Source organism: Euphorbia lathyris, chromosome 5, assembly GCF_963576675.1.
Source record: "Euphorbia lathyris chromosome 5, ddEupLath1.1, whole genome shotgun sequence".
NCBI classification, from domain to species: Eukaryota; Viridiplantae; Streptophyta; class Magnoliopsida; order Malpighiales; family Euphorbiaceae; genus Euphorbia; species Euphorbia lathyris.
The window spans coordinates 66,413,924-66,486,012 of NC_088914.1; the positions used below are offsets into that span (position 1 = coordinate 66,413,924).

General features: G+C 35.1%; 5 protein-coding genes and 1 pseudogene across 8 annotated transcripts; 5 read left to right on the plus strand and 1 right to left on the minus strand.

Moving 5' to 3' along the window:
* Positions 1-4,266: 4,266 nt before the first annotated feature.
* On the plus strand, positions 4,267-14,649 carry LOC136229237 (probable sphingolipid transporter spinster homolog 2). Of its 2 annotated transcripts, XM_066017886.1 has the most exons (16): positions 4,268-4,428; positions 4,605-4,736; positions 4,946-5,047; positions 5,968-6,072; positions 6,186-6,261; positions 6,374-6,448; positions 7,264-7,366; positions 7,466-7,531; positions 10,016-10,061; positions 10,691-10,788; positions 10,947-11,023; positions 11,196-11,309; positions 12,201-12,320; positions 13,276-13,404; positions 13,937-14,015; positions 14,350-14,649. In XM_066017886.1, exons 1-16 carry the CDS (start codon positions 4,370-4,372, stop codon positions 14,472-14,474), a joined length of 1,506 nt encoding a protein of 501 aa, XP_065873958.1. In that variant the 5' UTR covers positions 4,268-4,369; the 3' UTR covers positions 14,475-14,649. The 2 variants fall into 2 exon arrangements, with proteins under 2 accessions (XP_065873959.1, XP_065873958.1); XM_066017887.1 differs by lacking the exons at positions 10,016-10,061; positions 10,691-10,788 and having other exon boundaries at positions 4,267-4,428.
* An 18,151-nt stretch (positions 14,650-32,800) lies between these two features.
* On the plus strand, positions 32,801-39,326 carry LOC136230144 (kinesin-like protein KIN-8B). 2 transcript variants are annotated; one of them, XM_066019088.1, is made up of 15 exons: positions 32,801-33,231; positions 33,322-33,393; positions 33,471-33,587; positions 33,727-33,815; positions 34,152-34,296; positions 34,387-34,482; positions 35,193-35,284; positions 35,710-35,958; positions 36,051-36,201; positions 36,560-36,622; positions 36,704-36,940; positions 37,285-37,377; positions 37,474-37,587; positions 37,968-38,555; positions 38,802-39,326. In XM_066019088.1, exons 1-15 carry the CDS (start codon positions 33,184-33,186, stop codon positions 38,967-38,969), a joined length of 2,322 nt encoding a protein of 773 aa, XP_065875160.1. In that variant the 5' UTR covers positions 32,801-33,183; the 3' UTR covers positions 38,970-39,326. The 2 variants fall into 2 exon arrangements, with proteins under 2 accessions (XP_065875160.1, XP_065875161.1); XM_066019089.1 differs by lacking the exons at positions 32,801-33,231; positions 33,322-33,393 and having other exon boundaries at positions 33,528-33,587; positions 33,727-33,838.
* Positions 39,327-39,962: 636 nt separating this feature from the next.
* Positions 39,963-41,347, minus strand: LOC136228555 (uncharacterized). Its single transcript, XM_066016979.1, has one exon. The coding sequence runs from the start codon at positions 40,952-40,954 to the stop codon at positions 40,073-40,075; it is 882 nt and encodes a 293-aa protein (XP_065873051.1). The 5' UTR covers positions 40,955-41,347; the 3' UTR covers positions 39,963-40,072.
* Positions 41,348-45,868: 4,521 nt separating this feature from the next.
* Positions 45,869-50,147, plus strand: LOC136230972 (COMPASS-like H3K4 histone methylase component WDR5A). 2 transcript variants are annotated; one of them, XM_066020194.1, is made up of 3 exons: positions 45,869-46,623; positions 47,234-47,284; positions 49,615-50,147. In XM_066020194.1, exons 1-3 carry the CDS (start codon positions 45,955-45,957, stop codon positions 49,906-49,908), a joined length of 1,014 nt encoding a protein of 337 aa, XP_065876266.1. In that variant the 5' UTR covers positions 45,869-45,954; the 3' UTR covers positions 49,909-50,147. The 2 variants fall into 2 exon arrangements, with proteins under 2 accessions (XP_065876266.1, XP_065876267.1); XM_066020195.1 differs by lacking the exon at positions 47,234-47,284.
* Positions 50,148-50,388: 241 nt separating this feature from the next.
* Positions 50,389-52,883, plus strand: LOC136228890 (pentatricopeptide repeat-containing protein At2g22070-like). Its single transcript, XM_066017382.1, has one exon. It carries the CDS (start codon positions 50,737-50,739, stop codon positions 52,480-52,482), a length of 1,746 nt encoding a protein of 581 aa, XP_065873454.1. The 5' UTR covers positions 50,389-50,736; the 3' UTR covers positions 52,483-52,883.
* Positions 52,884-54,728: 1,845 nt separating this feature from the next.
* Positions 54,729-56,053, plus strand: LOC136229855 (glutathione gamma-glutamylcysteinyltransferase 1-like; annotated as a pseudogene).
* Positions 56,054-72,089: the final 16,036 nt, after the last annotated feature.

Here is a 72,089-nt window from a genome sequence, read left to right on the forward strand (position 1 = left end):
ACTACTAGCTGAAAGAGAATTTAGAGTTAAAAGATCATACTCAGAACTAATAGTATAAGAGCCCGTAGAAGACACAATCCAGTACCATCCATTGTTTTCTTCGCTGTCCTAGAAAAGCATGAGCGAAGCAAGAGGGAAAATCACGGTATGAGGAAGGATCACAACAAATGCTTCCCAACTCCACCCTCCATCCGGTAACCAAAAATCCGGCACAAAACACTATAGGTTAACATTAACAACTACATAATTAACAAAGGTAAAAAAGGGGCTCTTCCCCACACCATCGATCAAGCCAAAAGATTGCGTTGTGTCTGATCATGACCATACGGCCTAACCTCTTAGGAAGAACATCGCTTCCTTTTATGATACCCTGCCAAGTCGAGGAGCAATTGCTGGGACAATGAAAGATATTAATGCCCCGATGACCACCTCCATACTTTTCTGTAATGATTTTAACCCAAAGGGCCTCATGCTCTATCAAGATCCTCCACCCGATTTTTACAATGAAGGCTAAGTTCGTCTCCTTAATTCGTTTCATACCCAAACCTCTTTGAGATTCATATGATATTTCAATTGACGTGATGCAGCCTTTTAACCGTCTTAGTTGAGCACTAGAAGAAACTACTATTGCAACTCTCAATTTTTTTTATAGATGGAAGATGGGAGGACCGACGTTTGCATAACATAACTCGGGATAGTGGAAGTTACCAAACGAATCAAAATGAGTCTGCCAGCTATGGAGATGCATCTCGTTTTCCAACCAGCGAGTTTTATTTGAACCCTATCAAAAGATAATCATGATCTCCCTAAGATTACTATGAGAAGTCAAGAAGTCACCACTTAAGAGAACCTTAGAGTCGCTAGTAGACTAAGAAATAGCCAAAGGATGAGGCAAATGAATAAGGATTGAAAGAAATGAACCCAATATCATTCTCCTTTTATACTACTCAATGAATTGATATAGATGCCATCATTACTAAAAAGCAGTGATTGAAGAGCATTACATGCTCCTAGCACGCCCCCTAAAAAATTGAAAAATGATGACATGTGGCAAGACAGAAGCAAACCATCATCAACTTGAAAAACGCTCAAATCCCTAGAAAAACGTGCTCTGACAGTTGTATTAATGAGTAAATTAAGTGACAGGTAAATCAACCGCCAGGAGCCCGTACAACCTCCTTATCAGTCCATCATTTCTAAAAAATCCAAAATTATCAAATATCAATCCCGATCCTTCAACTTATTAGGAATCAGCAAGTACACCGCTTCTTGAAGCCAATGCTTTCTCATCCAAAAGAGCGATAAATTAGACCCGAGGACATCTAATATCAGGAGAATATTAATTCGTCATATGGCACTTAAGAGACCCAAACTAACACTTGGGAAAAGAGAACACGTGGCGCCTCCATAGCGAAACCGGACAATACGACTCCATATTAAAGGCCTCATTTTGGGAAGTCTCAAAAGACCCAGCATATGATCCATCTGTTACAATAATCACACATGATCCCATGAATCTTGAGCCTAGTGGACTTTGAGGAATATAAGACCCCGATATTTGAGTGCACGCTCATCTATTAACAAGTGACATGTAGCACACCCCGCTCCTTAACTTTCAACCGTATTCTACAGTCCGATCATAATATAAATAGAGTAAATACATCTCAAAGTACACTACTTCTTTCATTCTATTAAGCTTACATTACAACTTTTATTTATTGATTGTGATTATCCTCTAGTCCTTTCATAAACTGACTTAGCATCGGAGCAGGTGAGCCGGTCAACAACCCTTCTTTGATCTTATTTTTGTGCAATCACAGGTTGACAAATGGACTTTTAGGATTCAACCACATCACCTAATAATTGAAACTATACCCATGCTTAGAAAAATCATCGGTTCGAATCACTGGGGGGATATAGATCTTTTCTTTATTATTTGATGTAAGTGCAACTTTTTCAATATATCAACAAACTTATTAAATATGGATAAAACAAAAAATAACTGTAAAAAAATTTAAAATTTCTATTAATTGCATCATTTAGAGTTTTTTAAAAGAATTTCTTAAAAACATCTCCATTATGATATAATGAATCAATCGTTATATCCCATTGTATAATACTATCTTATTGGAGAGAGTGAAGAAAAAGCTCGATACAAATAACTTTTGCTGGATGATAACTTTTTTAAATATAAAATGTGTTATCGTTGGAGAGTAGAGGTAACTTAATTAATTTGTTTTATAAATTATATATTTGTTTTATATAAATATTCAATGTTTGCTATAAAAAAAATACAATTTTTTTTTCTAAATCCAACTTATCAAAATTAAAATTATTGTAAATTATATAAAAACTATTTTGAATGTGGAATAATGTTATGGTTTTTGGAATTAATTGATATTCGATAGAAGTAATCTTTACTTTGTAAAAAACAAAGTAACCATAGAAGACACTCTAAGATGGAAGAAAATCTGCTGTCTCCACTTCCCTGTCTCCCACTCATTTCTTGACATGTGTCAACTTTAATCTCTTTAATTCTAGTCATTTGAACACTTTTAACTTTAGTAAATGATTCCAACTTTAGTTAACTTCCTAGTGCTGATGACGGAAGACACCAAAGTTCTTTCACTTCTCTAATCATCTAAACATATCTCTTCCAATTTCTTTCTCTTAATTTCTTTTGTTTATTATTTTTGAGATTTTCCTATTTCAATCTATGGATTGTTCAACCTACCTCTGTTTGATTCTAATTTCCAACTCTTCCTAATTATTCCATCCCTGTGCGTATTACTTTTAATCTTTCCCTTCCCTTTTCTCATTCTGATGAACATTAAAATTAACAGCACATAAAATCTAATTATAGATTAAATGCAAATTCAACAACTCGTGATAATAAAACTTTCTAGGAGGAGTTTGATTCAACATAGATTGATCGTCTGAAGAGAAAAACAATGATCGGAGGAAGAAAATCACGGACGGAATCCGATCGGAAGAGAAAGGTGATATTCAGTAGGTTAACCATAGTTGGTAATCCTATATTCTGTGAAGTCGTAGACTGTAAAAGGTTGGTGGTGGCTGCCGGTGACGGAAGGTTATCGGCAATTAAACCATTATTAATCCCAGTTTAAATAAAAAATTACAAAAGAAATTAGAAAAAAAAACGTGAATTGTGAAATAAAAAAGAGATGCATGGACATGTAGAAGAAAAGAAAAAAGTTGGAACTTATTGGTGAAATTGGATGAAGGAAAAGGAAACAAAAAAACAAATTCATTATCCACTCCACTGTGCGTTCGAAGGAGGAAGAAATAGCATTAAGAAAGACAGTGGAGAAGTTAACCACAATTGGTTAAATGAAGTTAATATTGTTAATTAATATTAAATGTGATTAGGCTTAATGTGATACATGTCAAGAAATGAGTGGGAGACAGGGAAGGAGACAGGGAAGTGGATTTTCTTTCCCTAAGATTAATTGAGCATGTCATGAATTATTTATGGTTATCACATGTTCTTAATTTCTATAAGCTAAACTATGATGCTGCCTTTTCAATTGGATCATTTATTTTAGTTGTTAGGGATTGTAACGGTCTTTGTATCCATTTTTTGTGGTGGTCCAATTGTTACTACTTTATCGGCTCTATATGCAGACCTTTTATCAATTCTTTATCAGTTGTGTTTGGTACGAGATTCTGGATATCAGGTTTTGTTGGTTGTTTCTGATTCAATTTCTGTTATTGAGTTAATTAAAAGTGATGTGGTGGTATCAAATTGACTGGGGATCATTTTAGAAGACATTTATGAGATGACATGATCATTTGTTTCAATCGAGTTTGTGCATGAGAGACGTCAAGCAAATATTATGGCTCATACGTTAGCTGTTTGGACACGTTCTTTTTCTCAAATGGAAATTTTTATTGAAGATTTTCCCAGCTGTGTTTCAACTTGAATTCAAAATCACATTTATTCAATATATGGTTTTGTTTAAATAAAATAGTAAAGTTGTATAATTAAATTAATAGTATAAAATATATATATATATATATTGGAACCAAAAAGATATATATTATTAATAGAAAAGATGTGATTGAGTGGTTTAATCATTGAAGATGCTTTTCACGTAGAATTAAATTAAGGCTTAAGTAATTTTTATGTTCTTTTTTTAAACTAATAATAATTTTTATTTTTATATTTTTATTTTTATATTAATTTGTCACGTATATTTTTTTTTTTTTGGTAAAGAATATCCCAATATTTATCGATGAGTGTAATAACAGCAATACAGTCCTTCAAAGCCCACCAAACGGTCAAAAAACGCCATCATCACCACCAGCAGCAGCAGCGCCACCTCAATTTCCTCTTCGCGCCAACGAAATGGCTGTGACCGCCATACAGGATTCGCCATCTGCTCCGTCATGGTTCACTCCCAGACGGTAACCACAAATTTCTTGGGTTTGTTATTTGCTATTCAATTGTATCATAATGCGCTGAATTTCTGAGGCGAAAGTACTTTGTTACTCCCCGTCATCATGTGTTTTATATGTGCAAGGAATGGAATTGCAGTTCTGTTGGTGGATAATAATTCTTGTTCTTGTTTTTTTTTTTCCAGGTTACTCGTAATTTTGTGTGTGATTAATATGCTAAATTATGTGGATCGTGGTGCTATAGCAAGTAATGGTGTTAATGGAAGTATTAAGACTTGTGATGATAAGGGAATTTGCACTTCTGGTAGTGGAATTCAGTAAGATTCATTTCCTTTAGGTCTTTTGTTTCTCTCATTTCTCTTTCTTTTTTCCTTCTTTTATCATGTTGTTCTCTCATGTCATTGCTGAAAAGGGTTTAACCAGTCTAATAGAATATGTTTGAATACTGACTTTTCAGCTGGCTGATCAAGCATTTTATATCTTTAAGTTCATTGGTTTAATTGGTTGCTGTGGGCTTTGCTTTCAGGGGAGATTTTAACTTGAACAATTTCCAGGATGGTGTTCTATCATCTGCTTTTATGGTTGGACTTCTTGTGGCTTCACCAATATTTGCATCATTAGCAAAGAGGTGATCTCCTAAATGGTACATGAAGTAATGCTTGATTAATAGGATAAATATAATTAGGCTAAAGAAGAACAGTCTACTACATTACATACAGAGAAAAAAGTGATGGAAGTACAAATTTCACGATAAAGTTATCAAGAAATATCAGCATCAGTTTCTTTCTCAAAGTAAAAGGATGAATGAACCTCCTCACCCATAATAACATAGTTAAGAAATTAGACAATTTCTTACTCAATCCACGGATTTCACAAGCACCTACAGTTAAAACATTGTTCAGTTTATATTTATTTATGTTATTTAAGGTAAAAGAGTCCATTCTTTTGTTTTTAGAATGTATTTGAAATTTATATTTTCGTTGATAATGCATAGCTTATGATCTAAGTAACATGTGCGAGTCAGGAGGCTGTTTGTCCAAGTTTGTCAAGTTCAGGGTGATATTTGTCCAAAAAAGATGATTTGGTTTGTTCTATTTGTCCAAGTATGTCAAGTTAAGGGTAGAATTTGTACCTTTATCTTCCCATAGAACATCAATATGATGAAACTATCCTATATGATCTTTGTAAGATAGAATCTAGGCTAAATGGAACTCAGAAATGTAGAAACAACTATTACGTGGGAGAAACAACCATTATAGAATCTGCATGTGATTACACTGGCTGTTAATATTAGATACTGGAAAGCAACTTTGTTATTTCTAGGTTTATCTTTAATCCGTGCATAGATGCACTGGAATGAGTCCTTCAGGAATTTTTAACAAAATGAATTCAGCTAGTTAAACCTTATATTGTTTTGAGGCGGCTAAACCTAAGTAGAAAATAGTACTTATGTATATATTGTATACACACACATACACACATGGGTTTATTTTGCAATTACTTGTTACCAAATTTTCTTACAGGCTCTCGTATGTTGTTGTCTTGCAGTCATAATCCCTTTAGGCTCATTGGGTTTGGATTATCTGTTTGGACATTTGCAACAGCTGGATGTGGTTGTTCAATTGATTTTTGGTCTATTACTATATGCCGAATGTGAGTGTAAAATTTTAGTGCTTTAAGTTTTTTTTTTTTAATCCCTGCTCTAATGATGTATATATTATATTTATCCTAAAACGTTGTTTACAGTGTGATACTCTTCTTTTTAGGCTGGTTGGTGTTGGTGAGGCTTCTTTCATAAGTCTTGCGGCTCCATTTATAGATGACAATGCTCCTGCTGCTCAGGTCTGTATTTATTATTATTATTATTATTGTTATTATTATTATTTTATTTTCTCTCTACAAGGAGTTCGGGAAAGGTGAACTTGTTTAACGTAATTGTTTCTCTTGATTCCAGAAAACATCCTGGCTTGCCACATTTTATATGTGCATACCAACGGGAGTTGCCTTGGGTTACGTTTATGGTGGATTTGTAAGTTTACATGCTGGCCAATTATATTTTGGATCTTTATTTTAGTAAAAGTCTTTTAGCTAGAAGTTGCAACTTCTATTCTCTTTTCCAGAGCATTTCTACTGAAGCTGAGAAAACAATTTCCATCTTGACTAATAAACGGTCAATTGCTCATTTAAGATCTTTAACTTATCAAACTTGAGTGTGGTGGTCCTTCAGTTCTGCTGGACAAAAAATATATGATATGAGAATTGTGTGTGACAAATGCATTAGTTACGGATAATGGTTACTCCCATTTCTACTGCATCACCATCTCTAGACTAACCTAAGCTTAAGGGACTTTTGAGGCTGCGTTTTCAAGATACACATAGTCATTATGATCTCAACTTGCCATCAAACTCTGACACCTTAACAATGAGAAGAAATTCCATGAGGGATGCCTTGCTGACATCTCTACCATTGATTTTAGGTTTGTCCAGGATGTTGTTTCCTCTTCTTGGGTCAGCAAGCCTCACAACTAGGATCTTATTATTGTCCGAAGAGAGAAAAGAAACAGAAGATCAAAAGTAGTGGAGTGAGAGAGAGTGGATTTTACCAGTATGGAAAATTATGGTTAATGTTATGCTTTTTATTTGCTTATACTTATGTTTCTGTAAAGCAACAATAATAGAGTGTTTATAATAGGATCCAATCACCAGAATTGAAATTGTAGGGGTTAATGATTTTTTCTGACAAGAAAAAGGGCTTAATTGAGCTCTCGGCTAAGCTTGTTACCCATCTGTGAAATTATTATAACTGAACTTTGTGAATTTTATGCATTTTCTGGAAATATATAGGTTGGCAATCATACCAACTGGCGGTACGCATTTTGGGGAGAGTCACTTCTGATGCTCCCATTTGCTGTTCTTGGATTTGTCATGAAACCGTTGCAGATGAGAGGTGCTTTATCTGTGAGACATCGTCTGAACTTTAAGATTCTTTATTAACCTGTTTAAAGGTCTATCAACTTTTAACCCATAATGCAACTCTCTACTCCAGGTTTTTCTCATGCTCCGTCAAATAAGGCTTTGACATCAATTGAATCAGTTGCTTCTGTAACTGAAGGTTCTGCACGTTCCTATCTGCTCTTTTCATTGTAGTTATTCGATGTTGCCTTTGCTGTTATGGTCTTGTGCATAACACTTCATCATTTATCTAGGGGAAGTCTTCAACTTTGGCTTACAAGAACACTCATGTATAACTGTGTGATAGTTTTTTAGGAAAGAGTTTTCTATTCTAGCTTACATACAGAACTTTGGTTCGAATTCATGTTTTTTTTTTGTTCCACCATTTTGTTCAAACTTTATGGTACTATAAAAAGTAAAAGGATAAGGGTCTCCATTTTTTTGATGGAAAATAATTTACTTTGTTAAAATAATTTTCAAGGAAACATTTTTGGAAAACAAAATATTCTAAATTATTTGCTTTTAATATCGAAAATGAGTTTTGTTTGAATTTAAGGTTTTGAAAATATTCAACAGTCAGTGACTCTGTTTTAATTCAAAGGTTGGAGGATAATCTCCTGTTCTTACAATGAGAAGATATTTTTAGAATATTTTTTGTTGACAATTAACTAACTCGTCTTTGACTTATTTTCTTTTAGAGCTCCAATTTCCAAACATTAGAAGATAAAGAAGTTTGTTTTGGAAAGAATATTTTCTGTGAAACATCCGTGAATAAATCATTTATAGACTCTTGAGAATTAAGTGCTCCAACTATTTAAGTTTTTATCTGCTTCTCTCAATGCCTTACTTTTAGTTCAATATGATCTGGTTCATGTTTAATGCTGATGACATTGAAATATGCAAATCCTTCTCAAAGAGTACTTTGTATGTTATTTCAGGCAGATTGTTTTTTGAATGAAGTGTTTTTTCTTGTTTTTGTTTTTGTTTCCTCGCTTGCTTTTTGTGCACGATCCCAGTTTACTATTTGGATTGGTATCTCCTTGGTGCTGAGTGATAGTGACTCTTTGTTTGCATGAAAAAATTCGAACCAGAATGTGCCCAAGTGGGTTTTGCAGTTCCGGTTACCATCTTTCAATTAGGGATTAGAATGGATTATGGAGGTTTCCTTAGTTTGATATTTTAATTTCTTAGGGTGTCCCAATTGGCATGACGGGGAAGACTTGTTCTAGACTATCTTCTAGAAAAGAGTTTTTGAAACAACTACATGGCTTCTTTAAGGTTACTTTATTGCCAATTGAATCTGGGATGCAAACTCTTTTCTTTTGCCAATTTTGTTTTTTCTAGTTAGTTTCACTCTAGGAATGTTCAGATGCATATTCGTTAAAAGTTTAATGAAAAAATGTCAGTGGCTTGTTAAATTATAAATGAATTTTTTTGGGCAGTCTTGGCTGAGGCATTTTATTTATTTATTCCATGCTGAATTTACTTTGGACTTGAGCGTATTAAAATTTTAGCTTTTTCTACTATGCCTTGATGTTTGCTTCATAGACAATTTGTTTTTAAGTTTGCTTATTTTCTTTTTGTTTGTGGTGAATTTATGAAATTACTTCTGTAACAATTGTCAACTGCAATGAATGTCATGATGGCCATGCTTGTCAAAGAGTCATTTCTTGTGAGCTGCTTTGGCCTTATATCCCTGTTTTTTCTATGCATTTTGTGTCTAAACAATCGATAAGCCTGTGATGCATGGAATACAATCTCTTTCTTGTTAACTTTTAGTTACTTGTAAAAATTGTAAATCTGTGTTGCATAATATTGGTGGAGTGATCCTTACTTTTGATGGATGTCAAAGTTAGATTTCTTTTTTTATCTTTTTTTTTTCACCTAGGTTTGCTCCATTTATCATGTTATAATTTTTGTTTATTTGTGTTGAAATTGTGAAACGTTGTTGCCGTGTGACCTGAGGTCACGGGTTCGAGTCTTAGGAGCGGCCTCTTGCCAATTAAATTGGCAAGGGAAGGCTTGCCCCCAATACACCCTTGTGGTGGGACCCCTCCCCGGACCCTCGCTCAGCGGGGATGCGTAATGCGACCGGGCCGCCCTTTTTTGTGTTGAAATTGTGAAAGAACTGCTACAACAACTGCGCTCTGTACAGCATTCATTTTTCTTTTTCTTTTTCCCCATATGTTGAGCTTGTTTCTTATGACGAGCTCACTTGGAAACAGTGCCTCTTTCTCTAATTTTACCCAGAATTGAACAATAATGAGCCTCTGATTCTATTATTCATGATATAGACACCAAAACAAATTTTGAGTCTGTTCATCTTTCACCCAGCAGACGCTTTGGATCATGGTAAGAGCAGTGTAGTCTAGCGATTCATCGTGCCACCTGCTTGAAGTAGGGATATCATGTGTTTTGCTTGTTAACTATGTGCCAAGTTTTATTCATACCTTGCTGACAATATTGCTGAGCCCTGGCACTCTATGATTGCAAATTATAACTTCCAGCCCTGGTTCAAAACTAGGTTATTGCAGCATAGTTATAAGATTGAAATATGCGTCTTTCTTTTCGACAGCCTTTTCAATTCTGTTGATTGCAAGTGCATTATCTTCTTTCTGATTTTAATTATAATTTTTTTTAATAGAGAATGATAATGAAGGTATCAATGGTCAAGCAGTTAAGGCTTCAAAGTGAGTAGCTCTTGTAATTTCTGTTCAATATCATTTTGTAATATGAATGATTTTCAGATCTTAATGAATACTGAGAGAAAGGACTCAGCAAGTAGTTGAAACGTAAACAGCAAGGCCAAGACTTTCCAAATTTAAAAGGATTCAAAATTTAATTATGTTTTATTTCTTTCTAAGCTGTAGCCGGATCTCAGTTGCTGGAGGATCCTGTACTAGCCCACTACCTTAAACAAGTGAATTTGTTGGAGATCTTAGAATTTTTGGGTGCCTTATTTTGGTTGGTTCAAATTACATGGTGCCCAATTGGAGATAGCAAATCTTTTTAATGCTTGTAACCGAATTGAATTATTTTCTAATGCCTGCAAAGAGAGGACAAAACTAATGATTTGTGCTCTGGAGGCTTAAGCCAGTGCTATATACACGATCATGTCATATTAGAGTGCTTACCTTTGTTACCTCCATAGATATATCCCATTCTACATAGTCACCTTGAAGGACTGGAAAGTTCTTATGACCTTTTTTTTTTTAACCTGTTGAGTGTTAGTGACCTTTAAATTCAATTTCAGTCGGTCTTATCCAAAATGGGAGAATGTATAGTTAATCGTAATTGTCACTCTTCTTTTACGTGGCAGGTTGAAGGATTCAACAACAAGATTACATCAGTTATCACGATTTCTAAAGGATGTCAAAATGCTTTTGCTTCATGAAGTATTTATTATAAATGTTCTAGGTGCTTTTCTTTTTCGTTTTATACTGATTGACTTCATAACCAAATACTACCTTGCTCCTGTTTCCACATGTCTGCTCTCATTTTAGTTTTCACTAGTGCATGATTATGTGATTTTCAGAGGTTATTTTCAGGTTACTGACTGGTTAACTGATTGTCAGGTTATGCATCATATACCTTTGTCCTTGGAGCATATTCATACTGGGGGCCAAAAGCTGGTTATAGTATTTATCACATGGTATTGTTGTCTACGAGCTTATAATTTTGCTCTATTTTCATGTAGCACATGTTTCCTTGCAACGCTTTTTTGTTGTTGTCGTTGTTGTTCTTACAAGTACTTGGTACTCATTTAAGTTAATTGGCTTCCATGATTTTGTTGGTGGACTGATTGAGATTGAAACTCTTGGTAGAGTAACGCAGACCTGATGTTTGGAGGGGTCACAATTGTTTGTGGAATTTTTGGAACCTTGGGTGGTGGCTTAGTACTGGATCGCATGAATGCTACAATCTCTAATGCTTTCAAGGTGAGTTATGATGGAACAATAAAAATTTGTCTCTTAGATTTATGACCAATAAAATTTGAAGTTCATGAATTAGTCCACAAAGAATTACCATGTATTCGTATGCTTTAAAGTAATATAACCTAAAAGTGAGTTTTAAATTGTTTCATTCGAATCCAACCTGAGATCGTTATTGTTATTATTATTCTTATGTTTTCATTGGGTTATGTTATTTGATACCATTTCATCAGTTGTAGTAATTCGTTTATATGCCTCTTTTGTAAACTTCACTCTTGAAAAAATAAAATAAAATACTCCCTCCATTCCACTTTATAAGTCATTCTAGCAAGTTAGTTTTTTCCCCAAATATAAGTCGTTTTAGTTTTAAGAGGGCGAGCCTTGGCGCAACGGTAAACGTTGTTGTTGTGTGACCAAGAGGTCACGGGTTCGAGTCTTAGGAGCGGCCTCTTGCCAAAAACTTTGGCAGGGGAAGGCTTTCCCCAGTACACCCTTGTGGTGGGACCCCTCCCCGGACCCTCGCTTAGCGGGGATGCATAGTGCACTGGGCCGCCCTTTATAAGTCGTTTTAGTTTTCCAAGAATTTAAGCATTAAATTTTTGTCTTGATTCATGTGTTTTTGAACATTCCAAGGTTTATTCTCAGATATTTTTTTTAGTTAACCAATATAAATTTATTAAATTAATTCTATATTAATTGTATTTATTAATTTGTGTGAAATACCCTAGAATGACTTATATAATGGAATGGAGGGAGTAGTATTTACCATAAGATGTGTAATAAGTTGTGTATAGGAGAATAAATGAAGAGAAGTATATATATATATATATATATATATATATATATATGTTCACTTAGCTTACTTTACTATAAAGTCTTCTTCTACTTATATTGCAGCTTCTTTCTGGAGCAGCGTTCCTTGGTGCAATCTTTTGCTTCAGTGCCTTCTGCCTGAGTAACTTGTATGGTTTCTTATTTCTGTTTGCTGTAGGTGAACTATTTGTCTTTGCTGCACAGGTAATATTATTTGTTAATGGATTGAGCTGAATTTTTTTAATTCTTCTATCATGTTGTGTTTTTGGAGATCGTTTGCATGTTTGCTATGTGTTAATGAACAATGAAAGATTGGATTAGAAGCTACCATGAGAGATACCTTCTCCATGTTGATTGACATCCAATGTACTTGTTCTCCATGAACAAAACATCACCTAAGGAAATTCTTATTGCTGAGCAAACTCATAATATGTGAGCATCTAACATTATCCTCTGGTTGATTTCATGATGGACTAGGTCTGAGCTGCAAATTAGTCAAGTTTCCAATCTTTGTCAACTGTTTCTTGGTTTGAAGAAGCGAATATCTTCCTTTGTGTGTGTATATATATTTTGCATGCCACTATTCTTGAATCAAGTGAGAAGAATACAAATTATTTTGTTAAACTTTCATTAGGCTATCAGTATCATGTATTCTTTTTGTGCTAATGCTTAGGTTAGGATCTTAAATTGCAAAGCTTTTCTTGTATGAAACCTTAACATAGTGGTACTCCTAGTCTTAATAGATTAGCCTTGTCGCATGCAGCACATAAGCTCATGCTACTGTGAAGTTCAAATTCTTTGAGCTTTTGTTTGTCTCGTAGTTTTTGGTTTTTCTATCTTTGTCTTCTAAAGGCATATGGTTCTCATTTTGTTGCAATCTTGTGATATAATGTGTTGTAGCATACTGTAGGTGTTTATTTATATTTAGTTTTTGTACCTGCTTCCATCTCTTTTTTTCTTTTTTTTGTTGCAAAATTTTCGTTATTTTTTTTCTTTTGGATTGACATTTGCTTAGCCATAATTGTTATATGTTGCAGCACCTCAGTTTTTTGTAATCTCTGTTTGCTTTCTAGTTAGTGCCTTCTGTGGCAAAGATTGGCATTTGCTGTGTGGATGTGGGAAGTGCTTTTATCAATAGTTTGAAATTCCTTTTCTGCAGGCCCCAGTTAACTATGTGTCTCTTCATTGCGTCAAACCTGGTATGAGGCCATTATCTATGGCTATCTCAACTGTATCTATCCACATACTTGGTGATGTGCCTTCTTCACCACTTGTTGGTATTCTGGAGGTGCGCTGTTGAATCTCCTTTTTTTCCTTGAAAATTCATTATCATTTCTAACTTTGGGATATATTATCAATTTTTTTTTTTGTGCTATTCTATTTTCCTTTTCCTATTTTCCAAATTCAGTTTGCACATGGAAAACTAAAATATTCAAAGTATGTTTCCATGTCTTGCTTTTCATTTTATTTATTTATTTTATCTTTTATTTAAAATATCTAATTGCAGTTTTTTTTAATGTTAAACACTATTTTATAGCAAAAAACAATAAAAACGGATATATTATGTAGTTTTCATAAATATATAAAAGATGTAAGATGAAATTGAGGATGAGAGAAGTGGGATGGAAAGAGTTATGGGGGAGATGAAAGAAGGATACCAAAATGTGGAGAATTTTTGTGTCTTTTTACGAGGGATCGACTGAGAAAACAAAAGTTTTTTTGCTTCTTTCTCTTGGGTTTAGTTTGTAAAAAGAAAGAATTGGTTTAGTTTATGAATTTTGGTCTACATATTGTTGACGTGTGCTGAATGCCATATGCAGGATCACATCAACAATTGGAGGGTTACATCGCTTATCCTTACATCTGTGCTTTTGCTTGCTGCTGGAATATGGTTCATAGGTGAGTAACAGATAATAAGCAATTTTGATCAACATGTTCCTTTTTAATATATTTAATTTTCTATTCTGGACTACTTGTTTTTTTCCTCGTGAAAACTCATTGCTTTTGGTAGGAATTATTTCTCCTCTCTGCATTTCATAACTTCAACCCTAATAGTTTTTCTATTTCTATTTTCATTTGTTTTATGCATCTTTATAATCACAAACTCTCTTCAAAAGACGAACATCTGATGTCGTAACGAAATTCATTAGTCTAATCTATGGATGGCACTGTGTATTTACATCACAGTTTGAATTGAAATTGAATAAATTGCATGAATTCTATGGTTGGGCAGGGATTTTTGTCAAGAGCGTGGATATGTTTAACGAAGACGAAACCTCCAGTAGTGCAAAAGACAGCATGGCGCCATTGCTGGAAGAGAACAAGGTTGAAAATGAGATAGCAGACAATAATGCATAGATGTTACACTTGTTTTTCAGTTATGAGCAGAGATTGTTTGGTTCAGCACACATGTATGTACTATTATTGCACAGTTCATGTGTATATATTATGTAAATATATTGGATAATTCGCAACAAAATCAGAGAAATGTTGATTGGTCCCACATAAAAACAAGGCAACTCTTTTCAGATTGCATGCCACTCCCAGGATTTCATTTTATTATTACATGTGGTTATCACCTCCAAGTCAACTTCTATGAATCAGTAACGATATTTATTTATTTATTTATTTGACAACGAAATTTGCGAAGCGGACTGCCTGAGACCGTGATTTATAAGTTTTAATTGGTGTGACAGGGAAGTATAAATAGAGGCATAGAATGAAATTGAAAATGATTCTTTACACGCATTTTAAATATACTGAAATTTTATGCGGCACGGATTTTTCTTTTTAGTAGCGTTTCTGCGATTCATGTATGTTTTTGTTTGAAATCTATTTTGTGAAGACTGTTTAGAAATAGCGTTTTTTTTCTCCGTTTTCGTTTCCGTATCCGTCTCTATTTGTCCCTGCAACATAGGTGAAATTTATATCAATTTTTACCAAATTAGTTATGCTTGTCAAAATTTATAAATCAATTTTACTGTACTAGTGTACTAGTATTTGTTTCTAGAGATGATGCCGACAATCATTTGGAATGTTGTATTCTTCGGTTTTGCATAGGGTATTACTATATACCGCACCCAAAATTGCTATCACCGTCCCCATTGGACAATTTTGCCCTTGCCATAAAAATTTTGTCAAAATTGAGAAAAAAAAAATTTGAGAGAAAATTTAAAATTTAGCCTAAACGGATGCGGCATACCACCCGACCCATGGTCGGAACGGATGCGGCATCCGTTCCCGCCATGGGTTGGGCGGTATGCCGCATCCGTTCCCGCCATGGGTCGGGTGGTATGACGCATCCGTTTAGGCCAAATTTTGAAATATACAAAATCGTAAAATTTTTAGTGACGAAAAATACTAAATCATTCAATTTTTTGTGACGAAAAATGCAAAATCGTCATGAAAAATATGTATTATTTTCATGAGTTCTTTAATAAAATAAATATAAATCTTAATGTTTCCGACTCGTAATCATCCATTTTCAAGGTTCGGATTGTCACATATCAATTATGTTCATAATTTTAATTATTGTTGTTCGGGTTTATGATTTTGGAGAGAAAACCCAAAGAAGGTAGAGAGGATTTGAGAAAATTCCATTTTCTTGTTTCAAAAAGTGAGGAGGGCAAATATATCACAAATGGACGGTGGACCGGAATTTGGGTGCGGTATATAACAGCTCACTTTTGCATAAGATGGTCTTCTCTCCAGTTTTACAAATTCACTAATATCGAGAAAGAAAAAAAGAAATTTTAGAACAAATTAGTGAATTGGGACAATGAGCATGATTCTGAATTTTTGATTCAGTGAAAATTAAGAGTCCAACGAGATGAGAAATTTGTCATATTTGTAATAAAAACATGTGGCCTTTTCACGTGAGAGAGATTTCTGATCTATCACAATCAATCATAAATGCATAAGCATAAGCATATACCTGCTCTTGTTCCCTTCCAAATCTTATTGAAACTTCTCATATGTTTCCTCCATTGCTTCTAATACTAATAAGAGGCAATTATTTATTTGTTATGGAAATTGAATTTCCCACTTCACCCCACCATCTTGCTACCCATATTTCTTTACTAAATTTCTCATTTATGTTCAATACCTACCTACCAATCCTATTTATTGAGAATAATGTATAAATTTCATCGTATAGTTGTTGGAGAAGAGATCGGATTTAGTCTTTAAGTTAATTTTACACCCAATGCTTACAAAATGGTGCAATTTTAAGTCTAATTGATGAAAATAGATTTTTTTCTTTGTAATTTCATCTTCTGAACATCTTTTAAATCAAACGTTTTGACCATCCAATAAGACATGAAACTGCATATCTTCTGTTATAAAAAGAAAACTCATTTTTCATCAATTAGGTTTTAAATTACATCCATTGTTGATAAATACTAGATTTAAAATTGAATTATTCTACAGAAAGATTAAACCTGCTTTTCTAGTTTAAATTTGTACATTTTCCTTATTTATTTGTCTTTAAGACTATATAATGGATGTCCTTTACCCGCTTCAAGAGGGCGGGTGCTTGAGTGCGTGCCATTATGTCTATTAATTAATCATTGTTAATTTATACTAATAGATGTGTTTTTATGAATTCATGATTTCATCTGAACATTCTTCAAAAAAAAAAAAAAAAAAAAATCATCTAAACAAAATTAATGTGTCAACTAATTTGGGGATTTTACCTAACACTATAAAATAGTCTACCTATCCCAAAAATGCTAAACATTAATATCCTAAATGATATAAAATAAAAATCAATATTTTTAAAGTATTTTTTCTCAACATTTCTAAAATACTAAACAATATACAAAAGCTTAGACGATCTCCAACTATCCACTCCACTTTACCTACTCTAACTTCATTTTCTCTATTCTATTTTTAAATATAGAATTGCTATAGTAAAATTTCTCTATCTATTCTATTTATAGCTCTAAAAAGATTTTTTTTTTTAACAAACAATATTTTATTATCATTAGATACAAAAAATTTCATAATTATAATTTTACGTTGTACACTTTTAATATTTTAACGAAAACACAAAAATGATGATGTTTTAATGTGCTAGAGACTAAAAAAAAATTCTCCAGTCCTAACAGGCTGGACTTTGAAAAATTACTCCTAACCGCACGTCTAAAATTAGTCCCCAACTTTAATTTTCTAACTTCGCCACTGCATATAAGCAGGGCCAGCTTGCCTTTCAGGCAGCCGAGGCCATGGGGCCCCAAAAAAGTAGAGGCCTTATATATATCTTTAATTTATATTTGATATGTTATAAATAAAATTTAATATATCATCTATTATAGAATTAGGGTCATTAAAAAAATTAATTTACTTATTCTTCCATCCAAATCCAATAGTTGATCAAAATCTTGCAATATCTTCTTTTTTTTCTTTTAACTTTAAACAACATAAAAAAACAGTTATATATACCCTAGGACATTTAAAATTTTAATTAGTGATTTAAAATAGGACATTTAAAATTTTGCATCTCAAAAGCTAAAGAAAGTAATTTTTAAGTAAATATTATTTTTTTTGTATTACATGAATACATTTTTTTATATATTTTTTTCAATTCTTCTATGCCAAAACAAAAGGATATATATATATATATATATATATATATATATATATATATATATATATATATATATAATTTTACTTATATATAAAGGGCCAAAATTTCGTATCTCGTCTAGGATCTCAAATAGTCTAGAGCCGGCCCTGCATGTAAGTACTTTCTTTTTTCATATATTTTAATCTATTATATGAATTATATAATAACATTCTAAGACATGTGCAATACATCCGTATGTAGTTTTTTTACAACCGAGTGATTAATTAATTATATTTTATACAAGTTTAAGGAGCTACCAGAACATTTTATACAAGTTGAAGGACCTCTAGGATACTTTAAAAGTTTAGATAATAAATCAAACTTTTTAAACAATGGAAAAAATAATGTATTAAATAAAAAATAAATAATGATAAATTTAATAAGTTAAAATAAAAGATGATTTCTTTAAAAAAAATGAAAAATTTATACATTTTTTTGGTTGACCAAGAGAGCTAAAAGCCTAGAGAACAGAGGAAAACAGGAGAGAGAAAAAACAAAAAATAGAGCAGTTACAATCTAACAGTTCGGCTAAGCTGAGTCCCCCTGTGATCATCTAAGAGGATTCCTTGGAGACTTGCAGGAGGCACACCAAACTCATGGAGACCCAAAGAACGAGAACCTGCGAAGTTTGCCAGCCAGTCCGCGGCTCTGTTGCATTCTCTGTACACATGAACAAAACGAATATCCCAATCTCTATCTCAAATGTTATAACCATGGTTATCAAAACTGGACCGGTCAAAGAATCGGAAAGGACAAAGGATCAAGGGTTAGAGATTCAATCGGGGTTTAACCGAGGTTCAACCGGTATTAAAAAAATTATGTAAAAAATAATATTTTAACTTATAAAAATTATATAAATAAAATTAAAAATATTAAATTTATAAATCCAATCATGAATTAAAAATATAATAAAAATTCAATTTATAAAAAGACTAAAAAATATAAATTACATATTTTTTAAAACTAAATAATTAGTATTATTATTAACATAACATATAAGTATAATAAAATAGTTATTATATAATTTTTTAGAGTTTTAAATTTTATTTTATTAAATATTTAAATATTAATAAAATATTATGAGTATTGAAATGATAAAATAATGTTTGTATAATATTTATAGAAATATAAAAAATTTGATAAAGAAAAAGAAATATAATAAATAATAAATAAATAATATTTTAAATATTTACTTTTTATAATGATTATATATATCTATATTGTTAAGATTAAACACAAGTTAATAAGTGGTTTAATGGTTAAGCAGTCATTTCTTATTCAAAGGTTCTATGTTCTAATCCCTGGAAAAGCAAAATTTTTTATTGAGTATAAAATGTAACCCGACCAGCCCGGTTAACTGCGACCGGTTCAGAGGGTCACGGTTCAACTGACCGGGTTAGACGGTTCCGACCGGTTTTCAAGCATTTAAAAACCGAACCACCTCAGGCTGAGTAAAGAATAACTCAAGCTCAGAAGATTTTTTTAAAAAATAATGCCAGCACATGAGATATGGAAAAAGCTCGAGGTGACCTATGAAGGCACAAGCAAAGTTAAGGAGTCCAAAGTGAACCAACACATGAGACTATAAGAGCTGTTCGAAATGAATGAAAACGAAGACATCTCGGAGATGAACTCAAGGTTCACCAATATTATAAATGAGCTCAAGAGGCTCGGAAAGAACTTCACCGAAGAGGAACAGGTGAAGAAAATATTGAGAAGTCTTCCCAAAAGCTGGCAAGCTAAGAAAACAGCTGTGGAAGAAGCTCAAGACTTGACCACGTACAAATATGACGAGCTGATCGGATCTCTGCAGACTCATGAGATCTCTATGAAAAACTTCGAAGCAAAAGAAAAGTCAGAGGACAAGAAACAAAAATCACTTGTCATGAAAGCTGACTCAACCGAAGCTGACTCATCAGACGATGAGGAAATGGCCCTGTTCACAAGGAAGATGAAGAAGTTGTTCAGAAAGAATGAAAAGAACAGCAAGAGGCCATTCAGAAGAAACGACAAATATAGAGCTGAGTCCAGTGACAGCAGATACAAAAAGGACAGCTCAAAGCTTGTCACATGCTTCGAGTGCCATCAAACTGGGCACATTAAGTCAAGCTGCCCTAACTTAAAGAAAGAAAAGAAGGGAAGCAAAAAGGCAATGGTGGCTACATGGAGTGACAGTGATGAGTCAACCTCATCAGAAGCTGACGCAAATGAAACAGCAAATATATGCTTCATAGCCGATGACGCTGCTGACCAATGCCAATCTGAGCAAGCTGACCTTTCGGATGATACTGGCCAAAAGGAACACTCCAATGAGGTAACATCTATACTATTGCTTAGAAATGAAATGGTTAACGCCCTGAGTGATCTATATACACTGACTAAAAAGTGTAACAAGAAAATAAAGGCACTCAGTAGGCGATGTGACGAGATAGAAGAGGTCGAACTCAGTGACCTTTGATATCTTCTCCAAGACAACTCAACTTTGAATGACAACATGGAAATCATGCACAAGTTTGTCTCGGAAGTCCAATCAGATTCAAAGAAACTGAGAAAGGATGTCACAACTCTACAGAACCAAATAAAAGGTTCAACTAAAAATAAATCACATACTGAGTACTCAGGTACTGGTCAGCGTAGACAGCTCACTCAATGTGACTGTTGTGGGAAAAGAGGACACATAATAGATGTGTGTTGGTATAATCGGTGGATTGTCCAATGTGACTTCTGTGGAAAGAAAGGTCATACCACTAAGGTATGTTGGCATGCTCAGCACAATGGTGCTGACCAAAGACAAAGTCACCCAAAAAGGGTAACTCATTGTGACTTCTGTGGTAAACAAGGACACACAATAAATGTATGCCGTCATAAGTTAAAACGTGATATAGCACCTGTTTGTGCTAACCAACGAGGACCCAAAAAGAATTGGGTACCTAAAGATGAATAGTTTAAAATGCAGGTGAGTCTGAGATGCGTGGAAAAATCAAAACTGTGGTACATTGACAGCGCATGCTTGAGGCATATGAGTGGTGATGAAACTCAGTTCATCACACTTGAGCTTAAACGAGGTGGAAACGTAAGCTTTGGAGACAATAAAAAGGATCAATTATGTAATGCTTGTCAGCAAGGTAAACAAACGAAAAAATCTTTTCAAAGTAAAAACATTGTCTCAACCAAGCGACCATTGGAATTACTACATTTGGATCTTTTCGGACCTGTCCAGCCACTCAGCTTGGGAGGTAAGAAATTTTCCTTAGTCATTGTAGACGATTTCTCTCGGTATACTTGGACCATCTTGCTAAGTTGCAAAGATGAAACATTTGAGATGTTCACAACATTGATTAAAAAGCTTGAAAATGACAAAGACCTAAGAGTAGCTCATATTAGAAGTGATAATGGTGGAGAATTCAAAAACCAACAGTTTGATGAATTCTGTGAAGTCAGTGGCATTGACCATAACTTTTCTGCTCCTAGGACGCCTCAACAAAATGGGGTTGTTGAAAGGAAGAACAGAACAATAGTCGAAATTGTTAGGACAATGCTGAGCGAAAATAGGCTTCCAAAGTATTTCTAGGGTGAAGCTGTCCATGTAGCATGTTATATACTAAATAGGGCTTTAGTTAGACCTATACTCAAGAAAACCCCTTATGAACTTTGGAAAGGACGAAAGCCCAACATTGGCTACTTTCGTGCCTTTGGATGTAAATGTTTTATACTCAACACAAAAGATAGCCTTGCTAAATTTGATGCTAAAGCTGATGAAGCGATCTTTTTAGGGTACTCAACTAACAGTAAAGCATATCGAGTGTATAATAAACGAACTCAAGTTGTAGAAGAGTTTGTCCATATCGAGTTCGATGAAACTGACCCTACAGGAAAGACAACTCAGTCTACCGAAGATGAACCAAGCTCAGCTTCCGCTGACCAAATTGGAGCCGCTGAGTCATCAGTACAAGGGCTGACCAAAGGTAAACACGAAACAGAAATTACCTTTGCTGACCAATCTACTCCTGCAGATATTGTAGAAACACCTATTCCAGACAACTTAACATTACCCAAAGAAATAAAAATCCCAAGAGGACATTCGGAGAAGTCCATTCTTGATGCTGCTGACAACAAGCTGATGACAAGAGATCAGCTTAGAAAATATCTCAGCAATGTTTCATTCGTCTCAATTCATGAGCCAAAGAATTTCGCTGAAGCTGAGCACGACGAACATTGGATCAATGTTATGCAATAGAAGCTTGATCAGTTCAAAAGAAATGAGGTATGTGATTTAGTACCAAAACCTAGGAATCAAAAGACCATAGAAACTAAGTGGGTCTTTAGAAATAAGCTAGATGAGCAAGGCAATGTAGTCAGAAACAAAGCCCGACTTGTAGCCCAAGGCTATAGTCAGCAAGAGGGCATTGACTATGGTGAGACCTTTGCTCCCGTTGCTAGGTTAGAGGCTATACGTATATTGTGTGCATATGCTAGTTTCATGAACTTCAAACTATATCAAATGGATGTAAAACGTGCTTTTCTTAATGGATTTATAAACGAAGAGGTATATGTTAGTCAGCCTCCTAGGTTTGAAGATCCAAAGTTTCCAAACCACGTTTATAAACTCAAGAAGGCCTTGTACGGCCTGAAACAAGCACCTCGTGCTTGGTATGAGAGGTTGACCAATTTCCTGCTGACCAGGAACTATGTCAGATGCAAAGCTGACACAACCTTATTCATTAAGAAGAAGGGTAAAAATACCCTGCTGGCATAAATTTACGTAGATGATATAATATTTGGTGCTACTGACGAATCTATGTGCAAAGAATTTAGTAAACAGATGCAAACTGAGTTTGAAATGTCTATGATGGGCGAACTCAACTTCTTCCTTGGACTTCAAATCAAGCAAGGGAAGAACGACATCTTCATTAGTCAGTCTAAGTGCGCCAAAGAAATGTTAAAGAAATTCGATATGGAAGATTGTAAGCCCATATCAACCCCAATGGGTACTGACACTGTCCTGTGCATGGATGAGAAAGGTAAGTCAGTAGACAGTAAGTTGTATCGAGGTATGATTGGCTCTCTACTCTATCTTACTGCTAGTAGACCTGATATTCAGTACTCAGTATGCTATTGCGCTAGATACCAAGCTGACCCCAGAGAATCACACCTTATAGCTGTGAAAAGAATTTTTAGATATTTGCAGAGCTCAGTTAATGCAGGTTTGTGGTATCCAAACTCAAATGACTTCACACTCATTGGATACACTGAGGCTGACCATGGACGGGACAAGATAGAGCGTAAGAGTACTTCTGGAGGATGTCATTTCCTTGGAAGCTGTCTAGTGTCTTGGTTCAGCAAGAAGCAGTCATCAGTTGCCCTGTCTATAACTGAAGCCGAGTACATTGCTGTTGGAAGCTGTGTGGCCCAAGTCCTATGGATTAAGCAACAGCTTGAGGATTACGGAGTCAAAACAGAAACAATTGAAGTCAAGTGCGATAGCAAAAGCGCTATTGACCTATCCAAAAATCCAATCCAACACAGCAGGATGAAGCATGTCAGCATAAGGCATCACTTCATCAGAGACCATGTACTCAAGGGTGAGATCAAGCTGACCTACGTACCAACAGATGAACAGCTTGCGGATATCTTCACTAAGCCTCTGGCTCGTGAGCAATTCAGCATATTAAGGGAAGCTATCGGTATGTGTAATCCTGTTTAATAAATTCTTGATCAAATGTTGAATGATTATACTATATGCCGAGTAGTTATTGCATTCTAAGTAACTCATTCAAACTGAGCTAAACTGTATAACATAGAATCACCCTATGTTGACTAGACATACATGCTGTGTGATTACTATAGGCTGAGTTACTTGTGTATGAAAATTTCTTCTACGTAAAACTGAGTACTCAGTATCTCAAACGTTTAGAATTCCAAATACTGAGTAAAATCCATTTCACATTAAATGCTAGCACACGCGCCATAAATAGCCACCTAGGATGACGTAAGCGCAATAATTAGAAAACAAATGCGCCGAACATGTCATAAATGCCAGATTATTGTCGTTTGATCATCTCGAGGTAAAAACAGCTACTCCAACGTATCAGATCAACTCGACATCCCTATAAATAGTGGACGAATTCCCACTCACATCTCTTTACATTTTAAATCTCTGGCATCTGATTTCCATCTCTCTCTCTAAATCCCTAAATTTTCAAATACCCTCAAAAATCTCTGAGAAAAATCATGTCGGACTCTCAGAACATCTCCGGTGCCGGTTACGACGACAACCGCTCCGATGAAAATCCACCTTCTCCTGCTCAGCAGGAATACGTCGAGACTCCAACCAAGTCTGAAGAACATGGTCAGCATGACCAGTCTAAGGTCACTACTCCGAGTAAGAAACCTCAAGCTGACCAAGCAACATCCTTAAAGAAACAGAAGAAAAAGGAGAAGAAACCCACTGAAAGAACATACTCTCCTATCTTCAGCAGTGTAAGGGGCTGGAAGATCGACCATTCTCGCTAGTTCTCTAAAGGGTTTGTAGAAGCCGAAAAACCTTTTTGCGAATGGATTTCGAAAAATGGCTGGGTCAGACTATTTTCTCTTCGAGAAACCACGTATCCCGAATTGGTAAGGGAATTCTACGCCAATTTACAAACCACTAATGATGACACTGACTACATGGTACGAAGGTCCGAGGGAAAGAAATCTTCGTCAATCCTCCCTATCTCGCTAAACTCCTCAAATTGACCAATGAAGGAGCCAAACTCAGAACCACAAATGACCACACCAAAATTGACTATCCCGTGAAGTTTTGTAAACCGAAAGATCACAAAGGAGAAATCGCTAGCACTTCTATGGGTCAGAATCAGAAGATGGCCCATTATATTCTGACAAACTTCATTTTCCCAAAGGTCAATTCCACATCCTCAGCGTCTAATTTTGAGCAGTGCCTCATTTGGCACATGCTGACCTACCAACCACTCAACATGCCTGTGTTCCTCATCGGTGCTTTCCAACGAAGTACGGGCACACTCAGGTTAGGTTCACTAATCACCAAGATACTCAAAGACTATAGTGTGAACTTAGTTGAGGAAATAAATGTTTGGGGTACAGAAATTACTGCGGGCGTACTGTTCGGTTTGGCCTATGACCAACCCATCAAACCCAAGAAAGGAAAGGGGGCTGCAACAGAGGAAGCAGATAATGTGGCTGAAGGGACAAAGGGCATGCTGACCAGAAAGGGAAAGAAAGTAAACCAAGCCCGCATTGACCGTGCTAAGGAGGATAAAAAGAGAAAAGCTGATCAGTCAGCAAAGGATGTCAAATCAGTTCCGAAGAAGCTGAGAATAATATCCAGTGCTAAGAAAGTTGATGCTGAGCACGGTCAGCAGGTACCTAAGTCAGCAGAGAAAAGGCCAGTTGAGCCTGAGGAAGTCGAAAGTGAGGAAATTCCGGAGACACCTCTGAGGAAGAAGAAAAGAACATCTGGTCTAAGTCCAATTGATGCTGCCCCTCTTGACTTCGTCGTCTCCGACGACTCCCACTTTGTGAGAAGTCAAGAGATTGATCTTGAGAAAACACCATCTGAACAGGAAGATGAATTGGGAGATTTTGGAGGACAGTTTGAAGCTGAGCGAACAGCCAATGTTGATGACGAGCAAGATAAGGATGCTGCTGAGCAAACTAAGTCAGTTGATGCTAAACCAAATGAACTATAAGCTGACCAAGCAGTGAGAGTTCAAGCTGTGAAAAGCCTTAATGCTTCCCTAAGGCCCAATTCTTCATCCGAGTCTCTTGACTCAATTGCTGCTGACCCCTCACCTCCAACCAGAACGGTCAGCTCTGAAAAGCGTTTCAAACGCAAAGCTCACAAGTCCAACTCCCTAAACCTATTGGCTGATTCTCCACTTAGAGAACCTATCACTGACCTAACTGGACTTCAGTATGAATTCTTCTCCTCCATCATCGAGCCAACTCCAGATCAATTCACACAAAAGCAAGCCTCTGTTACTCATACTGAGGAACAAGCCAAGACTCCTGAAAATCCAATTTCTACCGAGCAAGAGCTCGAAGTTCAAGCTGCTCAAGAAGGTGAGCGAGCAAAGGAAAATCCTGTCCATGTAAGTTCTGAAGTGTCTCCTCCTGCACCAACTCAACTTCAGACTGATACTGAGCAGGTCAACATCTCTGCTGATCCATCTCTTCCTAACCCAGTATCGCAGAATGTTAAACAGTCGGCTCCTAGCACTGACTTAAACAAAAGTCCAGTTGTTCACCAAGCTGGCCCATCTGGTTATGGAAAACAACCTACTCCTCCACCATCTAGTACTACTCAAATTCCGGCCGCTGAGCAACATCCTGAGACAACCTATGCTTACCTACATGCAACTGAGTTTGGGCGTAGAATCATTGACTCAGCTCAATCCCTACTCCAAGATCTTAACCAATCTCATGCCGATGTTGCTGGGTCTGTTAATACTAAGTCAACACAACTTTCTTCTATCACTCAGCTCCTGAACGAGCTCAAGGGTCTCAAATATCTTGTGAGTGTCATGACCACCTTTCAATCTCAACAACCCAAGCAAGACTCAATAATAAAGCTGGCTGAACTTCAGTTAATGATGGTGAACCACATGGATTCCCTCCAAGGACAAATCAACAATCTCTCAGCTGTGAACTCAGCATATGCAACTTCAGCTGAGTTAAATCAACACTTCACCAAGCTACACTCTGAGCTGACCGGTGCTAGTGAGTTAATTTCCTCCTCTTCCCAGTGTTCCATTGAGCAAATTAGCGAAACAATCCGTCTACTCAACTTGAGTAAAGAAGAGATGGATACTGACCTGGTAAAGACTAATGAAATTCTGCAATACTCACAAGCCATATTCAAACACGTCCACTATACCAATGCCTAACGTCAATTCTAATATTCGGCTTTACTCAAAATGTATCATCAAGCTTATGCCAGGCTGACTGACACGCTCACCTGGATTGGGAAATCACAAGAATATATTCTCAGTATGCTTAGTGCATCCATTCGAGTTCCCGGATCTATTATAGACGATGGCGTTCCTATTTTTGATGGTCTCAGGGAGAGCACGAAACAACTTAAGGCGTACTCAGTGAAATTGACTCGTGCTGTTCTTAATGATACCTTCGCTCCTCCTCAGCCCGATGCTGGCAAAACGGGGGAGAGAGACCAAACTGATGGAACTCAATGAAACTTGGGGGAAGCATCCGGTAATCAGCAACAATGAAATGCCAAAGGAAAAGGCATTGCTAATCAAGCCCAAGTCAACAGGAGGAAATAGATTAGTTAATCATAGAACTTGGCTTGTAATGTTTATTTGGCGCATTCTATCTTTTTATATGCTAACTAACTATCTATCCTAAAGCATCTTTTATTTCAAACTGACTTATCTACTTATGATGCTTATTTGTTGTGCTATATGCTGAACTATCTTAAAAGAACAAACACACTAAAATTAAAAGGGAACATGCATAAGCAAAATGCTCAACACACACTTACTCTGATATATGAATACATTTGCTTTAATACATGAATCCATATATGTTATCTCTCTGATACCTAAACTGACCGTGTATCAAAATGAGTAAATACATGTTCCAAGTATTAAACTCTTCTGAGAGCTGACCTAGGCTTATCTGGATTAAATCTTAGAAGGTTTAGAGTTAAGATAATAGATGCAACCCTTACGGGGGAGTAATTTCAGAAGAATGAAAGATAATTCGATCATGGGGAATTTCAAAACTGAGTTCCATAACTAAATATTTTGCCAATATCAAAATGGGGGAGTTTGTTGAAACACTTTTCCACATAATTTTGATTTGACAAAATAATTTAAGTTAATCCATGATTAAGACAATTAAATTTAAGTGCTTTGATTTAATTGTACTAATGGGTTTATTCAATGTTAAGTATAAAATATTTATAAGAACAGGAATCAAGTAAGACAGAACTTAGTCAGTATGATAACATAGCACGGGCTGAGTAAAGAATAACTCAGTACGAAAGAAGAAAAGACTTCTTCAATATCAAAGCTTACAAATGAAGCTGATCACAGAAGCTGAGTAGAAAGCAACTCAGCTTGAAGGAAGAGAAGTCTTCTTCAGAACTATATCTTGCAAAACGAAGCTGACCTTGGAAGCTGAGTGAAAAAGAAACTCAGTATCTGAAATAACAACAAAGTCAAGCTGTGTGTTTTTCAGGACAGCACCAATGATCCGTTTGCTAAAAGACAAGATCCGACCGTGATCTGCGCTAAATCAGAAAGCTTTGGAAATAGGCATGGATACAATTTCGAGACGCATGAGTCAACTGTCCGCTAGCTAAAAGACGAAATCTGTGCTAGAAGACAAACCTGCGAGAAGAAGACAAGCCTGGTGCCTGCCGAATTCAGACGACAGGATTGGCCTGCAAATCTGAAGCTGACTAGAACAATGATGCAATCAAAGAGCCGTTTGAATTCAACAGATATATCCGAATTCAAATGATTGTGTCTTCATATTTCATCTATAAAAGGACAAGTACACTTCTTGGATCCTTGGCCGAAATACAAAGAGAAAAAGAGCATACATACAAAGCACATCAAAACAAGAAAAAGATCTTACACCAAACTTCTATTTCTGTGTAAAAGCTAGATTGATTTTGTAATCATCTAAAGTGTTCTTGGTCTGAAAAAGAACAAGTTTGTATCAATTGTAAAATTGAGAGAGTGGTGCTGAGTACTCGGTTTTAAGTACTCAGCGGTAGAGAAATCTAGGTGTTTGGTTATAGCACTTAGTAGGAGTTTAGTAGACGAATAGAGGACGGTACTCTTGCATATTCAACTGCCTTGTAAACGGTTTGTGCTCTACCTTTAAAGAGTTCAGTATTGGATTGAAAAAGCCCGGAGGAATTCTGAGGACTGGACGTAGGCGGAGAGGCCGAACCAGGATAAGTCGTGCTGAGTAATTTCTAACTCTCTCTCAATATATATCTGTATGTGTTGCTTGCTATATTTACTCAATATATAAATTGTTTAAGCTGACACTGAGTAAATCAGAGTGCTGAGTTGGAAGCTGACCATAAAAATGTCATTTCCCAACTCTCAAGTAAAACAGTTCTAGTCAGTATCTGACTAAAGCCGTCTTACGCATCACTCGGCCGTGCTGACCAAAACTGAGTTGTGAAACTCAAAGAATTATATTAAGTCAACATAATTAAAACGAAAAAGTTATATTAGTTCCTAACCCCCCTTGGAACTAATTACACGGGACCAACAGTTATAACAACGTTGGATGAGCCAAACCAAAGGGTGGAGTAACGAAACATGATTAAGCATGAAACTCAAGACAATTTTCGAATCTAATTCCGCAATAACTTTTTTTAAAGCCTTTCTTCCAAGCTAACAACAGCCCAAGATACAACCCCCACAGTTCAACCATCGTATAAGTACAGTAACCAATGTTAGCTCCAAATCCGCCACACCATAGCCCTTTTTCATCTCTAATCAGCCCCTCAGCCGAGGCCAAGCCCGGGTTGCCTTTGCAAGCACCGTCAGTATTGAGTTTCAGCCACCCATAAATTAGAGGTTCCCACGAGATCTAGATTAGACGTGACACCATGACTGAATCCACATTAATTAACTTTTGGGCTCGAATAAATTCCTCGACAAACTGAGCAACCAAATTGATCGAATAAGCCGTCTTACAGGAACCCGTAAACACAAAATCGTTGCGCCACTTCTATATCCACCAAATGGCGAAAGCAAAGAAGGGGGACCAAGGGACAGTTTTGAATGAAGCATTGTAGGTGAGATTGGCTGTATGCCAAGAGTCAAAGTCTGCAGTGTAAAAACTGGACTAAAGATGAATCGGAACTGCACCAGTCCAAAAGTGACGAGCAATAAAGCAATCACAGAGAAGGTGGAGAATACTTTCTGACTCACAACAGCGGGGGCAGCAGTCGTCATCGGAGAGGTGTCGTCGAACTCTGTTAGCATTGCAAAGAATAACATTATTGCTAATTTTCCACCGAAAGCATTTGATTTTCTCAGGAATATGCAATTTTCAAATCGCTGGCCAAATCAACCGAGGGGTAGCAGCAACTTTATCTCCAGAACCAGTAATCAGCAATAGGGCTGTCCGAACACACAACAAAAGCAGCAATACAAAGGATGGTCGAAGCGTTCAGGTAGGGATAGAAAGCTGACCAGTTCCACGCATTTTTCCCTGCATCCCAATAATCCAAAACAAAAGCAGCAAACAAGTTACCAGAAAGAGGAGTAACAACATCATGGCCCAGCGACGTGCTCTTACACCAAGCATCAGTCCAAAACATCATGTCTTTACTGTTAAAAACAATACCCCCAATACCTTTTGTGAGAACACAGCTACCCGCTACTATGCTCTTCCAATTAGCCGAATGAGTGGTATTAGCTTGGAATATGTCGAGCCCCTTCCTTTGGCCATAATATTTTGCACGTAAATTACGAGTCCTTAAAGAATCACTATCAATCGGAATCTGCCAACCGAGTTTGGCTATCATAGCAAGATTGTAGGAGCACAAATTCCGAATACCTAGGCCACCCTCAAACTTTTTTTTTCTACAAACCGACCCCCATTTAACCAAGTGGATCCGACAGTGGCTAGCATGAGAACCCTAAAGAAAACCTCTATTGCATGCATCAATCCTGTTGCAAATACTTTTAGGAAGAAGCGTAGTTTGCATTGAATAACTAGGAATAACAGAAATGACCGATTTCACAAGGGTGAGGCGGCCAGCAAAGTTCAAGCATTTTTCCTTCCAACCCACAAGCTTAGGATGAACCCTGTCAATTACATGCTTGTAGGTTTCTTTTGAGACTCTTTTGTGCAGGAGAGGCATTCCCAAATACATACCAAGATCGTTTGTTTGAGTAAAGCCAAGCATATCACAAATACCCCGACTAGACACATCCGAAACATTAGCAGAGAAGAAGACTCTTGACTTTTGAGGGGCTTACTTTTTGCCCCGAGCTATCACAAAAACGGTGGAGAACATCTCGAATAACCACAACTTGGTTCATACTAGCTTCAGACATGAGCACAATATCATCAGCAAAAAAGATGTGGCTCAACAACGGGCCACCTCTAGAAAGACGAATAGGCTTCCAAGCATCATTCAATATGGCATCCGAGATAAGGTGATTGAGCCTTTCAAGACCGATAACAAAAAGATAGGGAGACAGTGGGTCTCCCTGTCGAAGACCTCGAGTCGGAGTAAAATTCTGGAGCTGTTCGCCATTCCATAGGATTCTTATATTTGAACCCGAGACACAGTTCATAATAAGATACACAAAGTGGTCCTCTAACCCAACCAAAATAACGAATAAAAAGATAAAAATTTATACATAACTTCACGGTTTTCAATTAAAAATAACCAATAGAAAGATAAAAGTTTCCTGAAAAGAAGTAAAAAGAATAAAAGATCCGAGAAAAATGAAAATATTATTTTGCCAATTAAAAATAAAAAGGTCAGATAATAGTTTGTCCCTTTTAATAATATTTTGGTAAACCACATGCATGGCCACTCATGTTTCTCTTTCAAATCAAAATCAAGAAAACAACTTTGGCCGAATCAAAGCAAATTAAATAAAAAAAAGAAAAAAGGTGAGAAAACAAAATCCAAAGACCCAAAAATTCCCAAACAGCCACCCAATGTTTGGTACCGTACAATTACCAACAAATCTTACACTCTACACTACAAACTTTTTAATCCTTTCTACAAAATTCCCAATATCTCCCTCCCATTTCTTGCAATCTCTTCATAATTATTTGTGGACTGCTATGACATTGTTGCCCTCCTCACATTTTCTAACAATGAAATTTTAAATCTAACTTATACTATACAATGAAATTTTGATCCTTATTTTAATAGAAAATAAGTTTCTTGTAAATGAGATTTGGAATGGCATATTTTCTATTAAATTCAAAAACTCATTTTCTATTAACGATATCAGAAATTGTATTATCTAATTTTTTTTTGTAGGAAAAAGAAAGTAAAGACCCTCTGCAGCAAGCCGATCTGCTGCCCAATTCTGCTTCTTAAAAACATGGCAAAAGTTGATAGAATCGAAAGAGGAGCAAATCCTTCTAATTGTTTTAACTAAATTGTACTGTCTAGTTAATGCTAGATTTAAAATTACACTATTTTATATATGGAAGCTAAATTCGATATTCTCGAATGATCATAATCCTTATTTAATATTAGAATCTAAATGAAAGAAACTAAACTAGCTTAAAAAAAATTACCCTAAATAAATTTAATTACATAATTAATTTTTTTTATTTATACTACTATATTATTATGTTAAGTATCTATTTTTAAATGATCATTCTATTAATTTCTAATAAATTAAGGGTCAAAATTTAAAGTTTACAGACAAGTTTAAGAAACTAGATTCTAAGTTCTATAAATAAATCGCGGAAGGGAAGTCTTTTACCTACTGAGCTAAACAACCCGCCATACTATTCCATCTCTATGAACAAAAGAAAACAAACAAGAATGGAAAGAATAAGACAACCTAATAACATCCAAATAAGCAAGTTTGAGGAAAGAATCGAACGACACGTCCGTTTAAGAACATCCATCACCATTTTGGAATCAGATTCAGTGCAAATATCAACGAAGTCGCAGTCTTTTGAGAACCGAAAACTAGTAATAACCGCTTGTAGCTCACCATGTTCTGCCGAGACACAAAAAGGAATAAAAAGAGCGGAACTTAGAACATTACCCTCAAAGTCTCGAGCAATCAAACCGACATGCACACTCGGCCATTATCCCGCAATGCAGCATTACAATATTACTGAAATAATTTTTTTTTTCTATGAAATGAACTGAAATAAATTTTAGGTTGTACAATCTTTTTTTTTTATCAGATTAGGTTCTACAATATTAATTGTTGATATATCTTACTGTTTTTGTTTTTACTTTTTAGGTTTTGAAATAAATTTTAGGATCTACAATATTAATTGTAGATATATCTTACCGTTTTTGTCCGTCTTCCTCTTCTTGTCTTTACTGTGATTTTAATTGCATGCTATGGCATTTGCTGGTCACTTCTCTTCTTATACCATACACCACCAACCACCGTATCTTTCCCCCTCTCCTTCTCTTAGATTTCTCTCATTTTCTTATTCTTTTCCCTCTTAAAACGCGTTTTTCTTCCTCTTCCATACTGTTTGCTGCCTCTCTTCCTCTAATTCTTCTTCAATCTGAAATGTGTTTTGTTTAGGGAATGTGAGAAATTGTTTTTTCTTGTAAGGTACAAATCGGAGCTTCTTCTTTCATTCTGTTACCAGAGATTAAGCTTTGCTATTAGTTTTGAGGTTTCTGAGATTGTTAAGCGAGCTAGAGAATTTCTTAATTTGAGTTCTGAGTTTTTGATTGGTTAATTGTGATGAAAAATGCCTAGCATTAAAGCTCCAACCGCGAAGAGGTCGACAACTCTCACGGTCAGTCCTTGGTATAGTTACATAGGCCTTTTTCATGTTTTTCGTAAACTAATTTAGCTTAAATTTTCTGCTGTTTCTTCTTGCTTGCAGGTTGCTATCAAGTGTAGGCCATTGACTGAGAAAGAACGTGGTCGCGATATTGTTCGTGTTAATGACAATAAGGTGTTTACCATTTTGGTATATATGTATTTATATTTGTTTAACTGTTATTCTTATTAAGAACATTTGTATTTTGGTAGGAGGTGATTATACTGGATCCTGACCTGTCCAAGGATTACCTCGATCGCGTACAGAATCGGACCAAGGAGAAGAAATACTGTTTCGATTATGCCTTTAGCCCTGATTCTACAAATTTGGTATATGATATTTGTTATCTGGATGCTAATTGGATACAGATCATTGCAATTAGCATAATTAACCATTTTTGGATAAACAAAATTTAAAAACTGGTCCCGATGCTATTCTAAGATTTTATTTATTTATTTATTTTTCCAGGATGTGTACAAAAGGAGTATATCTTCGGTAATCTCTGGGGTTGTTCAAGGTCTAAACACTACAGTCTTTGCATATGGTGCCACTGGAAGGTATCCAGGCGCATGCTGTAATTGTAACTATTACTGCCCTATCTCACCCTTTTCTCATTCTAAGTTTTCTAAATAGCAACAATTATGAGATGTAATTGACATGGTAATTGATGCTTCGTTCAATGTGGGACTGGGACCCTTTATAAAGGCTTTATGCTCCTTAACAGAACGGACATGCCTCTAGATGCTTATTGACATTTTGACATTTATGTTCTTTTTTCTTTTCTATAAGTTTATGTTTATTATTTGGACAAGTTTTTGAGTGGGGATCATTGTCTGGATTTTATAAATCATTTTCCTGCACGGTCCATTTTTGACATGTTAATTATTTTCCAGTGGTAAAACATATACAATGGTGGGCACCCAAAATGATCCAGGACTTATGGTTCTGAGTTTGCATACTATTTTTGATCTTATAAAAGGCGACAAGAGCTCTGATGATTTTGAAGTCTCCTGTTCCTATCTCGAAGTTTACAATGAGGTAGTGTGTATTCGATTGAAGAAAGATATAGATGGTGATCTTATAATTTGTTGTCAATCTTTTGACTTCTATATACTGCAAATCGTTTAGGTTATCTATGATTTGCTTGAGAAATCATCTGGACATTTGGAACTTCGAGAAGATCCAGAGCAAGGAATAATTGTAGTTGGACTAAGATGCATCAAGGTTCATTCTTCTTTCTTATCCAATTGGAGCCATTCATTTAGAAGTTTTTTCTTGTGTTAGAATTGTATTGTTTTCATGTTTGTGGGATAGGCTTTTGGTTGGTTCTCGCTTTGATTATTTTAATCCATGCACTTTTAATTGATCTAGCAGTGCTCCATGATATCTTTCTTGGTGGATCATTGTAGAGACATTTACATGCTACACTCCCTCACTACCATCAATTTTTGCTCATATCATTTTCTTTTAATGATTAAAGTGATATATTTTCATTTTTCCATAATTACTGAGTTATTCTACAATTCAATGACGAAAGAATACATTACGCTCACAATCTTGGAGCAACTTATTGTGGGATTTCATCTATAGCGACATTATGTATTTTCAATAACATTGTAATTATATTTTTGAAAAGTGGTTTTATCTAGAAAACAAGCCTCTTTATTAGCCTACATACCAACTTCAAACAATATTTCTAGTCAGTCTATTTTCACGTATTGCAAAGCACTATATGCATGATCATAGAGTCATAGTTGGTGTGATTGCACGTACATTAGTCCCAAGTGTGTTATGAATATATTTTTAGACAAACAAAGGGCTATACGTTGTTTCTCTTAAGAAATTCTTTATTGTTTTTGTCTTGGTCTTGCATGTTTCCAAGTTTACATAATGATCAAGATGCTTCTAGTCCTTGACATATGCTTTTATTTTAGGTCCACTCAGCTGATAAGATTCTTGAATTATTGAACTTGGGAAATAGTAGAAGGAAAACAGAGAGCACAGAAGCTAATGCAACATCATCTCGGTTCGTAAAAAGTCTTTAAATCCTGAGTTTGTTGTTATGAATGTTGAAGCTATACTGGGATTCCCTGCGCCTAGAATTTCATTGCACTGAACATTAATGCCTTCAAAAGAATTTGTTCAAAGTGAATCCATCACTATAAAGTGTTTTATTTCACAATCTTGATTTCACGATCTTTGATTCCTTTCTGAATGTAAATTGTAATAATGAATTACAAACGAGGTTGAGATTTGCAAGGTGCTCTACATGAAATTCAAAGAGGAAAATTTGCTTTATTGCTACAGTTGTGTCATTGCATCATTTCTTATCAGTGCTCCTTACCATTTCAAAGTTTGAAGCTATTTTTCTTTAATATATATATATATATATATATTTCCTTTTTTGCTGTATAATCTTCTTCTGAGTTAGAAATCATTTTATGTGACCAGATCACATGCTGTTCTGGAGATAATTGTGAAACGAAAGCAAAGAAACAAGTATCGAAATCAAGTCATGCGAGGCAAACTTGCACTTGTGGACCTTGCTGGCAGTGAAAGAGCTTCTGAGACAAATAGCGGAGGCCACAAGCTCAGAGACGGAGCCAATATTAACCGTTCCCTGCTAGCTTTAGCAAATTGCATTAATGCTTTGGGGAAACAGAAAAAGAAGGGACTTGCTTATGTCCCTTATCGCAATAGGTACCTTTCATAGTATTTTAGCTTATTCTTCCTGAAGCCACTGTAATACTTGATTTGTTCCTGGTAATGTATCTAATTTCAATATCTTGCAGCAAATTAACACGCATACTTAAAGATGGTCTGAGTGGTAATTCTCAGACTGTGATGGTTGCTACAATATCGCCTGCTGATAGTCAGTATCATCATACCATAAATACCTTGAAATATGCAGACCGAGCTAAGGAAATTAAGACTCATATTCAGGTGAGATCATATTTGTCTGCCAGTGTTAAAAATGCTTAGATCATATAGTTCTGGTAAAATTTGTGGTTCATGGATTCAACCACAATTTCCTTTGCATGACGAGAAAAATCAGGATCTATCTATCCCTCCCTCCCAATCTTCATGGTAGATAATTATTGCTTTTCTGGTGATTAGCTAGAAATTCTTCAAAGATTGATTAAATTATTGAGCATCCTCTTTTTCATTATTTGGACATCAATGTTTGTTACTGAATTTTGTAAATATGTGCGTGTTTCCCATGTTTCGTTGGCTTGATTAGCGTCATCATGTTGCTAATGTTGCTCATAGAAAACTAACAATTACTTTTTTGTTTCCCTAGAAAAACATAGGTACAATAGATACCCATGTGTCAGATTACCAGCGCATGATTGATAGTCTTCAGGCAAGCTTTTGTATATAGTTCTTTTTTGTTAATTTGGTAGCAATCAATTTGGATAAGAATGTAACTGTCTTCCATGTGCAGATTGAGGTTTTCCATTTGAAAAAAGAACTGGCTGATAAGGAATCCAAACTAAGCATCAAACCTTCTGAAAAAGCTGTTGATGATGAGCTTTCATGGTTGGATATTATAAGCTGTGAAACTAGTGAAAATGTTCAGGAAAGGATAAACTTACAGAAGGCATTATTTGAACTTGAGGAGACTAATCTCCGGAACCGCCTTGAACTCCAACATCTTGATGATGCAATTGCAGAAAAGCAGGTTAGCTGGTGCTCAAAATGATCAATCATATGGGATCTTTAAGATAGAAAACATAAGTATTCTTGGCTAGATTTCCATGTAAATTCACTTATTTACTTAAAATACAGATATGTTCCAATATCTATTTCCTGAATGATGGCGGAATATATTACACAATTTTGATTATGCAGGTTGTTTAAATTAGTTCTCATCCCATTGTTGTAGTTCCTTAAACATATGTATATATTGTGGCACAAGCCATCTAGAGGAAAAGAGCAATTCCATAGGCTTTAATTTGTTATTCATATTTAGTAGGAAATACTTGTTTTTTTATTTTCTTCTCTCTGGCAATGACTATTGAAAAGGAGGGAGCAATTGTGGAGACTTTAAGCATGAGGCGACAAGTCATTCTTGATAACATCCGTGACAATGATGAGGCTGGTGTAAATTACAAAAAGGTGAACTCTCTACTTGTATTATACGGGTTCTTGAGAATCGATGATCATAAAATATTTGTTGGTTTTAAGCTATGTCATCAAATTTCTTCTTTGTAGGAAATTGAAGCAAATGAGAAACATCGATGTGAACTCCAAGATATGATTGAGAAAGCCATTACTGAGGATGGCAATAAAACCTACTTGCGGATACTCAGTCAATACAGGCTTCTGGTGAGGAAATCCTCGGAATTTACTTTAATTAAGTGTTGTGGAAAATTGGATGTATTTTTCATGTATGAGGAATATAGCATAGACTGATGTAGTAGCAAATTGGTTATTTAAAGTAGTTCATAATGATTGTCCAAGCAAAATAGATCATTGACTGATGTACCCAAAGCTCATTTGAACTAAGCACATCTAAGTATATTTTTTTTGCTAAGGCATTTTGCTCATTAATGACAGGATATCAAACGGACTTAACTGTCATGATTTGAATTGATTTGGTCTGTTCATACATTCTAGAGGGATATAAACTCAAATTATCTTCTATGTAGGAGTATGGTTTTGTGAATCTACTGTTGGAGTTAATAGTTGCTTGCCTTTATTTGTAGGGAATGGCTAACATGGAGCTTCAGTTTGAAATGGCAATGAGGGATCAAATTATACAAAATCAACGTGAAGCACAAAGGAAACTGTGGAGCTTGCTCATGAGGTTAGGACTTGATGAGAAACATCTGATGGACCTTGCAGCTAAGCAGGGAATAATAATGGAAGATTGGACAATGATGCCCCATTTAGGGGTTTCAAATTATGCTTTCGGAAAATGTGCTCGTGTGGGATATAATCCTTCTATTGGTCAATCATTTTCTCAATCTCGCATCTTCCAGCAGTATCAAGACTCTGGATCAAGATCAATTTTAAGGGGACCATGGGATCCTGGTCGTACAATTTGCAGAGAAGAGCACCATAGTTCCTACTACGTGTTATCTCATGATCAAACCCCTCCATCATATCTAAGGTCAAGAAAGAGTACTGGTGATCGGGCAGATGGATTGCCAGGTTCTTTGTTTTCCACACCTGACAAGTATCTTCAAGATTTGCGGGGTTCATGCCCAGAGTTGAGAACTTGGGGTTCCCCTTGTATGGATAGCTTCCCATCAGTTTCATCACTTGCTGCTGATTTTAGCCATCAACTCAAGGTATGCAATAATCTTAGTATGCATAGTTCTATCGGTTTCTTTTCTCCATGTATCTTTATCTAGCTTCCCAGTTCCAGCCAACAGCATTTAGCAACACAAGTAATTTAAGATTGGAGTTAGTTTCTTGTTAATTTGTCTGTCTTTTGCCAAATCCAATTAAAAATGTCCACATTCTATTGGACTTCATGAACTTTTTCTGTAACTCTCTTTGTTGATTCCGGGGTTTGATGTTGTTGACTTGTTCAGGATGAGTCAAACAATCCTTCAAGGCAACATCTTTGTGAGATTTCTCCTTCAGGAATGAGTAGTGACAGAGAGTTGCGGAAAGGAAATACGGGTTGCAGTGGAGCAGCCAGAAGTTTGTTGTCTTATAATAACCAGTCAAACCATACATTTCAACACACTGAGCCATGATGAGTTCCTGCATTTGGTATTGTAGAGTAAATATCCGTTGTTACCGCAAATTTTGATGTTGAAGTTGACCCCCCAGAATTTGTATCCTTTTCTCCAATGTTCATCCGGGTCAATTTTTTGAGCTTTTTTTGTCCACCTGCAGTTGTAAATAACTGAAGCAGCATAAAAATATTTCAACACAGTTAGATAAGTAGGTAGGTAGGTAGGCAGGTAATTGTTTCATATGGACTATGGAGAACTGTAATTAGTCTGATTTGAGAGACTCGTTGTGGGAGCTGGAATTTCTAACAGCCTAACAGTAACAGGTAAAATGTAGATGATGTTATGTTGATTACAATGCATATTTTCTTGTGAATAGCATTACACAGTTAGGATGTGATCTTGTTTTGGTTCTGGACGTTCTATCTCGATTCTGTTGTCAAATTTAAAGTAAGCTTAAAAACCTGTGGTGAACTGGCTTTTAGTGCTTGGCTATTCTCTTAAGTATTTCAAATTTTATTTTATTTTGTTAATTCTTTTTCCAGTTTATACCATTTCATCAACCTCAGTTTTATAAGATAAAGACAAATAAAACCTACTTACTTTTAGCATCATCAATTCTATCCATTCAAATGCATTTCCTCAATGGTCACATTTCTATGTCCTTTCGCTAAGAGCATAAAAATCCTTCCTACAATTTCTAATAACAAATTTGATCTTGTTGATATGTTGTATTGTTTGGGGCCCTCTTTCTACTCTTCCTCTTACAGATTTTAGATTCTTTATCTCTTATTGTTTGTTGATGATCATTGTTGATATTATAATTATTTGATGAAAGGTAAGTTCCAAAACATTAAGGTGATAAGATTTAATAATGTTCATGAGTTGCATTGGACAGGTTTTTATCATGAAAAATGGATAGTTCATCAAACTTCCTGTACGTAGATACACACCTAAATAGCGTCATGGAACCATTTGAACTAAAAACTCAAGCCGATAAGGAACCATTTGAACTAAAAACTCAAACTAATACCATATGTAACCAATTAGATTAATGAAATTTGAGCAAACATAACTGAATTTTTCACATATGCTCGAAAACCAAATCATGTTTTGCTTGCTAATTACACTTCATCACTATCATAGTTAGTGCAGAGCGATAGAAGTCCACTGCTCATGCCTTCTGCAATAGCCGGCTTTTTACTCTCACTTGTCACCGCTGGTTTCTTAATCACATCAATTCTCACTGTTAGGGAGTGGATATTCTGAGTTCCCGAATCACTTGTGTTTTCTTTTATTGAGCTATCTGGCCTACTAACAACCTTTCGCCCCTTGGGATCATCCGAAAGCAGATTGAAATCATCATCTTCATCAGATATCATCCGAACAACCTCTTTTGGCCTCTGCTCAAATATGGATTTTACAAGTGCTTCATCCTCTTCTTCCAACTTCTTCTCCTTGTTTGCAGATGTGCGCTGCAAGGCCTCAAGCATCGCATCCACACTCACAGTTGCATGTCTGGACTTCATTGACTTCATCTCATCAAGTGCAGCAAGAATATCCATCTCTCTCTTGGAATCCAAAGTTCGGTTCTCCAAGGATTTCATTGCATCACCCATCTCCTCAGCATCCCTTTTTCGTTTCTCCTTGTCAACTTCTTCATCCTCAGCGCGCCAGGGTTCAAAATTCCGAGTAGCACCACTCTCAACGATATAATCAGAATTTTGAGGATCTGTCTTCATAGCAAGCTCGGCGGAGCATTTGGTGCATTTAAAGTAAAATCTAAAAATTTGAATTCCTAAATAAGTCTCCCCTATAACATCTTCCTTACGAGAATTAAATTTAGTTCCTTTATAGATGTAATTGCCGCAAGTATTGCATCGAATACTCATAGGAAGCATCATTCGAACCTTAATCTGTTGGTTCTTCGGCCTCTGTATACGGGGCAACTTGGACGGGTTGAAATCAGGTGGATAATACTTGTTCAAAACCTTTCTTTCTCCCATCCTTCTTCTCTACCCTCTAGCTAGAATATATAAATTTGTGTAGAATTGGCTTCCTGGCGGATTTTAATCTTCCTATTTCAGTTTCTGACCTGAGTGAACGTATTTGACGGACAGAATTTATATATCGATAACCAGAGATTGGAATTGATTGAAGTGCTGAGATTGAAAATCGAACTGGAACAGAACTAGAGATACGCAACAAATCAGAAGAGAATTGAGGGACAGATAATTGATCGTAATCAGGCCGCAGATTACAGAACAATTTTGAACAGAAGAGAAGAATGATCGGCCGACTAAGAAGAGAGGGATGAATTTGTGTTTAGGGTTTTCCGGGTAATAGGAAGGAGCCGTGAATGTAAAAGAAAAAAAAACCTTTGGATTTGATGGAATTGTGGCGGAATAAGTATTTAGAAGTAGGAAAGAAGTTGTATTCGAATAGAAAGCAGAAAAAAAGAAGTTCCCACAGAGAGATTTGGGGGTGTTTGTTTCAGCTTTTCGGATGAGCGTTTCACTCTAAACCGCAGGAAATATAGCGTTTGGTTAGGTTTATCTAACCGTAGCGTTTAGCATTTTTTCTGAAAACTTCAGTGTTGTGGAGTGTTTCACGAAAAGTTTACCCTTAACGTCTAAAATGGTGCAATTATACTTCTAATTTTGGTAGCCAAAAGCAATTTTATCCATAACATTGACAAGTTGGGTCAATTTGAGAAATAATTTCTCAAACTGTCTTCTTGGTCATGAATATTGTCATCTACACTTCACATGTGCACGATTTTATTATCATTAGTAACAGATCACAAACATATGATTAAACGTGATTTTTTTTAAGAAAATAAAAAAATATATTGACTTTTGTACGAGTTGGACAAAAAAATCCAATATTTAATCGAATTTATAAATATTAATTTTCAATTTTATTATTAAATCACAAAAAAAATATGAAATCTATTTTTTAGAACAACTGGTATGCGCAATTGGTGTATAATAAGAAATAAAATATCTATGTTTTCTAATAATATCTGAAGTCGATCCAACTTGCCAATGTTAGGGGTAAAATTGCTCTTAGCTGCCAGCGTTATGAGTAAAATTGCACCATTTTAGACATTAAGAGTAAAATTATTCATAGTTGTAAACGTTATGGGTATTTTTTCATATTTTTCCTTTTATAATTTCATCGTTGATTAATTTAAAACATGTCCATTTTAGACATTTTAAATCCGAACAGCAACAGTTCAATATAATTTTATCAAACACTAGTAATTAAACAGCTAATAACAAACAACTAATAGTAACAACTAACAGCTTACTGCAACTGCAAACAGCTAACAGCAACCGCAACAGCTATTAGCTAACAGCTGAACCAAACAGGCCTTTTGAATAGGAAGCACAAGAAAAGAAGCTGGTCGGCGGGAGCAGAGAAAGAGAAGGAATAATTTTATAAATTATGATGTAAAAATATATTTTATTTATTATATATAAAAAATAATAACATATTTAAAATTAAATTTGATAATATGATTTAGTTGTAATTTTATAGTTAATTATGATATTCATTTAGGAAGCGCAATTTATTTAGGTTTAGAGCCCTTTAGGAATATTCAAGCTAGTTTCACTATGATGGATTTGGAGCATAAACATACCAAATTGAAAGGGGTACTCATATTTTAGGTGTAAATTACACCATGACCATTGAATTTCACTAATTTTTAGGATATAGCCATCAAATTTCAAATCGTAACATAAAAGTCACTTAATTTTACAATTTCTGACATTATGGCTTCAATTAACGCCTCAAAATGATCATTAGCAACCTCAAAAATGTAAGAATTAAAATTGTTTACACTCACATTTACATTGAACCATGTAGTTTATTTTTCATAAACCTCATTTCTCGGAGCTTTCTTTTTTTAAACATTCATTTTTTCTTTTATAATCAAACAACACTTAAATTATCTCAAAACGAAAAAGTTGAAGAATTAAAGTTGCTTAAAATATCATCATTTTTTGAAATTTTCAATTTTGAAGTAATCAATGGTCATTAGAGGCATTAATTGAAGTTTAGAAGTCATAATGTTAGAAAGTATAAAGTTACATTTTGAAGTTTAGCGGCTAAATAATGTTAGTTGAGTTAAAGTTTAGTGACCATGAGTGCAATTTACACAATATTTTATTAAGCACAAAATTAATCATTTATAACACATGATTATTAACAATTAAAAATGAAGCTAATATCAATAAAACATGTGTACGCTCCTTATGTTTGATGTATAAATCAACCAAACAAGCATGACAACCATTTTGGATCTTTCTTCGCCATTCGTTTTGTTCGGTCCAAACCTTTGCAAGCCTCTGCCCCAGCCGGAAGGGTAGGGACACCATCTGTAGGAGGACCATCCTTACTTGCTTCGGGCTTCAGAATACTCGGGTTCGTAGACTCTTAACCAACACTCTTATCTAGTGTTACCATAGACACCCTATTTATCCGGGCAACAACTTGATTCGATGGAGAGAACAGATCAAACTCAGGATTTATAGGGATCACATTTACCCCATACGCCTCATTTGATGGTAGCAAATCATAGTTAAACTCAATTTGATCCAAGTCAACCGAGTAAGACGAGGTTGGTCTGGTCTCATCATACATGCATATCAACAAGAGAAATTTAGACACAAGCCTAAAAAAAATAAAGAAATATAACAATGAATAAAGATACACTGCCACCGAAGATGAGCCCTCTAATTATTAGGTGAAAATGCCTAGTTTGGTTATGGAGGGGGGAAGATGAGCCCTTTCATCTTTCTTGGGTAAAGAAATCGTCATTTGCCGAAGCCATGCATATTCTACTTCAACGACTTTCAAGCGGAAGGATGATAAGGTTGATGGTTGATCAAAACTCTAGGATTACTTTTGCAGAGGTTTGGCCACTTAGTAGCAGCAATCTCATTGGGGGGGTTTTGAGATTTCAGCAATCTCACTAGTGTTTGTTTGGATTGCTCTACGGATTTTCTTACTTCCGTTCTTAGAAGAAGAAACCATTTAAAAATTAAAGAAAACAAAAGGACTTGGGAGAAGAAAAATCAAGGAGCCAAAAACTTACAGTTTTCAACATAAAATAGAGAAAATAAGCTCTTGGGTTGAAGATTCAATTTATAAGATGTAGAAGAAATATGAAGAGCTAAGCGTTTTATTTATCTTCGGACAAACAAAGCGTGCCCACAATCATAATTACTTTGTGAAGAAGACGGCTAATCAATGATCTTAGATGATGTCATTTGTGTCAGTTATGTCCCTTAATGTTCTGATCGATGAAAACCTAAAGAATTTCATTAGGACACTATGGGGGGACATTTGATACAATATCAAGTTATTTGGGCTTTTGGCAGTTAGGTCCTATCCATGATCTGAAGTCATCGTACGGGCCCAATTCCACCAAAGCCCATAATTGCGTTCTTTGTTGCCAAAGCCATGACTTCGGCCACTTGGGGTTCAAAGGTTTCTCTTCGGAAGCTGCTTAAAGAAACACATGGACCAATGGACACGCTAGATTCCAAAGCATACTCCCAAACTCGTATATCTCACAATACAGAAAGATAGGTCCAAAGACCAATCAAGTGCTGCCATGTGTCCAAGTACACTTCATTTTTACTTATAAATAGCTTGGAAGCCCACGTTCACATGTATCTTTCTTCAACTATTTCATTATTCCTTTCCTTGTTCTAAGTTAGCTTAATATTATCTTTGATATCTTATGAATTTAGTATCGGAGAGGGCTCGCCGAAACATCGACCCTCTTTTCTGACGTTCTTTGTGATCTCAGATCACCGAAGTGCAGTCAGAAGTGGAGTTTACAATTAGTTCCATACCAAGGACTATGTATGAATTTCTATACGACGACATTGATTGAGATGATGAAAATTGGAAGAACTTCAATTTCTTTCCTAGTCACTACATATAAAAGATATTCCAAGATTATAGTCATGACATGTGTCACTTGTCCCCAAAAAATGTGATTTAGGTATAAAATTGATGTTTTACTTTTTGTAAGAAAGATAAAATACCATTTTTTTTTATCTTTCAATGTAATAAGAGTGTGTTGTGTAAGAAATGTAAGATGATATTCTCATCTTTCGTTTTCCTTTTTGTCTCGTTGCTAAGGTTTTTTCTATATAAAGAAACATTTGCTCACTTTGTAAGATCATATTGAGTTTCCATTGTAAAATATCTTTTATACAATAAAGGTTATGGTTTTTTTAAATTCTTCTCCCTTTTCAAAATAATTTCTTAATTTAATTTAATCATATCATATCTTAAATAATGATCATAGCTTTTAGTCTCATTGCAATAAAAGAATTATATTGTGACCATGAAAATATATGAGACTTTCGCTTCAGTATGAATTCTAAAAATTCCCAATCGTAGTTAAATAAATATCAAACCAGTCTAATCAAATTCAGCAAAATAATATAGACAAATTTATATCTTATCCGTTTATATTGTTATTGTGAATAAACAAAAGTCATTTTTATGGAAGGAGCTCGCAATAAAAAAAGAAAAGAAAAGAGATAAGGTACTAAAACAATTTATGTTTTTGGGTACAAAATAATAGCAATATAAATTTAGTGTTTAAAAAATTGTACCAATTTATGCATCGATAACGGAACGTGACACATCATTCATATTACTCCGTTAAGTTCTACTAATTATACGTGGAGAGAGAAATCAGAACTTAATGGAGTAATATGAATAACGAGTCACGTTCCGTTATCGAAACCTAAATGGATACTATTTTTAAATGTTAAACCTATATTGATGCTATTTTGTACGTGGAGTATAAACTAATTTAAAAAAAAAAAAAACTTTATTTTGGTTGCTTATCCTATCCCAAAAGAAAATGTTGGGCGTGTTGTCTCAACTCCTGCTGACGGGAATATCTGGTCCTCCATTATTGTAACTAAACCCAAAACCCTTCTTTAAACCCCCAAATTCAATTTCCCTAACAATGTCCTCTTCAGACCCAGGCGATTCCTTCAAACCCTACCGTTTAACTCAAACTCTCACAGGTCACAAGCGCGCTATCTCCGCCGTCAAATTCTCTTCCGACGGTCGTTTTCTAGCTTCTTCTTCTGCCGATAAAACTCTCCGAACATACTCACTCTCCCCTTCTAATCCCCCAACTTCTCCTCTTACCCCTCTCCATGAATTCCGCGGCCACGAGCAAGGCGTCTCCGATGTTGCCTTTTCCTCTGACTCTCACTACCTTGTTTCTGCTTCCGATGACAAGACCCTCCGCCTTTGGGATGTCACTACTGGCTCCCAAATCAAAACCCTCCAGGGCCACACCAACTATGTCTTTTGCGTCAATTTTAATCCGCAGTCCAACATGATTGTCTCCGGCTCCTTTGATGAAACGGTTAGGATTTGGGATGTGAAGTCCGGCAAGTGTTTGAAGGTGCTTCCGGCGCATTCTGATCCTGTTACTGCTGTTGATTTTAATAGAGACGGTTCTCTCATTGTTTCCAGTAGTTATGATGGATTATGTAGGATTTGGGATGCTGGGACTGGCCATTGTGTGAAGACTTTGATAGATGATGAGAATCCGCCTGTTTCATATGTTAAGTTTTCGCCTAATGGCAAGTTTATTCTTGTTGGGACTCTGGATAATACTTTGGTAAGCAGATTCTCTCTCTCATCTTCTTAGATTGGTGAATTTATTTCTGGAGAACTGTTGAACTATTATTAGCTTTACCTATAAAATTCAGCCCATCTCATTAGTTGAACTTTAATTTAAATTTATGAACTTCTACCTTCACTTGTCAATACAGCTGATATCATTCTATGTTTGCTATCTTCACTGTTTTCTCTTAGAAAAAGTAGACTTTGTACATTAGGTTGTTGGGGTTACCTCTTAAAGGCCAGTCGGCCTTGTTTTGGGAAATGCAATCTGTCTTGTGCTTTATAATGTCCATTCGTGATTGGCAACGGCTGTTGTTTATTTATCTATTTATTTGATCTGCTTAGTTAAGAAGTAATACTTCTGATCATCTATGTTACTTTAGTACTTTTCCTTGCACAAAGGTTATAGGGACTTGCTATTCTATCACCTGACAAATTTCTTCTATCAATTCTTAACTTGGTTCTTTTCTGTTGTTTATTATGCTACACAGCTAGTTTTCTAATAATTGTTGACGAGATTAATTTGCAACTAGTGCTGTTTTTGGTTTCTATTATCGGGACTAAGGCTTCGTTGTTGTTTTTGATTGTTATGGGTCCGAGAATAGCATCTCGTCACGGGTCTTTCCACAATGAAATCAGATGCGATTCTTTTGTTGGTATGTTTACCCTTCTTTGGAGGACCTATTTTCTCAATGAACGATGGTGGATTTTTTGATTTAAGAGATCACAAACTCTTCCTGATATTTTTGATTTAAAATTCTGCATAAGTTTATTCGAGGAAAAATACCACTTTATAGAGGTATAATGATTCGTGATCACATAAGGTATCCTTCCCCAAATAGGATTCTACCAAAATAGGATTCTAACTGATAAATACTAAGGATATTCCTAAATAATAAAACTCCTAAATAACAAAAGACTCCTAAATAATAATAAAAACAAGTAAATCTGCCTAATTAATAAAAAACTCCTAAATAATAAAGACTCTTAAATAATAAAAATCCCTAAATAATAGAACATAAAACCAACGATCATAACAGCTATATTGTTGTGTCTGAAGCTTTTGATTTCTAAGTTGTGGAGCCAAAAGGCTAAGAACTTGTGTTATGAATTAGAATGATCTTGTTGCTTTGGAACTCTGCGAGTTGAAAATTTAAATTTGAAACCTGTTATGCCATTTCAACTAGTACATTTGTAGATGTCGGTTAATTGATGTTTAAGTTTGAAGTTTAGAACTGCTATTTTATGCACCAAATTTTATCAGTCTCATTCTTTTTGTGATATAATAAATATGAACCTATATTTTTTATTTAAAAAGACTTTTTTTTCTGAATTTTATTGCCTTGTTGCGTAGGACCTTTCTCCCTTACGGGGGTCTTGTTGTTGGAAATATTAACAAACTCATACTTGAATATATATTGCTTGTCTTTGCAGCCAATACCTGGCCAGATTAGTTCACAATTAATGCTTTTGAGTATCTATGTTATTTTGTCATGTCTGTCTGCCAAGGCGAGCATATCTCACAAGTACTATGTTTGATCATTTATGTTATTTTGTCAACCTTCTTAGTACATATAGAATGCCATCTAGATCTTATAAGCACCAATCACTCTGTAATCAGTTTTATGTTCCCTTTTATGCCTCAAAACCTTCTTGAGAATATTTCTTCAGATATAAAATTTTCCATAATGAATTACTTTTTTGTACAAGTCCTCATGCTTTTGGTTCTTTTTCGTATTGCAAATGGAAGGATGCTGATAATTATGTAATGAATTTTCTTTTGGATAAGTCTTCATGATCTCGGTTCTCTTTCATATTGCAAATAAAAAGATGCTGATAATAGTATTTTCATCCTTCTTTGGATTTTTTTTTGACACACTTCCTTATTTGCTCTTTGTAGTTAACTCTCATGCTATGAAGTTGAGCATAAAATATTTTGGCTGTAGGGTTGGGTGTTATAATCATATTCTTTTGTGTCAAAATGCAGCTCTTTTTTTTGTATTTTTCACCTTTGTTTACCATGTTGATAACTTATTTACATGCTTTGTCATGTATTCTTAGTAGTCCACTTTTTGAGAAATATACAAGACAGAATGGAAGATACCCTTGCGTTTTGGTATTTCTCCATTGGTTGCTTAAGTTTGCGGTTGCATTAACGAAGCTAACTCTTATCTCTTTCAGTATATCGTGTCGCATAAGAAACAATCGTATCTGCTTACTTGTCATTTCTTAGTGGAACTCCATAACTGTCTGGTTTCCATGTTTACAGTAGAACCTCGATAAATGAATGTTCGATAAATGAATAACCTCGTCTAATGAATAAATTTCTTCGGTCCCAACTTGGTCCAATGGGCTTAACGAATAACCTCGCTTAATGCATTAACGAATAAATACAAATGAAGTCTTTATAGGCCCTATGTAAATATAAATAAATAATCACTATATTTCAAATAATATATTTTTATTTATATAATATATCATGAATACATTTCATCCAATGACTAATTTTCAAACACATTAATAAGTCATATTTTTTCGAAAAATGCCTTCAAAGTTGATTGTTTCTTTCCTCCCCCAAAATGCATCTGATCCTTGATTGAGACTACTGTGTACATGCATGATAGTTAGAGTTAAGATGTCTACTCAATACATGGTACAACTAATCTAGAATTCTAAAAATATGAATGTAATTAAAGTTTGCATAAAAGTTATAACTACCGTGAGTTCCAGGTACATTTGAACTTAATATATACAAAATGATATAATTACAAAAAAAGTCTAAAAATATCATCTAAATGAATTATTATTCATTTATCGATAAATAAATATTATATTCATTAATCGATAAATAAATAATCTCGCCAAATGAATATTTTTTTTTGGTCCCAAAGGTATTCATTTATCGAGGTTCTACTGTATTTGACAAATTTCTGCTCTTCTGCGTTATCATGTGGTGCCTGATCTTGAATATAATTTGCATATGCAGAGACTTTGGAATTTCTCAACAGGGAAATTTCTGAAGACATACACAGGACATACCAATTCAAAATTCTGCATTTCATCCTCCTTTTCTATAACAAACGGGAAGTATATAGTGAGTGGTTCTGAAGATAACGGTGTGTATATGTGGGAACTTCAGAGCAGGAAAGTTGTTCAGAAATTGGAAGGTCACACTGACACTCCTATATCAGTAGCATGTCATCCAACTCAGAACATGATAGCATCTGGTGCTCTTGGCAGTGACAAGACTATCAGGATCTGGACACAGGAAAAAGAATGATTACTTGTCTGGCTTCAGTTTTATAATTTGATTGCAGCTGTTCATAATCAAGATTTTTGACCTCAACTAAGAGCTTTTGTAACAAACCATGCCATTTCAATGTTCTATGAGTTTAACTATCCTGCAGCCCCAAAGCCCAATCCCGTTTCATTGTTGCAGTGCCTTGTAATTTTAATTAACTGCACTTCAACTTCTGTTTCAGATTTTTATGAGCTAATGTTAAATAGTCTTATTTGTTATAATTTTGAGTTCATGTATCTAAATTCTCTCTTACATCTAAGCCTGGCTGTTATTTATAGCATATATCTTGTCAATGTTGTTCTATCGAAACTCTAAATGCGGCCAAGCAAACTGGCAAAGAACTTGTTTTTTTTTTTTTTGTTTTTTTGTTTTTTTTTGATAAAACTGGCAAAGAACTTAATAATAATGGTCTTTTCTGTAGAGTCCATATTTTCCACATTCTCAACTGGCCATAAATTTGTTATCTTGGTTTCAATGTTTAATTATTCCATGCATAAGCTCGGAGCCAAATGATGAATTATAAACCCCCAACCCATAGTCGTGCAATTCAGAGTATTTTGGTGCCTGATTAAGAAACGAATAAAATGAAATTGACCATTGCATCGACATCTACTGGTGGTTCAACGGTGTTTATATCTAAGATTGTAGAATCCTGTCCACCCAGTGCAAGTATTCTGTCCATCTAAGGTATCTACCAGAGCTCAAAGTCGGTACATTATTGGTTTCGTTGACAACTTGAAAAATCTTATTGAAATTTCTTAAATTGAGTATATATCAGATGATTCGATCAATGCTTTGTCTTTTCTGATGCAATTGCCTTGTGTGCAGCAAGTAGCTTTAGGAAATTGCCCGAGTCTATTTAATAAGTACTTCTCATTTTCTGCACTCCAAGTGTTCAATGAATTTGCACACAGAGGTACGGTTCATCAATCTGCGAGTTTAACTAGTCAAACTCATAACAGAGGATATGAAAATGGTTTAGGTAAAACAAGTAAGCATACCGATGCTCATGAAGCCTTGGCTTCGTTCTGTCGATTGAATGGGTCTGGAACAAAGCCAACAAGATTCGTCCTTTGCACAGCTCTTAGTTCTTGCGCAAGGACACTCGATTTATGCTTGGGATTGCAGATTCATGGAATTTTAGTTAAAAGTGGACATGAAGAAAATTTGTTTCTAAATAGTGCATTTGTTGATTTATATGCAAAATGCGGTGCCACTCCAGATGCAAAGAAGGTGTTTGATAGTATGTCAGTTCATGACCAAGTTTCATGGACTTCAGTTATAACTGGTTTCTCGCAAAATGGGTGTGGAAAGGAAGCCATTTTAATGTTCAAAGAGATGTTGCTATCACAAATTAAACCAAATTGTCTTACGTATTCAAGTGTTATAAGCGCTTGCAGAGGGCTGCAGAAGATGATGTTTGAAGTAAGTACTTTGCTTTATGCTCATGTTATTAAACTTGGGTTTGATGCTAATAGTTTTGTGCTCAGTTCTTTGATTGATTGCTATTCAAAATGTGGACGAATAGATTATGCTTCATTGCTTTTTTATGAGATCAGAGAGAGGGATGCTGTTCTATTTACTAGTATGATCTCGGGGTATTCCCAAAACTTATGTTACGAAGAAGCGTTAAAACTGTTCGTCGAGATGAGGAATTGTGACATGAGTCCTACAGATTACACTCTATCCAGCATCTTGAGTTCTTGCGGGGGGCTAACGTCTCTCCAGCAAGGAAGACAAGTGCACTCTTTGATCACTAAAATGGGTTCAGAAAGCAATGTGTTTGTGGTTTCTGCACTGTTAGATATGTACTCAAAGTGCGGCAGCATTGATGAAGCTCGTCGGCTTTTTGATCAGACTGGCACTAAGAATAGTGTTCTCTGGACTTCAATGATCACGGCTTACGCTCAGAATGGGCAAGGATCAAATGCATTGAAAATCTTCGAGCGTTTTATGTTCGAAGGCTACAAACCGGATAATATTAGCTTTACTGCTATACTGACTGCTTGCAATCATGCTGGACTATTGAATGAAGGGATAAACTATTTCAACAAAATGACAAGCGAATACGGTCTTGTTCCAGAGGTAGATCAATATGCTTGCTTAGTGGACCTCTATGCAAGAAAAGGGCAGCTAAGGAAGGCAAAAGATTTGATGGAAGAAATGCTTTGCTCTCCTAACTATGTTATATGGAGCTCCTTATTGAGTTATTGTAAAGTTTATGGTGATGTAGAGCTTGGAAGAGAAGCAGCGAACATGCTATTCGAGATAGAGCCGAATAGTGCTGCTCCTTATATAACATTGGCGAGTATTTACGCTGAAGCTGGATTATGGGAAGAAGTAGCTCAAGTAAGGAAGTTGATGCAGCAAAAAGGGGTTAGGAAAAGCGCTGGATGGAGTTATATTGAGGTAGATAAGAGTGTACATGTTTTTTCTGCTGGCGGTGCTGCTCATCCTCTGTGCCATGAAATTTTTGCACAACTAGAAAAGCTGAAATTAGACATGAAAGAGGCTCGGTATATGTTTCAAAACAACGATTCCGGCTATGAGTAACTGTGTTATAACTATTTTTTTTCAATCTGAAGTCTGAGCTATGCAATGCATATATAGGAAGGGATGCTTGTCTTTCCAGGTTCTAGCCTAATGAAATTTATTCTTTTTTGCACTTTGAGGAAAAAAAGAAATTAATGTTCAACTATCATTAGCATGCTTAACGACAATTATTTATTTGTAGCTAAGTGGTTATTTGCATGCAACTCTCATATATCAGTTGCTTAGTTTCTGTCACAATTATTAGAGTAATTAAGGGAGTAGTTTAGGTATTATTTAGGTGATTAATTATCTTGTTAATTAGTGTTTGATTGCTTAAATTGTTGTTATTTTATGATGGTTTTACAGCGGTACCTTTTGTTATGTAACGTATTATCAGAATATTATCAATAAAGTTTATCTTCTTATTTCCTTCTTTCTCTCTTCTTTCCTAATTCTTTGTTCTACCTTATTTTTTAATCTTTTGCTTTCTTAAACCCCATTTCTTCTCTAATCTCTACTGTCAGAAATCCTAATCGTGACATTGGTATCATAGCTTTCCTTCTTCTGGCCATGGAAGAATCTATTCAGCAATGAGAACTACTTTGCAAGGAGCAACAACGCCTCAGTGAACTGTTTCACAAGGAGCGACAAATCTCTCTTGAACGACTCCACAAATCTGTTCTATACTTGGCTCAACCGATTCTAGAAAAGCAAGGAGTTTCAAATCCTTCTTTTGTTACCTCCCAACTGTTTGATGAAATTCCCGAGAGGAAATTGGAGCTGGCAGATTCTATTTGCAAGATAAAACAGAGAAAATGGTGGAGCAGCAGACCACTAATGTAGATGCAAATCAAGGCCAGTTTGACAGTCTTACTGATTCTTATTTCATTAATGAGTGGAAACCTAAGAACTGATATGAATCAAGATCATCTAAAACCATAGATCTTTATAGGCCTAATACGTTCCAGAAATCCATCTCAAGGATGTGACTGGGGCTCCTAAGCCCAATCCAACATTCAAATCTCTCATGGCTCTAAAGCAATGCCCCCAAACTAACCATTCCCACTACAAAACCTTAGCCCAAAGCACCCCAAACAACCTAAAACCTCATCCGACTTTCAGATCACCAATCACCACTCCACCTTGGACCCAAAACACCCAAAACAATATGAAACCTAACCAAACCTTTAGAAATTGAATGACTACATATTCCTCAACTGTTTGTGGCATGAATTCAACAATAAATGGTGTTATTCATGAAGAAAACCGACATCTGCCAACGGAGAAGGATCACAAAAGAAATCAAGCTATTCCATCTTGTGTAAAGGGTGATATTGTGATTGGGAGGTCTGCGTTTCAGTCCCAACAAATTCAGACAAGAGAGTTGAAATGAAGGGATCCTAACCATACGCCTCCTACTGGGTCTATCAATGCAACAGATCCTTAGGACATCAAAAGGAAGATCAACTTGGACCTCAGAAGAGTTCACCTTTGGATTCTTCATCCATCTATGCACAATCAATTTTACACTACAAGTCTGGATTATGTGGCATCCCAGCCAACTGTTACATTCTTCGGGACAATAATGCCTTAAAAGGGGGGAGAAATTCCATTATTGAAGCTAATGGATGGGGTCTTAGGAGGTGTTAGCATCTTAATGATTCCACGGTTCATACTTCAACACTATATCTCTACTGAAGTTCCTTTTCATAGGGAAATACAGCAAGCACTAGTGGAGATTGGGGATAAAGACCCTTAATTTGTAAGATTAGGAGTTGAGCTTCCTAAAAATTGCACTTTGAGAATCAATTGATTAGTGGTAGGGATGACAACGGGTAGGGTACCCGCGGGTAATGCTATTCCCAAACCCTTACCCTTTTATTTTCTAATTACCCGTACCTGTCCCATTACCCTAACGGGTATACTTTTTGCATCCCATACCCTTCCCATTTAATTCGCGGGTACCCGCGGGTACCCTTACCCGTTAAGAATCAATAAATAAATAAAAAAAGATTACAAATTTAACAAACTATAAATTAAAAAATCATCAATCTAAAAATTGAATAAATTGAACCTTAATTAATAAGAATAAAGTAGCTTAGTGGTATCACTCAATTGTTGAAAAATAAATGGTTGGGGTTTAAATTTCATGTCTTACATCTAAAAAACAATGATATTTATTAATATAAATTTTTTTTTATGATGGGTAACGGGTACCGGGTACCCTAGGGGGTATTCCCATACCCATCCCATTACCCTAACGGGTAATGATTTTGATCCCATACCCGTCCCATACCCTTTTATATAGGGTACGGATAGTCCCATTAGGGTCGGATAGTGCCGGGTACCTGCGGGTACACTACCCGTTGCCATCCCTAATTAGTGGTGGTGTTCTTGCATATACCCTTTTGGGCGTTGATTATGATGAAGGTAGTGGAGGTTGTGCATTCCTAAAACTTGAGCTGCGTAGACGATGGAATGGTGCGATGCTTCCTTATTGGGTTTTTGACATGACAATGAGGAGTGTTGGAAATGCTCTTCCAGAACCTTTTGATGGTCCGTTGTATCTCCAATACATATGGTTTCTTGATTATGTTGATGCCTTGCTTGCTGCACTTAATGATTCTTCAATTGATAGGACTTACTTAGGTATCACCACTAGGAAGCTTGTTTGTTTAACTCACTATGTTGGAGCAAAGGTTAAAGCATTCCGAACAGATCAGAGCACTATTGATGACTTTTGTCAACGTGTCCTTAAATGTTCTACATCTGATGATTGTCATTTGATGTCATTTTATCACAGAGGAGCATTTAAACAGACACGATCGAGTTAATTTTCACCTATTAGTGGTTACCATGATAGAAGAGATATGCCATTGATTTTGGATGTTGCACGGTTCAAGTAGCCTCCACATTGGGTTCCTGTACAACTTTTTTGGGAAGCTATGGATAAAATTAATGAGGAAACTTGCAACACAAAGGATTTATGCTTATATCAAGACCTCACGTTGAGTCGGGACTACTTAATACCCTAAAATGCGAACATGAGAGTTGGGATAGTGTTGCAAAGTATTTAGTGGATAATAATCCTCTTCTCTTAAAGTCAGAAGATGTGAAAGACATCCCCAACTTGTTCTATGTTGTTTTTACATATCTCCTACCAAAGTTTGGAGAATTTATTACTTGGGTTGCCGAAGTTCGGAGACAAGAAGATAGTGGTATAAGCGTAACCCAAGAGGAAAAGGGAAGGCTTGCTATCAAAGAACAAATGTTAAAACAGGTCCAAGAAACTAAACTTTTTAAACATGTAGCTGAATTTCAGTCTTCAGCAAATTCATGTTGCAGTGGCATGCCAATTCTGAGTCAACAAGATGATCGTCCTCGTATTGCTGCCAGCGTCTGTTGTCAAAGGGAAGAAATTTTGGCAGGGAAGTCTTGCTCTTCAAGTCACTACTGCAGTAAAACGTGCATGAGATGTATGACAACCAATGGAGACAAACATGTTTATTTGCTTGGGTTTTATACAACTTGTTTTGGGGCTCTTTGTCATCTAGAGATTATTGCGTGGCTTTGCTATGGGAAACATATTTAGTGGTTCAAACCATCACGATTATTTTGGAAATTCTGCCTTTGTTGGTGTGTCGAATCCTGGACGTCACTTGGAAGGACTGCTCAATAGAGGTAATTCACTTGATTTCCAAAATTTCTACATTCTTAGGAACAAGAATGATCTTACGGAGGGGTGTTATCACGATTATTAGAGTAATTAAGGGAGTAGTTTAAGTATTATTTAGGTGGTTAATTATCTTGTTAATTAGTGTTTGATTGCTTAAATAGTTGTTATTTTAGGATGGTTTTACAACGGTAACATTTGTACTATTCCAGCTGTATGAATTTGTAACTGCTATCACGTCAGTATTGGTTATTCCTGTATAGAATCATCCTTTTTGTTATGTAACATATTATCAGAATATTGTGAATGAAGTTTATCTTCTTCTTTCCTTCATTCTCTCTTCTTCTTCCCTAATTCTCCGTTCTACCTTATTTTCTTTTTATTCTTTTGCTTCTCTAAACCCTATTTCTTCTCTAATCTTTAGAGTCAGAAATCCTAATCCTGACAGTTTCTTAAGGTTTCAAGTTGTTTTTCAAAATACAATTACAACTAAGGATTTGTTTGGTTCATTTGTTAGTTGATAGTTATTGATGTTGCTGTTGTAGTTAGCTTGTTTGATATTGTTGTTCACGATTTGTTATTAGCTGATTAATTATTAGTATTTGGTAATTGCTGTTAGTATGTAAAATGTCTAATAGTAACATATTTTAATTTAATCAATTAATAAATTATAAAAATAGAAAAAAACAAATTCCAAATTTAACTTGGTTTCGCCGCACAAATTGGTGCTTATGTTTTTATTTTCGAAAGAGGACTGGGTCTTCGTCGTTAGCAAAACTAAGCAGTTTTTTTAATTCTCTAACTTTTTAATGTTGAAGTCATTCAGGTATTTTTTTATTAGGAGAGAGAAACTGCACGTTTAGAGAGAGAAAGTTTCAAAAATTATGATTTTGAAAATCGAAAACGTAGTTCAATAATAAATACAGTACTAATTGATTTAATTCTTGGAATTTTCTAATTTGAGGTTTCAATGGTCAAAACGGACATTGTCAACTTAAAAGTTTTTAGTTTTGTCAATGTCGAGTACATCGGTCCTCTTTTAGCAACAAAAGTTACAAGCTTTGTATATCGGCGAAATCACAAGGTTATATTTGAAATTTACCAATAAAAAATACAATCCAAAATAATAAAATTTATTTATAATTTTATTGAATGAGGTAAAATTTTGATCTTTAGTAAATATGAATAATATTAAAAAAGGAATATATTTGAAATTTAAAAAGGTAATTTTATTAACATCAAACATATACAAACAACTTTTCATGAAAGTTTTAAAACACTTTGATAATCTCGACTTCTTTAAATTAAAATTTTAAACTCATAATTAAAATTTAACAACATTTTTTATATTAATCTCGACTCTTACAAACATTATTAATCCTTGGAAAACTTGTTAACAGTACACAATTGATATAAGGGTTCACATGAGTTAGTATGGGACAAGTTGTAGGGTATCAGTTCTCAATTCATATCTCAATTGTATATATGTTTACTTACTTTTCCCTAAAACAATTAAGTTGTATTTTGTATCCTTTAACTGAATATAGTTTTTCTGAAACCGTTTCTCATGGTATCAGAGCATTCTGGAAGATCTTGAGATCTGTGTTCAGAAATGGTGAGAAGAAACCAAAGAGGAAGAGAGATTCCATATGATGCTTTTTTTACCGATGAAGAAGAACCTGTTGATGATCAAGGAAAAGGCAGATCATTTGATCGACAAGATCGACGGGACAAGAATGGCGGAGGAAATCACCGATATCGAAATGAAGACCGTCGAGACCGAAATGAAGAAGGAAATCACAGGGATCGGAATGAGGAGTATAATCGGGAAAGAAACGAAGGGGAAAAGACTGAAGGTATTCCACTTTTCTTGAATCAGATGAGTTTGCGGGAAAAAGATGATAATCCTGGTTTAACTATTCTGAATTTCCAACTCACTGGTGATAACTACATATCATGGAGAAGGGCTATGATCCGTGCTTTAACGTAAAGGAGAAGAGTGATCTAATCCTGAAAGATCCAATTGTACCAGAAGAAGGAACTGTTGCACATCAAAAATGGCTAAACGCAGATTGTCTTGTTACAGCATGGATTATAAACAGTATGGCTAAAGACATAGCTGAGGGATTTCAATATGTATCATCATCAAGAGAACTCTGGAAGGAACTTGAACATCGTTTTGGAGCAAGTAATGGTCCAATGATGTATAAACTTCAAAGAGAAATCAGTTTATTAACACAAGGTAACCTTTCAATTCTGCACTATTATAACAAGTTAAAAAGATTGTGGGATGAAATGAGTTTTTTAATTCCTATTCCTAGTTGCCATTGTGGAATTGCTAGGAATTGTATATGTAATGCATTTCAGAGAATGGCTGATATTGCAGAGGAATCTAGACTGATTCAATTTCTAATGGGGCTTAATGAGTCTTATGATCATGTGAAAAATCAGATTCTTCTGATGGATCCACTTCCGAATATAAATAAGTCATATTCGATGTTACTGAAGGTGGAAAAAAACAATGAGATATCAATTGATCAAGTGCCTGAAATAGCAAATTTTGCACAGAATGATAAGAGGGGTTTCAATTTCAGAGGCAAGCATGTTAATGATTCTAAGACAGATAAACATTGTGATAATTGTGATATGCTTGGACATGTTCATTCTACTTGTTTCAAAATAATAGGCTATCCGGAATGGCATCCCAAACACAAACAACAGAATCAGCAGAGACATCCAAAAGGAAGATCAGATGACCGAAATGTTTTTAAAACAAACAAGGCCAATGCTGTCCAAATTGGTACATCTAAAGACTCAGATTACAATAATTCAGATGAGGAGGAGTCAAATAGTGAAGATATGAAATTCATGATTCAAGAAGTTTATAAAATGTTGAAGGGAAAGGGACATAGTGATACACCAATTCAGAATTCTGATTTTACTGCTTTCGCCGGCTTTTCGGGTAAGATGAACTCTTCTTCCGCTGATTTATCATTTATAAATGATAGTTATTGGATTATTGATAGCGGAGCTACAACTCATATGAGTCCATTGAAATCGTTGTTTACTGATTTGAGAAATTTACCGAATAAACAACGAGTAACACTACCAAATGGCGATGTCCAAGAGGTGTGTTTTTCTGGAACGGTTAAACTGAATACAAAAATGGAGTTAAAGGAAGTCTTACTTATGCCCAACTTCAAATATAATTTGCTTTCCATTGGACAATTATTGAAGCAATCTAACCTTGAAGTGGTGTTTTACTCACAATATTGCTGTCTGCAGGATAGAGACACACATGAAATTTTAGCTGTTGGGTGGAAAGTTGATGGTCTTTATCTGCTGGATCACAATTCCTTTTCACAAAGAACTCTAGATAAAGTGAAACATTTTTGTTTTTTGTCAAATAATTCTGCTATTGAATCTGATATTTGGCATATGCGCTTTGGACATGCTTCTTTTGATGTGCTTAATCACATTGATAACATAGATATACAGTGTATTTCATCTTCTTGTCGTGTATGCCCTATGGCAAAACAGCACCGTCTCCCTTTTACAAGAAGTACAATTACTACTCAGTGTGTTTTTGATTTGCTACATTTGGACTTATGGGGACCGTATAGAAAACCATCTCTCACTGGTGCACGATATTTTTTGACGTTGGTTGGTGATTTCACAAGATACACTTGGGTAATTTTGTTACAGTCTAAGTCCCAAGTTCCTGCAGCCATTGAAAATTTCTTAAAATTTGTTCGATGTCAGTATAATCATAATGTTAAAATTTTCCGGAGTGACAATGGTTCTGAATTTATCAATCAGAAGTGCAGGATATTATTTCAGAAACAGGGCATAATACATCAAACTTCATGTGTATATACACCCCAACAGAACGGGATTGTCGAAAGGAAACATCGGCATTTACTTGAAGTGGCAAGGGCATTACTTTTTCAATCTGGTTTACCCAATGAGTTTTGGGGGGAAGCAATTCTTATGGCTACCTCTGTGATAAATGTATTGCCTGTTAGACTATTAAAAGGCTATAAAGTTTTTCTTACAGATAGCAAGAAGATAGTGACCAGCAGGGATGTCAAGTTTCTTGAACAAGACTTTCCTTTTACACAACAGTCCTTACCTCCTGAAATTACTGAATCACTTTCAAATACAAATACACCATTTCCCAACAATTTGTCTCCAACAACCGAAATTACTGCATCATTTTTTAACAAAAATAAATCATTTCCCAACAATTTATCTCCATCACCCTTTTCAGAAAAGTCACAAGGACCTATACCACCCACATCAATTCCACTGCAGCTGCCTACAACATCACATGTACATCCCATTTCCCCAAATTTAACTTTCCCATATTCCACTTATCCTAATTCTACTTTTCCAGACATATCCCATTTGAACCCACCATCACAAGATCAAACCCCACCTTATGACATCATCCCAAATAATCTAACTTTTCCAAACAATTCAACTTTTCCATCATCATCCACTAACCTTCCTAATTTACATTCTAATCCCTCTACTTCACACAATCAATTACCTTTACCCACTTCACCTACTAACCCTTTTATTTCAAGAAAATCCACCAGAATTAAATCTCAACCTTCTTGGCTACAAGATTTCATTGTTGCTTTAGCTAATCACCATCATTGTCCTACTATAAATTTTTCCCCTCAACATTTAGCTTCACTTTCTACTCTCATGCTTATCCCAGAACCAACTCACTATCATCAAGCTAAAAATAATCCTCATTGGATTGCTGCCATGGAAAAGGAACTTGAAGCTCTTGAATCAAACCATACTTGGGACATTGTTCCTATTCCCCCCGGAAAGAAACCATTAGCTACACGATGGGTTTTTCGAGTCAAATATCAATCTAATGGTGAAGTGGAGCGATATAAGGCCAGGTTAGTAGCAAAGGGGTATAATCAAATTTTTGGTGTTGATTATCATGAGAGTTTTAGTCCTGTAGCTCGTACAGTCACAGTTCGTATGTTTTTAGCTATTGGAGCAGCAAAGGGATGGGATATTCATCAAATAGATGTTAATAACGCCTACTTGCATGGTCATCTTGATGAAGAGATTTATCTTCAAGCTCCACTGGGTTATAAGGAAGTTCCTTCTGGTTATGGTTGCAAATTAGTTAAATCATTATACGGCCTTAAACAAGCAGGACGACAATGGCATAAGGAGCTATCTGGACAACTCCTTACTTATGGATTGATCAGGTCCAAAAACGATCATTGTTTGTTTACTTTGCCCTCTTCTAATCCAGACTCTTTTCTAGCTGTTCTTATATATGTTGATGATATCTTGATCATGGGTTCTGATCCTGTTCAAATTCAAGCTATCAAGGACTATCTTCATTCATTATTCACCATTAAAGATCTCGGACCAGCAAAGTATTTTCTTGGTATTGAGATTGCTAGATCAGATTCTGGTATTTTACTCACACAAACAAAGTACATCAGGGATTTAATACAGGATGCCAAGTTAACTGATGCTATTTCAGTTCCTAGTCCACTTCCATCGGGTATTGTTCTTGATACCAAAGGCAATGATGTTGGCGCTGAACTTACTGATCCTTCATTTTATCGCAGATTAATCGGACGTTTGTTATATTTGGGTTTCTCACGTCCAGACATTGCCTATGCTACAAATCAATTAAGCCAACATATGCAACGACCTTGTCAGATACATCTTCAAGCTGCACTACATGTTCTCAAATATCTCAAAGGCACTATCACTTATGGTCTTCTATACCCAAGTTCTTCAAATGTTTCACAACTCACTGCATATTGTGATGCAGATTGGGCAAAATGTAGAGACTCTCGGAGATCATTAACCAGGTTTTGCATCTTGCTTGGAAACTCACTCATTTCCTGGAAGACAAAGAAGCAAGTAATTGTCAGTCGATCTTCTGCCGAGGCCGAATATCGTAGTATGGCGACTACAAGTTGTGAGTTGAAGTGGATTAGTTATCTTTTGTCTGATTTTGGTATCTCCCTGTCCCTCCCTATTCCGATGTATAGCGACAGCCAATCCGCTATTGCCATAGCACGAAATCCTGTTTTTCACGAAAAAATCAAGCATGTTGATATTGATTGTCATGTCATCCGTGAACACATTGAGGCTGAGTTTTTACAAACAATGTATATTTCTACTCATGATCAATTGGCAGACTTGTTCACCAAATCTCTAAGTGCTCCTCACATGATTCCAGCTTTGGGCAAGATGGGTCTCATCACTTCGCCTCCATCTTGAGGGGGGACTGTTAACAGTACACAATTGATATAAGGGTTCACATGAGTTAGTATGGGACAAGTTGTAGGGTATCAGTTCTCAATTCATATCTCAATTGTATATATGTTTACTTACTTTTCCCTAAAACAATTAAGTTGTATTTTGTATCCTGAATATAGTTTTTCTGAAACCGTTTCTCACTGCTCTAAAGGTGGGTTGACCATGCTATTTCTCCAATTTTAATCAATTTGTTTTTGTCTTTTCCTATTATCTCTGTGACGTGGGATATCTGTATTGCAGGACCACAAGATCAATGAACAACATACATAAATAGTAGAATTGGAATCTAGAATACCCAATTCCCATTAACAAATTAATGTAGGTATATAATGACAAAACAGTACTTGCTTATTTGACTTCAACTTGGATGTGCCAGGTCACCAACTAACACTCAAAAAATACAATTTGTTTTTATTTGCCTAAAATTAGTAAGTTGGTGCTCATTTAAAAAAGGTAACTAAAATATCCTACATTACCAAATTTATTGGACCCAAAACATTATTATAATCAACCATCACTATATATTATCATCACACTCTCCATAAATAGATATAATACCTTTACATGAATAGTCAGTTGCCATTTCATTTATTTCAATATAATTATTAGTTGGTGTGAGAAGAAAATTTAAAATAAACAATTACAATTAACCCTTAATTTTATTAATTAGGTAATGAACTCTATTCATACTATTACAAATAAACAATTACAATTAACCCTAATGTTACTAAAATAATTATAATACTAATATTACCCCCTAGGATGGAAGACTAGAGGAAACAAGACACATCTTGGGAAGAAAAAAATGAAGAAAATGAACAAATAAAGGTTTGATGAAAAGATCAATGAATTTAAGCCGTGTTGAAACATGAGAAGGGGTGAGGAAACCAACATGGAGATATTCACGAACAATACGACAATCAATTACTATAGTAAAGAGTGATGAGTAAGGGTAAAGAAATATGAAGTTCTCGTAATAAACAAGAGATTCATTTGAGTTCACAACTGGTACTATTCATGCTAATTATTCAGTCTCAGTGGACGATTTGCTACCAATGAGTTGCTTTTTAGAGAAGGAAATTGAGAAATGGATAGAGAAAAATCCAAAAGTTTTCATTTGGTAAAAAGCAAAAAGTAATGAACTCAAGTAAGAAGAGTTGAGAATCTCAAATATTTAGGTGGAAAATTTCTGCTCTAATATCATGTGAGAAGATAAATTAAAATAATGATCACTTAGTTTTATTAAACGATACCTCAAAGTGAATAAACAATTACAATTAACCTTATTATTAGAATAATTACATACGTCAGTTTCTCCAAAAAGACTGCTCCTCATTTGTTGATCATCTTTTTTGTTTTCCACTCATTTTCTGTCCAAATTTTATCATTTGTTGAGTTTCAAATTGTCCTCTTTTGAAGATCTACTTTGAGTAGGAAGAAGGAAGGAAGTTTGTCTTCCCTCTTCCTACCCCACCGGGTTAGATTTTATGTGTTTTACTTTATTGTTTTTTCTTTTTATTCAGTTCTCTTATATTTTATCGGATCTCTTTATCCGTCTGAATTGTATCTGCTTTCTGTTATTCTTTCATTTATATCATTTTCGAATTTAGCAAGTGCGGAAACGGTTTATCTTGTACGTGGATCAATAGATCTACGTGGTTACATAAAAAAAGGACTCAGATCCGAATGTTCGGAATGACCTAAATGCTGAAGAATGGATTGCATCTACTTTTCTGTAGATTTCGATTTACCATAAATATATGTTTTATTGTTGTTTTGTGCTTTTTTATACATTTATGACATTTTTTTGCCCTCTGTAACTATTTTTGTCCCATTGTAGATTTTGTAAGGATTGATTTTTTTACTGTTATTTTCTTGTTGTACCTATTGTGTTTTAATCTAATGAAATTAAGCATTTTCATAAAAAAAAAATTATTAGATTAATTACTATACTATCACTAATGTTTATATTAGTTGGTCTTCACATGATAAAACCTTAATTAAAGTTTTTTTTTTTTTTTTTTTGAAAGAAAACCTTAATTAAAGTTAATTAGTAATAATTATTTGCTTCTCATGTAATAACAAGCTTCTCATGTTATGGTACAATACAAGCATTTCCACATGTTTGCTTGGTTGTAAATCTAGTTTTCCATGTTGGCTCTCCTTTTTCTAAGGTAATCATACACTAAACTAAATAATATTTTATTAATTATATTTGGCACATTTCTTCTATGTGGTTTGACTTTTTACATTTTTAGCTGTACGTGTATGTGGGTTACTTTACTTCAACGAGTTTTATATCATCTAATACTTCAAAATTTCCATCCAACCAATCCCCATTTTGAACAATTCACTTATTAACTTATTAGAGTAGTATATAGTGACAGGAAATTTAAATAATTTTTATTTCTCTGGTAAATCGGTATAAAAAAGAACTTAATAAATTGCGAGAAAATTGTTTAAAACATGCAATACAGGAAAAAAAAAAACTATTCATACATCCGAACTGAGTTTCATAGAACTCTTTAGATGCTTTTAGATAGAAAAAAAATCTAAGAATGTTTAAATCTGTGAAATAAAACTGAGTAGTATGAAGTTTAGGTGAACAAAAAAAATGCATTAGGTACATTTTAGTGTACTACGTATCTTATTTTTATAGGAAGATCGAGTTATATGGCTTAAATGAGAGCTGAGGTCCACGTGGTGGTTTGTTAGTGGTGAGCAATGGTGGATGTGGGGGGGGGGGGGGGGGTCGGTCAAAAGGGGCATTTGCCCCCCTTCATCCCATAATTTTTTTTTTAATTCCAAAACGACGCCGTTTTGCCTCGTGGATTTTTGATATAAAAAGAAGGGTTAAGATGCAAAAATACCCCGAACATTTTGGATCAGGAACAATTTTACCCCTAACGTCTAAAATGGTGCAATTTTATCCCTAATGTTGGAAGTCAAGAGCAATTTTACCCCTAACGTTGATAAATTGGATCAATTTGAGAAATAATTCATCAAACTGTCTTCTCGGTCATGAATCTTGTCATCTACACTTCACACATGCATTATTTTATCAGTAACAAATCACAAACATATGTTGGGATGTGAAAAATAAGACAAAATATTTAAAATATACTGTCTTTTATATGAATTAGACAAAAAATTCAAAAAATCCACCGAATTTATAAATATTAATCTCCAATTTTATTATTAAATTACAAAAAATATTATATCCTTTTTTTAGAACAAATTGATATGCAATTGGTGCAAAATAAAGAAGAAAATGACTGTATTTTATAATAGTGTCTGAAATTGATCCAATTTATTAACGTTAGAGGTAAAATTGCTCTTGGCTACAAATATTAGGGGTAAAATTGTACCATTTAGACGTTAGGGGTAAAATTGCTCCTGACCCAAAACGTTAGGGGTATTTTTGCACCTTAACCCTAAAAAGAAGCAGTATAGATCCGCCACTGGTGGTGAGAGTCTGCTGTAAACTAGAAATGGTTGTAACGTTTCATTGGTCCACTTGCAATATGATGAAATGCGTGATATCAGATGTCCAACGAAAAGCTCCAGATGAAGTGCTTTAGGGTTTCATTGTGGCGGATGACCGAAAGTCGAATACGTTAGTTGGGACTTCGGTCTATGCTAAGCCAAAGTTATCATTTAGTTGAATTATTGAGAATTCCTATATGTTTTGGCAGATTTTGTACCAATGTGTTTCCCCATGCTTCTTGTCTTAGGAGAGAATTAGGTGGAAACATGAAATAGTGGCATTAATTACTGACAGATTAAGTGAAGCTGAAACGTAACATCATCCTCGCTGCATTTACGACTAGCATTTTGAATCTCTGATAGGTGTCATTTCAACATGCTTTTCTCGTTAATCAATGTCATTAATGAATGTATCCCTACCGTCATTTTCGACATTTGGCGTTATTTAGTAACAATGTAATGATTGAAAAACCTGGCTCTTTATTGTGCCTCCCATCACTTTCTTTCCTTGTGAAATATGTAATTAGGATTTCTATATAACCATAATATTGTGGTGTATATTTGTCTCTTGTACTTTGTGAATAAAGTTAAGTTGCACATATTTTTTATGGTATCAGAGCCACCACTTAAACCATAGTTATGACATTGAGAATGTCTCAAACTACTTATGTTGTCTCTAAAACTTCTTCCACTGTTATTGGCTCTATCGTCCCCCTAACCACCGACCATCCTTTTGTTTTTCATAACACTTCTTCCATATCCTTCCTTATCACAATTCGTGGACCATAAAATTAAGGCAAAATTATAAAACTGTGTCAAATAAGAGACCCATTTACATATTTAGACTAATTACCCAAGCCATTACCTATCTAGACTATTTATTTGCGACTTTCCCAAAGTACCCTTCATATATATATATATATATATATATAACACTTCAAAATTTCTTACTCTTTCTTCTTTCTCTCTTCCATTTTGCTTCGCATATTTTCGCAAAATGCGAAGCCTGCGAAGATAATACTACTTAAGAACATGAATTTACATCGCAGTTTTCACAAAATACGAAGTAAAAATTATGTTCTTAAGTAGTATTATCTTTATAGGTTTCGCAATTTGCGAAAAATGCGAAGTGATATATAACATTAAAATCATAACAACAAGATGGTAACAATAATTCTAACATTAAAATCATAACATTATCAAAATTTACAGCAAGATTGCAACAATAATCATAATATTAAAATCAATACATTATCAAAATTTACAATAAGATTGCAACAATAATTCAAACCCTAAACCTTAAATCTCAGGAATTTGGTTTCAGAAGCAGAAGGAAGTGATTCCAGGCTTTACAAAAGCAAGAAAATCAGCGGCGTCATACAAAATTAATGGCATTTGGGATGATAATGATGATTTTTCTTTTCTTTCTAGAAGCAAAAAAAAATCGGCAGGTTCATCATCTTCATCATATCCCAATCACCTATCACTGTGATTGATGCCTTTGATTTAAGATAAACAGATCACTGTGATTGATACTTTTATATTCAACCTTCACAAAAATTAAGTAATTTTAGGGAAATAATTAAAAAAACGCTTCGCAAAGAGAGAACATGAGAAATCGGCGAAGAAAAAGACACTTGGAATTACTTCGCAAAATGACTTTTGTCACTTTATGCGAAGCATGCGAACAGAAAACCAAACTGGAAAAGGAGACATTGTAATTGGACAACTCACTTAGTAGCTAAACAGTCCTTCCTTTTGTTTCCTTTTGTTTAGATGATTTTTTTGGTACTAATTGGCTTCGAGTCAAGACAGATCTGTAAGCAGAGGGCACTCTCTCTATCAGTTTTCTTTTGTTAATGTATAAGCAGTGGCGAATCCAGGATTTGAGGGAGCGGGGGGCAAAATTCTACGTAAAAAAATTTTAGACAAAAAATGTAAAATTGTTCAATTTTTTATGACAAAAAATGCAAAATTGTTCAATTTTTGGTGACGAAAAATACAAAATCATTCAATTGTCATGCATTATTTTCATGATTTTTTTTTGATAAAAAACGTAAATTATAATGTTTCCGACTCGTAATCATCCATTTCCGGGATTCTCGGGTTGTTACGCATCAAATATCCCTAACGTTTTGGGTCAGGTGCAATTTTACCCCTAATGTTTGTAGCCAAGAGCAATTTTATCCCTAACGTTGATAAATTGGATCAATTTCAAACACTAATATAAAATACAGTCATTTTTTTCTTTATTTTGCACCAATTGCATATCAATTTTGTAATTTTGCACTAATTTTACCTCTAACGTTAATAAATTGGATCAATTTCAAACACTAATATAAAATGACCCAGAAGATAGTTTGATGAATTATTTCTCAAATTGACCATATTTATCAACGTTAGGGGTAAAATTGCTCTTGGCTTCCAACATTAGGATAAAATTGTACCATTTTAGACGTTAAAGATAAAATTGCTCCTGACCCAAAATATTAGGGGTATTTTTGCACTTTAACCCTTAGTTTTGGACTTAAATTTTTTTTTTAATGGGATGATGGGTGGGGGCAAATGCCCCCTTTGACCCCTTCCTACATCCGCCCCTGTGTATAAGGCTTTTTGAAAAAAAAAACAATTATATAAAGAAAACAAAAACAAATAATTGTACTAATAAAATGAAAATCTAAAAACATGAAAAACTTTTATTAAAGTTGATTTGTATAGTTAAAAAATTTACTTTAAATTAGAAATCTTAAATTTTAATAATATTAATATGTAGAAAATTTTAATTGAAAAATGTCTATCTAAAATTTATATGAGAAACCTCAAACCGAACAGTTAAATAAAAAGTAAAAGGAAAATCTAGGAATCTCTTTAACTTTTCCTAATCACACGTTGTACATTAAATTCAATCCTAGCTGCTGAGTTCCTGCGCACAGAAAACTTTTCTGAGTAAAATTTACGATAATAATTCAATTAAATTGAGGAAACAATTACAAGAATATTATGAAAAATTGAAAATTCATATACAACCTGATATTAATATTAATGAATCTGTGAGGAGATCCTGGGACGTCCATAAAGAATTAAGAAATATTGTTATAGAAGTTCAATGATTATTGTTGAAAAATAAATTCAATTATTAGCTGTATGATTTAATTCAGACACTATATATTGTCGTTTCTTGCTATTATTAGTTTAAACATATTTGGGTCTTAATTGGAAAATTAGATCTAATTACCAGATTTTATTCGAATTAAATATATGATTTGAAGATTATGGAAATCGTGGTTAGTTGTAACCTCATACAAACATTAATTAGCAAAAAAGTAATTGCATATTTTCACAACTATTATATATTAATTAAGGGTAATTAATTTATTGGTTCCTATATTTTGATAAAACTCACTGTTTAGTCCCTGTATTTTTAAAAACACATGGTAAGATCTCTAACCTTTTTCTTAGTGAACTGTTTAGTCCTTCCATCTGTTTGTTAGATTTTTTTACCATTTATGACTTCAGAAGTGACTAAATTACCCTTTACTATTTACCTTCAAACTTTAGAAGAGAAAATCCAATTTAGAAGAAGAAGCTATTTGTATGGAGAACAAGAAAAAGAAAAGACCCAATGCTTACGAATTTAAACGATTAAGAAGAAAATAAAGAAGGAGAACACTCAAAGTTGATTTCAGATGCATTAGAGTTTAAAGGAAAGGAAAAGAAGAACGCAAATCCAAATTGACTAACAAAATCTTCACGAAAGTTTAACGGCAGGGACTAAACAGTTCACCAAGAAAAACGTTAGGGACTAAACAGTTCATCGAGAAAAAGGTTAGGGACTTTATCATGTGTTTTTGAAAATACAGGGACTAAACAGTGTGTTTTGTCAAAATATAGGGACTAATAAATTAATTACCCATTAATTAAGTGAGCGGCTAAATACCGCACTCAAATTACTATCACCGCCTTCATTTGGACTTTTTTGCCCTTCTCATACTTTTGATCAAAAATTAAAAATTATCTCTCCAAAATCATAAACCCGAAAAACAATAATTGAAATTATGAAAATAATTGATGTGTAACAACCTGAACCACGAAAATGGACGATTACGAGTCGGAAACATTAAAATTTATGTTTTTTTTTATCAAAGAACTCATGAAAATAATACATATTTTTCATGACGATTTTGTACTTTTTGTCACAAAAAATTGGGGAATTTTGCATTTTTCGTCATAAAAAATTGAACGATTTAGTATTTTTCGTCACTAAAATTTTTACGATTTTGCACATTCAAAATTTGGCCTAAACGGATGCGGCATCCGTTCGGCCCATGGTGGGGGCGGACGTGGCACTCCGCCCCACCAAGGGTGAGAACGGATGGCGCATCCGCCCGGCCCATGGTGGGGGCGGATGCGCCATCCGTTCTTGCCATGGGTCGGTCGGAGTGTCGCGTCCGCCCCCACCATGGGCCGAACGGATGCCGCATCCGTTTAGGCCAAATTTTAAATTTTTCTCTCAAATTTTGAATCAAAAATTATGCAAAGGGCAAAATTGTCAAAAGATGGCGGTAGTAAGGAATTTAGGGGCGGTAAATAGCAATACCCTTAATTAATTCTCCTAAACTAATATAATAGTGATGCCTCTAATTTGTAAGATAGAATAGATTCCTCCTGAAAAGGAGGAAGTGATAATTTAAACATATGGCAAAAGATAAGATATGTATTATTACTTAATTAATTTTGATCAACTAATACTTAATTATTATTTATCAACGTGCGTATACGAATGTGATAGATCTACCTGGGTTGTACTCGTATGAAAGTGCATCCACATGGAGGGGGACGAGGTTTAACTCTAACTAAACCCAATAAAAAGAATACATTATCTTAATTAGATACATGTGATTTAAAGCAATAACCAATTTGTAAATATAGGGTTGTGCTTTAAAAGTTTGTGATAGAGTAGTAATTAAATGGCCCCTGAATGACCAGACTTCAGTTTAGACCCGAAACCAATATATGTGCTTAAACTCTTCAAAGCCCATGAGTACTTACTCATTCAGATGTTTATGGTGAATAAAGCTTTTTTGGAAGCTGCTTGAGAGAATACGTGGATCAATAGCCATTCTAGATCCTAAAAACATGCTCCCCAATCCTAATTTAAGAGATTCGGGGCGATAAACTTCTCTTAAGGTAAGTCCGTAAATTTCTCGCACCACATCCCTGATGCGCTGCCTGTCGTCCATGTCATTGATCTGGTCAACCTGTACAGGAGCATTTTTATTGTGACCATAATCACGATTTTTACCCCCAGTTACGGTTGGGGTAGTCATCATAATTGCTTGCCCTGTTGTCCATCCCTGTATGCCCTTTGTAATGCATAGTTGGTGTAGGCATTGAGACTGAACCACGATCCGGGCTAATCCTGTCACTCCGCTCGTTGAACTTCATGTTTTCTTCCCGAGCTGAAGGTGATTTGTATTTATGGTCAGCAGGTGAACTTTCCTTCTCAGCTGCACTGCTGTTGGCTTTCACGACAGCTTCAACGCATTTCTCGGGTATCTTGCTGTTTATGAAGTCAGGTCAACAATACTGATGCTGTCCTGTACAACTGGGGCTTTACCTGCAACATTCATAGGTTCAGGAATAGAACTTATAGCCTGCACAAGTTGAGCAAACGCATTCGCCCATCTCTTGTCAGACTCCTCCTGTTCTTGTTTATACTTTTTCATCGCTTGCTGTTGCTGTTGTTAGACCCTCTCGAGAATGATCTCGAAACGGTCTTTCTCCGGTGGACCTATTCGTCCATCCCGGGCCTCGAACTGGTTAACTGTCTCAGCTACCTCTCCGGTGGCTGGGATTTCTTCGTGCGTTTCCTGTCCCTGGACGTTGCTACTCTCGGACACTTCCTTTCCTGTCTTTTTAGGAGGCATCCTGCGTGTATAAACTTTCGAAAAAATTCTTTAAAATTTGAAAACCAAAAATATGAACAGGTTGAAACTAAATGCAAAAAAAAGTTTAAATGTGCAAATGAAATTTTTGAAATTGAACTTCAAACAAAACTTCAAATAATATTCACAAATTTGAAGCCAAGTGAATGTGATGATTTTAATTGGAAAGGATGAATTAAAATTATAGGAAAGGAAAATCACCCAAAATA

Coding starts and splice junctions, on each gene's coding strand:
- LOC136230972 (XM_066020194.1), top strand. CDS start 45,955: ATGTCCTCTTCAGACCCAGGCGATTCCTTCAAACCCTACCGTTTAACT. Junction 46,624..47,233: donor GGACTCTGGATAATACTTTG/GTAAGCAGATTC, acceptor GTCCGAGAATAG/CATCTCGTCACGGGTCTTTC. Junction 47,285..49,614: donor CAGATGCGATTCTTTTGTTG/GTATGTTTACCC, acceptor TTGCATATGCAG/AGACTTTGGAATTTCTCAAC.
- LOC136228555 (XM_066016979.1), bottom strand. CDS start 40,954: ATGGGAGAAAGAAAGGTTTTGAACAAGTATTATCCACCTGATTTCAAC.
- LOC136229237 (XM_066017886.1), top strand. CDS start 4,370: ATGGCTGTGACCGCCATACAGGATTCGCCATCTGCTCCGTCATGGTTC. Junction 5,048..5,967: donor TTTGCATCATTAGCAAAGAG/GTGATCTCCTAA, acceptor GTTGTCTTGCAG/TCATAATCCCTTTAGGCTCA. Junction 11,310..12,200: donor CAATCTCTAATGCTTTCAAG/GTGAGTTATGAT, acceptor CTTATATTGCAG/CTTCTTTCTGGAGCAGCGTT.
- LOC136228890 (XM_066017382.1), top strand. CDS start 50,737: ATGCAATTGCCTTGTGTGCAGCAAGTAGCTTTAGGAAATTGCCCGAGT.
- LOC136230144 (XM_066019088.1), top strand. CDS start 33,184: ATGCCTAGCATTAAAGCTCCAACCGCGAAGAGGTCGACAACTCTCACG. Junction 33,232..33,321: donor AGAGGTCGACAACTCTCACG/GTCAGTCCTTGG, acceptor TCTTGCTTGCAG/GTTGCTATCAAGTGTAGGCC. Junction 35,285..35,709: donor GCTAATGCAACATCATCTCG/GTTCGTAAAAAG, acceptor TTATGTGACCAG/ATCACATGCTGTTCTGGAGA.